Source organism: Electrophorus electricus, chromosome 5 (assembly GCF_041902795.1).
Source record: "Electrophorus electricus isolate QZ-2024a chromosome 5, ASM4190279v1, whole genome shotgun sequence".
NCBI lineage: Eukaryota > Metazoa > Chordata > Actinopteri > Gymnotiformes > Gymnotidae > Electrophorus > Electrophorus electricus.
This window is the reverse complement of record NC_137501.1, coordinates 7,379,196-7,451,284: the sequence shown is the minus strand read 5'-3', so window position 1 is coordinate 7,451,284 and position 72,089 is coordinate 7,379,196. Positions and strand designations below refer to the sequence as shown.

Genomic DNA, 72,089 nt, shown 5'->3' with positions numbered 1-72,089 from the left:
AATCTGACATAAATCAGTCTCCTTACACTCACACTCCACCACCTACACTTATAAGTCTAATAAAACAAAATAAATATAATATAAATAATCTGACAGAATTATATAAATGAAGTCTCCAGGGTTTGTATGGAAATCTGCATTAGAAGAGATTCGAACATGTGGATTACTTTAATGGTTCACTCCCTCTGCCAGTACCCTCTAGCATGCAGCCTCTAGCACGTGGCTCTTTGTTTATGCTCTGTTTCTGTATTTGGTGCGTGTTGTACTTATTGACCACACCCCCTGTATGTTAATATGTTCTTATGTTGTTGCCTATTTTAAGCCTGTTGTGTTAGTATGGTTCATCGGTCATGGATGTTGCCTTGACTTCTTTGGTTCTCGTCGACTTTTATGTACTCTTTTGTTTTCTTTCGTTTCATTAAACTCTTCAGTTGGAGACATATGTTTGCTTCCTCCTTTATTCTGCACGTTCTTCACCTCTGACAGTTACACATTTTCCTTGTTAAAAAGGCATTTTTGTATCTAAAACAGACTGATGTTCAGAAAATGTATAACTTTGTACATCAGAACTACTGAGAAGTAGTAGATTTTTATGGCAGCTGATTTTATTTATTCTATGACCATGAAAATAATTTTTGGTGGGGTGACTGAAATTATATTACAAGATTCTTCCATGCAAGAATATGGGAAAAATATTGTAGTATGTACAAGTACGAGTAAGAAAACTATATAAATGTTATGACTCCTCGACCCCACTTCTACAACTCTTCTTTTTACCTCTTTTGGGGGCTGTCCAAGCTATAATCAGGGGGGTCATACCCCCACAATACACCCCATATTTTAACCATGAGGCCACTGATAGAAAATGTAGTAGCTCAGATAAATTAAAGGTTTTTCCATGTTCAGAAAACATCAGCCCATATCTTTAGCCAAGTCTGTATAAACTAATTCAACTTGTAACTGTTACAATAGTAATTTCATTGTAAAATTATCCTATATCCCATATATTCTTTGCACTAAATACAGAGCACCAAATGCAGTAGATCTAAAGAAGTTGTTTAAAAGTTTACAAAGTTGGGTTTGTGGACTTTATACAACTTTCTATTTATCCTGAGTGGCTTGACATCTTCAGTAAGTTACCACTAATTACCTTGTTACCTAATGGCCATTTGACAAATGTTATTACATTTACTTCAAATTGCAAACACACACACACACACACACACACACACACACATATATATATCTCCATGTTTTGTTATTCTTCTGTAATCATGGTTCTCACAAAGCAGCCACAGGCTCGTGCATGCATTCCAACAGGCGGCCGATAGCTGAGATTGATAAGTGCTTCACTGTCTTGGATGCAATGCATGGTGATCTACAGCGCAGGGCCCCTTGGGATGATAACACAGTGGGTGGGTCAGCCTGCAGTAACTGAGAGGAGATGCATTTATATAGCGATGTGTTCAGCGGGCAGGCAGCAAGCTGCTGGGTGAGGGGGGAAGTGGTAACAGGGACAGGGCTCTGCAGAGGCTCTGCAGAGGTGCGGCCCAAAACACAGGCAGCAGGTAATAGGAGTGTCATCTCCCTTCCACAAGACGTCATGCCCTGGACGTAGCCTCTGCCCAGAGAATCCTGATCCAAAGGAACCTGGCTTTGTTTTTCTTTAAGCCTTCCTAGAAAGTGCGAGCACCTATGATCTCACCACCTTGTCAACATTTCACAAATACAGTATGTTCTTACACCATATATATTAGAGTGGTAAGGGACCAAGGTCAATACCTTTGCCTCATGTGTTTCAACATAATGATTATTTTCTCTTATAATGGAAGTGAATTGGCCTGATTTATAACCATCCATTGTGTTAACAGTGCAGTAATGTGCAGTATCAGATTCATGTACCAGATCCAAGTCTGAGTCTGTCCTTTAACATAACATTTCACTGGACCCTCAGATGACCTTATATGCGCTTATTATTAAATAGGAGTAGGCTATAATGAAGCCATCCATGTAATAGTTCAAATATTGGTTCATAAAACATTTTCCAGTGCTTTCCTTTAGTACTGAGCAACAAATCATAAGTGACATATTGACTGTGGCTTGTGAGAATATTGATATGAAATGCTGGAAGGTCTTATCCATGATGAGGCAGTTGGAAAGACGGCTCGATCAAGAGAGACTGGGGAAGGCAAAGGAGACTTTAATCCACCAATTTTCACTAGATATGTGCATTCTTGCAAGTCTCCCTCTAACAAGAGAAATTGACAACTATACTATATGACATGCCACTACTGTACATTTCGCTTCAACAGAACTATTATAGTGTATATATAGCTACTTTACAAAGCAAAGCTCTAGGCCAAAAAGTTATATGCACCTATATACGAACATATATATAAGCCTCAGGTCTGGTTCTTTCAGAGTTAAGCAGAGTTCAAACCTCACCTTGTGACAATAGCATTGACATGTAAATTTCCTATGATGCTTCAGCAGCATGTATACATTTCCAACAAAGCTTCAGTTCTTGTATGGTGCAAATATATCACACAGCTGTCGGACGTTTTTACTCCTTTCACTGCACAGTGCTGCTACACTCTTCAGTAAGGCATTTCAAGCACCAGCAGAAAGCTATAACATAATTTCAGTCAAAGGGTTAAGATTGATCCACATATCCAAGTTTCCAACCATTTAACGTAGTTCTCAAAACTTAGTGGGGTTCATTCTTTTTTGCCTCTGAAAAAAATTGTAAAAGGCCTCTACTGATTACAAAAGAAAAAGCCACCTTTTTTGTCACAACTCCACACACTGTATACATTGTGTGTTGCTGAAACCTCAACTGTATTTCTTTGAAGGCTGATGTCGAATGAAAGAGAAGTTGTCTCTGCCTCTGAAACTTGTTCACCTCTTTTCATCTGGGCCGTGCTAACAAAAGCTGCCTGTAGGGTCTAATTTGTTCTTTTAGCCTTGAATAAGCAGGCATCTTTATTTTCGGCTAACATAAAATTAATTAGCCAAGCAAAGCAGCGAATTTAACCCACCGGAAAGAAGGTTTCCTTGCTCTCAATTTACCAGGTTTTGTCATCCGTTACAGATTGATATTAAGTACTAAGACTTTCCTGGTCCTGAGGACAGGGTTTGGGCTGTTTTTCATTGCTGATATCCACAGGGAAAAGGCTAAGTCTTTGTTACCAATCTTATTCAGTTTCCAAAGGTGTAACAAATCACTTGTGGGTTTTGTGATCTCTCCAAGCACAGTGTGCTAGCAGAAATGCCCTAGCATATTTGAACTTGTTTAGGTAATGAATAGTCCTTAGCTTTGAAATTTTAGCCACAGAATGGAGCTTCAAACACTTTCAATGACCTGAAGATCTTTTTTATTCATATTTTGTAAAGGCCATAAAAGATAGATGTGAAAGAATAAGTAATAGAATTGGGCAAATCTGAAAGGGCTAGCTAAGCCAGTCAATGTGTTTGCCTCATGTACAGTACCTGAGCCTCAGGCAGCTGTCACAACCCAGTCACTCTTTGTATGACAATCTGAGATTCTTGTTGTTGTTTACCCACCAATTCAACCCCAGTGACAACTCCTCCTGCTCTTACCCATCACACACACACAAACACCCCTCTTCCCCTCACCCCCCCCCACACACACACTTTTCACATTTCACTACCCCAGAAGACATCATTACAGCTTCATGAAGTTGCATTGCATCATAATTATTGAATATGTATAATAGTGGAAAAGTCAATAACTGGAACTAAAAGAAGCTTTAAATATTTAAATGACACAAATACATGCAACTTAAGAAGGTATCTCATTTAGACCAGTAAACTTTGATTAGTCCTATAAAACCTTGATTTCACTGGACAAGTGCATCTGTTTAAGGTCACATATAACGAAAAACAAACAAACAAAAATCAGCTACACATTGTGAATGCTTTTGCACTCTTCTACTGTTGCACTCTTCTGACTGTTACTGTTCCAGTGTTCATCAGTGTGCATCAGACAAGCCTTAGTCACATTTAGCTTTAAAAAACATTACACTGGTTATGTCTGCTTTAGTCAAGAAAGAATAGGACCTCACAATTGCAAATTAGTCTACATATTAGAGGATGTAGCTCTAGGAGGTTGTAGGTTTTTTTTAATAACTTTGTTCAATAGAAACAATGGGCACTTACTCTTTGTAAATATCATAAACTCTGAGATCAATTTGTAAAGCACTATTGCATGATTCTGGGGCTTTTTTCTCTAGTAGCCAGCATACATGTCATTTCTAGACTCCCATAATTTTCGAGAGCTTCTCTTGAAAGACATAGAAACATTTGCCATTCTGAACTCCTAACACATAAAATGGAACTGAACTAAGGATTAGACTGTACTACAGAAGCTGGAACTATGATAAGCATTTGGGCAGATGTTTATATTTCCTAATGCTTGTCAGCAATTTCAGTAGCACTTTTAAGTTTGGTACTAAAATTGACATTTGATATTAAACTTCTACCTGTACTAAATAATGCATTAGCCTATATTTAGCTTCCAAATCAAATGCCCTTCTTTAGGACTGGTTAGAATCATACAAACCAACACATAACAATAGGAGGTTACATCAGTTCCCTGCAGCTTCTTTGGCACCATGTGGTAATAATCACCTTTGACCAGCTGCCATGATGGTCCGTAAGAGAACCTTTCAGAGAAATCTGAGCCAGCAGTGCCACGGTCAGTGAAAAGCACAACCCAGAAGAATGTGACCTCTAGTCCACCTGGAATATTATACACCTTGACAATAGCCCTTTAGTAGAAGGAAGCAAACAGCAGAAGGCAAGTTGATCTCTTCTCAAAACTATTCTGATTTACCCAGTTCAATACTTTTAGGCCATCTATCCCAGATTGCACAGAGACAAAAATGTAAAAGATACAAAATGGGCCTCTTTCTTTCTGTGTATATTTTGAAATCTGCAACACACACACACACATGCATGTACACAGGCTATTTGCAAACACACACACATGCACACACAAACACAAACACACCGTTGTCTTAAATTCCATGTTTTTATATTAAACATATGTTGGACGGACAGAAGATGTATCATTGTGGCTCTTAGCAGCTGAATTGCCCTAAATAGCTATAATTCAAAAATAGTTTGATATTGAGAAGCTCATCTCTGTTCCCTTTGCTCTTCAATCAGAACAACAGGTCTGCCATCTGCCACTGAAACTGAGTTAACTCTCTCACACACATCGACATACACCATTACTTGGCAACTATTGCATTTCATCCTACAAGTTCCATGGAATACTTACATCCTATTGCTAAATTGGTCCATTGGTGCAGCTGTTCACTTTACAATAACATGCTGGCTCATGGGAACATATTCAACTATGATTCATAAGAAAACACAGAAAAGTTTGGATAAAAGTTACTTTTATTTTTTAAAACTAGGTGTTAGAATTGGCAAAGATAGCTCTTTTTTTTACTCGAAGAAAGAAATTCTTGTGACTGCTATTGCATCCTTGAATTGGGTCTTTTCGCTGCTGTGTACACACCATACTTTGACTTATCGAATGTGAAAGCAGCATACTGTTATGCAATTGATTTGCAAGGAGGTGGCGCATAAATACAGATACGTCTTTGCCAGCTTTATCAGAAAAGTAAGCAGCATCTTCCTTGATGCATCCATCCATCCATCTATCCATCCATCCATCCATCCATCCATCAACCTTGAGGTATATCTGTCAAAGATAGTGTGAACAGGATCCAACCCTTGGGCCTGCAGTTGCTGAAGTTAAGTATTAGAGTCTTAAGCCAGTCTGAGATGTCACCAGACACTGAAAATCCTCCAAGTGTCTTTGGCCCTCCCCTTCCCCCTGGTCACGTAGAGCTGAGTGTGCTGGGGGTCTTGGCTCTGCTGCCTTTCTCTTTGCTTCTACCTGGCAGTGCATGATAAAGGGAAATTTATGTGTGCATGCATATATAGACAATGTATATGCTGCGTGTTTGTGTGTGTGTGTGTATGTGTATTTGTGTGCATGTACATTTGTGGGTGAGGGTGTGTATGGGCATGTGTGTGTGTGTGCGTGTCTGTGTGCATATGGGTGTGTGTGTGCCCGCATTCCTCCCATCCTCTCATTTTTAACCCATATATCCCTTACTCCATACCTGCAGTGTGTCTTTATTTACTGGAGCTACCCAGCACTGAGGGAGTGCAGGGCACCTCATCTATCCTAGCAGCCCACACGCCCTCCTCTGCTTAACTCACTGTCTGTCCTCCTGCCCTGACACATGTTGTATCGACTACTCTCCCTCATTCTGTATTGCGCTAGTATGTTCAATAGTGCGCTTCGGCACTCAGATATTGGCTTTGGTTGTGTGAAGGACATAGATGAAGGGCTGCTGAGCTGATTCATAATGAAAATGTGCATGAGCGTCTGTGGCTGTGTGTGGGGGTGTGTATGTGGCTGTTTGTAAGTGCAGGTGTGTGTGTATAAAGGACATAAAAAGAAAGTGCAAACCCAATGAATTCTTTCTGAGTTCACTGTCTATGGCGTCTGTCATAAATCAAGGACACACGCATACACACATTCACACATGCTCATGTGCACACAATTATTATGCATAGTTTCCTCAAAAATGCATGCAAAATTACATTTGTTTCTCTTTTTGACTGATTATCGTTTTAAGAGCCACATTCCCCATCATATCCCTAATAAATATAATAAGACAGCACTGTTAAGGAACCTCATCTTAAATGTTATGGTCGTGTACTTAGCCCTAACATGATGTGGCATGCGCTATAGCTATAAAATTATTTCTGTTCTTTCTAGACTTTCTATTTTTATCAGTTTGAAGTTACGGTTAGTCAAAATTATTCCTTTTGGGTGTTGTCTAGTCATTTTCATTGCCCATGCCATTACGGCAATTGTTAGTAAAAATAATGGCGGACATCTTGGAGTGTGAAAAATATGAATTTGAGCTGTGTAATAGCTGTTTTCAGATTGTGTCTGTGTTTCCTTTCAGGCGGCACCCTTTTCTGCTTTCGTTTTGACATGAAGCTCCTCTCTCTGCAGGCGTCTCTCAGCGAGCATTTGGAGCTTAAACAGTGCTGACAAGCAATAGTAAATGGTTTCATTTCGTCGCTGCCTTCATAAATATGAAAGGCTCGACTTTGTCTACAACTTCTGGAATCCCTGCTGCTTTCTTGGCTTCGAGGCTGTGCGTCTTGTTTGATTCGTCCTCTTCAGAGCACAAGAGACAATATTTCTGGGGTTGGTACTCATTTCTCCTTTGCCTATGGAGTTTCCAATCAATCACATCAAGCCACTTCCCTCCACTAAAGTGTTCAATAATTCATTCAAATTCTGGCTCCGGGCCACTACCGATGTCACAAAAAGAAATGCAATGGAGAGCAGGTAAAATGGCGCGGAAGGCTTTGCATTTGGTCATTTTACAGGCCACACAGAATAAACCAGGGCAAACTGAGACTCAGCAGCCTGTCTGGCTAAGAGATTGTTCTTCTATGGTCATGTCTCCTTGCCATTTCCTCTTTCTCCTGGCAGACACAGCTGGAGGAACATCTGGTATCTGACCAGCGAGGATATCATAGGTTTAAGACCATGGGCATTCAAAAGATACCATAAATAAACTAAATAGAGCAAAATGTAAAATGAGTAGGGTTCACTACAGACATACTTTTTGATTCTTGTTTGTGGACTTTAAAATAGATGTACACTGTACATCAGTTGAAATGCCACAGTAACTAAATACACTAGCAACCATTGCAGCATTTCATCAGATATCGATATAGATATGGATATAGATATAGATATATATATATAGATATAGATATAGATATAGTTATAGACAAGATAGTGTTGCTTTGACTAAGACAGTACTTTAAAAAATATGCATTTCTCGTATGTATTAATGAGTAAACAAGCTCACAAGAAGAGGATGTGATGATCCCAGATGCTGTTTAAACATTTCCATCCAGATTTGCGGTGACATTTGGGAGCAAAGCTTGCTTATAAGAATAGCCCTTCATGACTAATTAATAGGACTGAAGGACAGAGTTTGTGCGAGAGTCATGCACCAGTGCCTGGGCAACCTGAGATAATTTTCAGGACGATAGCAGGGTTTTTTTTTTTGGGGTGGTGAAATTTGGAACACAGCATGTTCATGATAGGAAAGACTCACATGAGCACACCTGGGTTAATAAGTTGTCATGGTTGCACAGCTGGCTTCTGAAGTTGTGCATGATTCATATTCAAGTTATTAATTTAGTGTTACTCTGTCAAGTTGAATTACTGTTAAAGAAGCCCCTGAATACATTCAGCAATACCATTTATGTTTATTTTAAAACAACACTATGCAATAAGCAAATATAATTCCTCTGAATTCATCTTGTGTTTGAACACTTGTTATTTGCATAGCAAATATTAGATCCAATATAAGTTCCATGCAACTTCACTATTTAAAGTCTTGAATTTTATGATTTTGTAGGTTCTACTGTACAGTGAGAGGAAAACAGTTAGATTAATTATAATTTAGTTCTAATTTAATGACATTCAATATAGTTTTGAATTGTATTACTGAATTTTTTTTCTACACTGATCTAGAGTTACAGCTGAAATCTCACTGGAACTAAAAAGCTGCAGAAAATCACTAACACAACAGCATGCTTTATTCACAGTAAATATTCTTTAATGAATTAATAAGCAATTTGTGTTGCCATGTGTGAAAAGGTCCCCTTTGGTTTAGGGCAAAACTTTAAAGAAGAGAACTTTAAAGAACCAGTTCACTTAGTTCACTTAGTTTAGTTCACTGTACAATCATTGTTTAGTGAGATTACCTGAGAAACTGAGGATACCACTAATAACAACTGGAAATGCCATGCCTTGCAGTTCATGCTCTACATGAAAGAAAGCCCCTGCTTTTGGGTTGAATCAAGCACAGAGGACCTAGATAGCTAGGATAGAATGTCAGAACTTGTGATATGGCAGGTGTAAAACACATGGCAACATGGCAAATCAGGATTCCTTCTACAGTTTTATAGAGCCAAATAATAATCTTAAATTCGACTCCAACCCTAGTTTTAATCCTGAACTTGTCCCTGACTCATGTTCTGCCCTATACTTTGTCAGACATTCTGGTTGTATCCACTAATATCCCTAAAACTGCAATTCACCTAATGTTTCTCCCCATTTAAATGGCTGACAAGAGGCGTGACAGAATGCCTCCCCCTCTGTGGCACTAGCCTACTCCGCTTCAGAGCCCCCCCATAGCATGGAGGCAAAACACTCCATACTTTTACCAAGACACCCTTCAGTCTATCAAAATAAATGTTCAAATTCGGCTCTCTGAGGGTGGGGTGCTCTTCTGTGGCCATTACCATAATCTGTGTGGAACATCAGGCCTGCAGCACACAGTCTTGACTGAAATTAGGTGCATTCATGAATTGTTCAGACAACCCGTGGTTCCCAGGAGGATAATCAGTTTAATACACCTGCTGAACTGATTATGTGGCGAATCTCAGAAATAGTGACCTTGGGCTCTGGGCCTTGCATATACTTTGAAGAAAGAAAGGATACAAAAAGAGAGAAATGAAGGGGAGACTCAGAGAAACATGGATTTTTTCTTTCTTATGTCTTAACCATAGTAGGGCAATGCTGGTATTGGTTCAATAATATCTCAGAGAACATGGAATTTATATTTAGATAAACATACTTGCTAGTGATTCATGAGCTATGGGAATGACTATTCTTTAAAAATTTCCCACAAGACAAATCTGTCTCTCCCCCACTACTATAAATATTATTCAAGCAGTCTAGGTGCATTTTTGTCTTTGACATTTCTTTTATGAAGTTCCATATTAAAGCCTACTACATTTTTAACAAACATCTTCATTAAAACACTAATATACAGTGTGTACAGACATCGAAGATGGTTATATTTTCTATTTCTATTATGAATATTTTCTATTCATAATGTAAAATTACACCACATTATAACTAGAGTGAATGATTTATGTTTAGTTCATGATTAGCTTATTTTTTTAATATGAACTATTCTGATTTCTGACGGCCTCACTTATTAAAAATGATGCATGCATTAGAGGGTAGACAGAATTTTGTAAATATTCAAGTAAGTCAGCCACTCCTCTGAAAGAATGGTGTAAATGTCTCACAAAATGTAAACCTCAGCCTTCTTTGTGATCTCCATGACCCCCCCCCCCCTGAAAAAAAAACAAAAAAAAACCAGCAGTTATTTATAGATTGCATTAGGTCTCTCAAATCAGTCATAGTCATTAATGCAAATGTAATAAATGTTGTTCTCCCATTATACCGGGCACATAGTTTCATGTGATTGATAGCAATTTAAATTTGCATTAATAGAGGCCTGCTGGACAGTTTAAGTGGGAGCTTCTTGTGACACCCAAAAATAAATAACAGCCTGTAACTGAACACTTCCTTACCCAAGGAAAGAACAGAGAGAAGAAGCAAATAGCACACTGACATGAAGAAGAGCGGATCATTGATCATGGCTCCCTGTGAAGGCGGAGCCTAATCCCTCACCTGAAATGGTCAATTATGGCGATGGATGAAGGCAAACAGATGGCCCTTGCTTCGGGTTTAAGAGACTCGAAGCTGTCGGAGTGAACTGGCTTTAGGGCAAAAACTGATTCCGCTGCTTTGACAGGCATGTTTCCAGTAATTCAGACTGATTAAGGTTTATGGTTTTTTATGTCCTTTTTTTCTCACTATTTTTAAATACTATTGTCCAGAGGTTTTTCCATATTTTTCCCAATATTTCCAAGTTTTTCCAATATTTTCCATAAAGCTTTTCCACTACTGCGGTTTACCAGTGTTAAAACATGCTAAGTGGATAAATAAATAAATACATTTAAAAATGCAATAATTTTTGCAGGCGGATTAGTTGATTAAAACACCCAGCATTACCTTTGTAGATCAAATTCAGTGGAATAATGCAATTTAGGTCCGTGCACAAGAAAAGTGGCAGTGTTTTCCCCTGTGCATCTTCATGTCCCCAGCCTCTCCTGTCATGATCTCTTGGAGAGAGTTCATGACTATGGTTTGAATTCGCGCCCCAGTAAGTAGCACTGATTGAGGTTATATGTTCAGGCCTACAGAGTATCCCTCATGGCCAACCCACTGGTGACTTGTGTGGTGCAGTGGTCAATAAAATGTTTTCATTTGTTTTCTATTAGATATGAGTTTGAAACAGAAGAAGCCTCAGGGTTTTAATGCCCTCCGTAGTAAGGTCAAAGCAGATATAAGAGGTTAATAATGATAAACTTGTAAGAAAAACATTTGGGCAGTTTATCAGCATTTCATTTCAATTACACAGACAAACTTTGTCCTCAAATTCAGTGGAACTGAACCAATTTGGAATTTAAAGCCAAAACATACATAGGTTGTTTAATTCCCATCTTTCTGTCTCAAAAATAAGTCTATTAATTTATGAAAATGTATGTTCACGCTGTATAGTCAAGAGGACCTAAATTCCAGCTTTCACAAATACATAGCTTAGCCCTGTTTGGTCATTGGTTGTTTGCAATTTTAGGTACTTCATCCCAATGCATATCCTTTGCATTTGTTTTAAAAGTACCTTTTTAATATGCCTGAATCATATTTTAGTGTAAAAAAATCTAAAGACACACTAAGGAATAGGTATTTATGGGACAGAATACCCAGAAGGCAATGTTGTGACAAAGACAGTTAATGAAGTCTGAACAGTGTGGTTTTGTCAAACCAATCTGTCTTCATAACATGTGAGCTCCTCTTGGCCTTGGTGTGGATACACAGATAGATGCCCAAAAAAGGCACCAAAGTTGTTTGTGAAAATATACAACTGTGCCACTGCTCTTTCTGGCCACAAATTTATCACAATGAGCACTGAGGAGCATCTATTATATAGCCAATTAGACAAGGCTATATAGAGTAAAGAGAGTGGGGGGACATATATTTAGTCAAGAAAGATGAATTTGGATACAGCCTTAAATTTAACTTGATGCCATAATGTCAAAAGGACGCAGCACATAGAGAAAACATTACAGTACCATAATTGGAAATTATGTTCCTGGGTAACAAATGCTAACATGTTTTTCAGTGCCCCAGAAGGGAATTAGATAAAAACATACCATAAGAAGCAAACAGGAAAAAAAGAAAAGAATAAAATTTCCACCCACATATTGTCCTCTTCAGAGGATTTCTAGATGTTTCATATATTTAACCTTATGAAATAGACACTCTTAACTGCATACAGTATAATTTGATACAAACTTTAGATACTTGCAGTACATTACAGAGAATTAGGAGTGGGCGGTGATGTTTTTAAATAAGATAGAGCAGTGTGAAGGCCTATGTTAATTATACATGTTGAAAGTACATTTCAATTCTCACAACAGAAGCTCACAAGAGAATTGGAAAAGATGAGAAAAAGAGGCTATGAAAAATGTCTTTGCTGTTTATTAGCTAAAATAACAGACAAACAACATTTTAGTGAGATAAAATTAGTAATTAATATAAACAATGATTTGGCACTCATACATGTAGTACTGTTTATACACTCTTTTTGCAAAGATAACAGGCTTTTCTTAATGCTGGAGGAGATATCTGTTTAAAGAAACATGGTAGAACTCCATATATAATCTTGCCAGGTCCACCGGAGTCCTACAGCTCACCCTGAGGTTTTCAATGTCTGGAATGGCAAAGAACCTGTGAGATAGAAACTGTGATCTGAGGACCACTGTGTAGACTTGGTCATTGTCCTGCTAGAAATGAAATCTAACACAGTCCAGACTAAGCTTCTTGGCAGAGGCAGCCAGATTTTTATCTTAATTCATCAGGTATTTGATTAAGTCTGTGATGTCATGTATCCCAAGATTCCCATGGCCTTTGAGGAAAAACAGCTCACAACCTTACAGATCCATTGCCATAGTTGAGTAGGGATTCTGTTCTTCTCTGCCATGACCTTCAAGTTTTCAAACTCAGATGATATTTGTTGACAGAAAACTCTATTTTGGCTCATCTAACCACAGGACCCAATTTAAATAAAAGTTCCATGCATGTTTAGCAAAGTCAGCTTCAGCAATTCTGCAATTGCACAACAGGGAAGGATTCTTGGAGAAGGCACTGTCTCTTTAATCATCCTCCATGCTATGTGTGTAGTTGTGTCTGTGTGTAGTTGTGTGTGTGTGTGTGTGTGTGTGTGTGTGTGTGTTCCATCTTTACAGATCTACATCTCTGTTTTATTTGCATGTCACTGAGGAGATGATGCCAACACTGGACTAGGCCTGCATCAGTGACAAAGCATCCAAGATGATGCCAGAGAATGTCCCGGTGCCGCCAGTAGATGTACTAATGCTGACATATCCATCCAGTCACTCCATCTACTCCAGTGGAAGCAGAAACAACTCACATACCCTAGACCCACTGAGTAGCTGAGACTCCTCACCTATACTGGCTGAACTGGCTGCTTGGACTAAACATAATGTAATAATGCATGGACTGTTTATTAGCTGGGCCACTCAAGGATGATCAGCTTGAGTCTTGGTTTTCCCAAGGTTTCTTCCTTAAATCCATCAAGGGAGTTTTTCCTTGCCACGGGATTGGTCATTAGGGAAGCTGTGTGTGTGTGTGTGTGTGTGTGTGTGTGTGTGTGTGTGTGTGTGTGTGTGTGTGTGTGTGTGTGTGTGTGTGTGTGTGTGTGTGTGTGTGTGTGTGTGGAGACAGACTATACTCCCACTTTCTTATGTTCTCTTCCAAGCAGTTTTATTACAAGTCCAATCATTTTAAATGTCTTGCTAATTGACCTAATGGCAAAGATGCATATTTTTAGGTAGTAAAATTTTTTTTTCATCTAATTTATGAGGGTCATCACCCTTTTGTCTCGTTTAATTTGTGTTTTCTCTGATCTTTATAATGATGATGGATGGCATGTGTTTGACCAGTGTGTCACCATATTTATTACACCCCTTTGAAATAGAAACAACCTATGGATGTCCACTTAAGAGTTACACATGGCCATTAAAAGGTAGAATGATATTCTAGGTGTGCCAACAACTGTGATGTGTTTTGAGAGAAAAAAAACAACAACTTTTTTTTGAATGATGACACCTTAATGAATGGTTAGATTTCTTTTGTATTTTCACTGAACAATCCACAATTCTTCTAGCTAAAGTAAGAGAGGAGAGTACCAATGTGATTGGTGCTCTATACCAAGCTTTTGACGAAGGTCTCGAGGTTAGCAAAATGTCATCTCTACCCCACAGGGTGGCACAGAGGGAAGTGTGGAGACCATTAATTCTCCTCGTGTATATGACAGTGACAAAATACCCACCGGCCCACCTAATAACTCCATCCCCATTAGACCTGGAAATAAGCTCTGTCCTCAGATGCAACAAGAAAAATGTCAGTTGTGTCTTCTTCCTACGCAGCTTCTGCCTTTCCCATGTGTGACTTGAATTAAAAGGTAAATGGGTTATGTAATGAATTGTTAAGGTTCACACGTACCCTTTTCTTCACAAGGCATGTACAAAGGGTCCCAACCACAGGGAAAGGAAATCACTTCTGGTATAAATGTTGGGGATATTACGCAGTTTGTTGTTTAATACTAACAGAATTCTATTAGGGAGCGTATTGAAGTTATAGCCCTAAAACTGCTGTTCTGTGAATTTGTTCAATGGAGGAATGGGGGTTTAGAAGTGCAGAGCGAGTTTTGCATGTGTCAGATAAATCAGCTTAGTGGCAAACAAAACACATTTCAGTATTCAGCCTACACAGTGTAATTGACTGCTGCATTCTAAATCCATCTGTATCAAAAGATAGGTGGCATGCTAGCTGTCACAGCCAATCAGCTTCCTTCCATCAGGAAATGTCAAAAATGAATGTGGACTGAATCGGAAAACCAGCGCACAGGCCAAATCACGCACATGGCTTTCACTGCTTATGGAAAGCCTTCAGAAAATCATGCAAGAGAAGTCAGCTTTAAACCTGATGATCTGTGCGTAAGGCCTCATATGGCTCATATGGCATCTGGTGCATTGTATAATAATAATAATAATAATAATAAGGGGGAAAAAAACAATTTCCTGTGATAATGTTTATTGCCAGCATAACTGGCATACATGTTATTTTTAATATTTGTCACAATCAAGGCTCTTACTGTGCCTTTAAAACGTTATGCTTATTGTGTCAGGGTTGTGAGTTTTGAATTGATTTCATACTCTTGTTAATATTTTATTTCTTGTAGAGTTGTTTTGTGTGTGCATAACCTAGTTGGGCTGTCTACTGATGTTGTCAAGTTATCATTTGTTTGCTTCACAGTTTTTTCTTATATGTATCTCTGTGGAGTGCACAAACAAGATACTGATTGTACAATGTATTAGTTAACATTGCAAATGCCGGTGATTACTTAATTTGATTATGACATCTGAATTGCTGTATGTTGAACTGACTTTTAATTTGCTGCTTATTTCTTCTCAAGGAGACATAACACCAGCATGATTTAATAAAAGCTATGCGGTTTATATTATATTGTGAAAAAGCATATCCAACAGTTATTGCATTAGAGATAAAAATAGTAATTTGTCTCTTGACCAGTTACAATTATAGCTTTCTGCAAATGCATTTTCCACCTCATAGAAGGTAGCATGTAATTTCTTTGCTTCCCTCATTGGTAGCCATTTTTAATAATGGAGCCTGCATAGTTAATTAAGCCAGTTACATTTCACAAAACACAGGTGTTCTTTTCCAAATCTGGCTTTGAGTGGCTGGTGTAATTATGCATTCAGTTGTGAATGCTTTCCTGCTTGTGCTTGGGTTTACAAAGGATGTGCATATTAATCCGGTTTCATCCCAGTTTTCATCTTTTCATCTCTTACTCTGCTCTGCTCTGCTTCTGGTAGGTCAGACAAAGTCTTGGCCTCAATTCTGATTCTTTTTTTCTCGTTCACTTCTCCTAACCCTTCCGAACTTTGAATGCATGTTATGCATATGTAACACGAGTGGCTACTTGCTAAAGGAATTGTGAGAACAGGGATTGTTTAAAATAATGGAACACAGAATCCCACTGGCAAACAAGGAGGTGGTTCAGCTTGTTGCCATAGCTATACTGAATGTTAGCTGACTAGCATACTGTTCTGCTGTCTACCGAGCTATAACCAGCAAGGAAAAACAATGTAAAAATGAGGTTAAGTTATAGAAGTGATTAACTGAAGCCTTCAGCAGATTAGTTTTGTTAGTCAGCCTTTAGTTTTAAATCACTGCAGTTAAATTCAACCATTAAAAAATGACATCCATATCCAATGATATGATCAGACACGGCTATTTAAATTTAAATGGAAGTATATATTTTGACTTTTATTAACAATTCCATGGGCTGTATTTAATTTAATGGGTTTTTATTTAATTCCATGTGTTCAGTTTGTGTGGTTATGATGAAACTTCAAAATGCATTTCAGGATATGATACTGTCCGTGGTCTACTGCTCAGTAAATGTCTTCCCTCCTGTGAAACTGAGGGTTTGAAGGGCAGAGTAGCAACTTGCCCCTCCCCTTCAGAGAATTGGATTGCCCTTCAAAATGACACCAGGGATTTCCCCAAGGCCAAGTGGGGAGGGGAAGTGTAGGAGTGGCTTTCTTATCCAAAATTGGAACTGGGGGCAGTTCTCATATAGCTCAGCCTTTAGCCCTGAAGGCCTTAACTTTGTGCATTACTCGCCACTGCCACTGTTTCCCATGGTTGTAAGGACAGTCCCCACTCCTACTTAGCCTGAGGAAAAAATGGCTTGTCTGCTTCAGGAAGACAGGCTGGATGCATACCCCCCCCCCACCCCCCCACACACACACACACACCTCCCCAAGTTTGTCTCATTCTGTCTATCTGTCTCCCCTTATCTCTCTCTCTCTCTCTCTCTCTCTCTCTCTCTCTCTCCATTGCTCTGCTGTCCTCAGCTTTTCTTTATTCACATTTTTCCCAAGAGGCCATGATAACAGATTGCCAATAAGCTGGGTGTCATGTGATAGCAACACACATCCCCCAACTGGAGTAATGCGTCATCCCCAGAGAGCAGGGACTGCTACTTACCATGTGCATGGCTCACTGTCCACCCCTTGCAATCAGAAATAAGAGGTCACAGGTTAAATAGGGACCTGTCTTGGGAACCAGAAGCCCATAACAACGTACACCGGATTGTCTACAATCTGATGAGCCATGGTATTCCATGGTTAGGAACAGCTAACTGTTAACTTTAGAGGTCAATAGCATTTCATGGATGCTCAGACTATTGTTCTGACTGAGGGTTGCTCCTTTCTATCTGAACACAAAATGCACAGTTTTGTTGCCCTCAGTGCTGTATCCAAATGCATAAGGTACCTGTACAGCTCCAAAGTCTGCTTAGTAGCTTGTCTAGTCAGTACCTAAGGGAATTTATTATTCACTGGGCTCCCTATGTGCTGTAAGTGACAGCATAATGTTTATTACTGTGTCGTTGTCATCCCCTCCACCCCTGCGCTCCAGGCCACTGCGGCCGCCAGTGTCTTCCCCTCAGCTCCAGACCACCACTGCGTGGGGAAGAATCGATTTCTTCCAGGACAAACTCATAAACCTCAGCTTCATCTGATTCAAGGACATTTAAGAGGCGCAGTTTCTCCACTGCAGTCCTGGGGCTAGAGGGTCTAGTGAAATGAAACATGCTCTTTTTTTTTGCTTGTCTGCTTTTTTTTGGGGGGGGGGATTGTTGCTTTTTTTTCACAAAAATGAACAATAACTATTAATGGAAACTGGGGAAAATTAAACCCTTTTTCTCAGCAGAGTAAATTGAGTCACTCTATATAAAATTTAATTGAAATCAGAGTTTTGTGACATGGTGTTGCAACACTGTTTCCACATTTGCTTACAAGCACAAGTCCACTGTGGTGAGACTGGACCACAAACCAAATGTGAGTCAAAGATGCTAAGCCTGAGTGGGTCATGTTAGAAATAAGAGTGAAAAAAGAATCCCATAGTGCACCACCTTCAAAAATAAAATGTGACCTTTCTCAAAAGAAGAGTACAATTCACAGCCTGGTGGAGACATAATAGCCACAGTATATGATTGGGGGATTGGTAAACTACACCCAAAAATAAACCAAGGAATCTTGGTTTCCAAAGTATTCATCTTGTTCTTTATGTCTCGTGGTGTTTTATTACCCCATCCCCCACTGCTCACTCTTAGCTCACTGTAATTAAGTGAGAGTGAGGCTGAGCCAGCTGTTACTTCCTCCAAGTTAGAGGTGGTGCTTGCTCCCTGTAGGTGTGCCAGAAATCTTTGCCAAAACATTGCACGGTCATATCCTTACAGGGTGTTCCAAAAGGCGAAATGTGATCTGTCCCACTTTTAGAAGTACAGTAATTCTACAACACCTTCTCCGTTGCAGTGCAGTGACTAACTCTTTGTACAGACTGTCAGTGCAGTCATTTTGCTCAGTGTTAATTGCGGTGCCTGCACCTGGTTGAGCACTCAGATGTGACTTTTGCACTGCGGTTAAAGAGTGTGCAAATGTCACGCTGTTGTGATGCTGCTCAGGCATGCAGAATCCCACAGCAGTCTCAGGTGTGTCAGAGCCTCAAATAACGATGAGCGCTCACCTTTGCGGTCGTACCACACACCCAGCCCACTTTAGGCAACGGGGAGAGGTTACGGCAGATTTTTTGCTCAGTGGCTTGCGCCTGACCCACCTGAGTGACACAGTCTACGTTCTTTCCTGAGCTGGAATTCCTCACATGAATGCAGGGTAAGCCCCAAGGCCCCAACTTAGTTACCCATTCGCTTTGCTGGCAGTTTCTCGCGCGCATGAGAAATCTCCCTGCTCTCCAGCATGGGTCGTTTCAAGGTGAGGCCACCAGCGTTGGGGAGGTAAGGTGCCAAGCAAAGGGCTTTTTTTCAGGTGCTCCCCAAGCCCTGGTTTGGTACTGTGAGGGCATGGTCAGTGGCACTGCGAAGCCCGCACCTCTACTTTATACCACTGGCTTCATTCACAGCTTGGAGCAGACCACAGCCGCTGTTGCCTCGGGGCAGTGCTTTGATAATCGTTACACAGGCAACTGCCAGCACAGCCTCTGTGAGCTCATGCATCTCAAACGAAACAGTGGGGAAAACAGGTCTGTAAGGCCCGTTTGCTGCTCTGGTCAGTGCGTATTGGACGCTTCGTGGGTTGCTGTGAAGTAAGTTGCTGTGATGTTTCAATCATTTGAAAACAGAAAAGCTCAGGAGGTTTCAGGAGGTCTGGTGCCACAGACATGGCTGTGTGTGCCTTGATCAAATTCAGTGATGTCCCAAATTAATTGAAAATCAACACTGTTTTTGTTGTTTTTGTTTTGTTGTTTTTTTTATATAGTCCAGTACATTGGATTGGAAATGTGCAGAATTGTTAATCATCTATATTGAACCATATAAGAATTAAATACCTTTTTATACAGGGACCCTGTATTTCAAATGACAAGAACTAATTAACAAATAACAAATTAACATAAACTTTAATAAAAGTCTCATCTTTAAGACCTGGTTGCAAATCACTGGCAATTGAAGATTACCTGAATTTTATGACTCACGGGCAGCACCAGAGGCTGGCTGTTTCCTCCGGAGACACTCTTCCAAGCCTGTAACACTTCCATTTTCAGTTCATACTAGTTTCTTGGGGACTTTTTTGCCTGCAGGAAGTGTAACAAATTCAGATCGGGTGAGGGACTTGATCAGCGAAGGGTGATTATCCTGAAGCCTGAGGAAACACCAGCCACTGAGTTTTAAAACATTTGGTCGGATCTGAGTGGTAAAAATAAATCTTGAACACTTCAGAATTCATCCTACTGTTGCCGTTGGCAGTAGCATCAGTAAAAACAAGTGAGCCAGTTCCGCTGGCATCCATACATGCCAATATCGCTGTTTTGTGAACAATGTGGCATTTCCTTTTTTCTCCCCACTTTCTTCATTCCTTCACTCCAGCAGAGGTAAATTGAGACTTTGTTGCAGAATCCCAGACTTTTCATGTCAGTTTGTACAAGTCACTTGGCAATTAGATTTGTGAGGGAAACCAGCTTGTAGCAAATCCTGTGAGGTTATTAAGGTGTAATATCCCTGTTAAGACCAATGTGTACCTCACTCCTGCACACACACAGTGTGCTTGATTTTTCCACACTAAGTTTCTCCCTCATTCATGCACTGCTGTGGTTTTCTGGTGTCTGCCAAATGTTTTATTGTTGCTAAGCTTGCTAGTTCATGCTTACTTCCTAACCAAGTAATAAGTTGATTTTGATGCATATTAATTGCTTTTCCTATGTCTTTAGATGATATGATTTGAGCTTCCCAGTGATCTGCTTCACTGGCAATGACACTTGCTTAGTCCTTATGATGAGTGACAACAGCAAGGGAACACAGATGCAAGTGAATCACGTGGAATGTACTCTAAACCTTCTCTTAGCACTTTTGTGCATGAATTAATGAAGCGGGAACACACAGCTGGCAAGTATCAAGTGAGCATCTATTCAGTCAAGTCCTTATAGTCTCCTGAAATAGGGAAACTCTGTATTAAATGGGCATAGTAGTACATACTGCACTTTAACCTCATAGTCAGTGTTTTAATTTCAAGCCCCAGTGTGCTGGTATACAGAGCCCAGATGTCCATGTCCAAGTGCTTATGAACTATGAACTGCACTCCTGAGGTGCATGCACTCTACAAAAATGTTTACACAGCACTGCACATGTATAGCAACATGTAAAGATAAACCTAATGCATGAAATGTTTTATGATAAACATGAGATGTCATTGCGTATTAGGTAAACAGATTGCAGTCCTGTTTGGAAACGTGCCTTTGAAAGATAAGAGACAGAAGCTTAACACTACACACACCTATAGACAGTACATTTGTCACTTTCAATGGTTATGCAAATGCATATCTCTAAACTTTTCCCTTCACATTCAGCTTTGTTGAAATGTAAATGCACAGCAGCGGAAGGTCCCAAGCTCCCAACTGCTTACAGAAGTAATCTTCTGACTGGAGAAACTTTGGCATTCTCTGTTAAAAGAAGCGATAGTGGGGGGGTTTCAGAGACATTGGTGAAAATTGCTTTTGCAGTCATTTTACTGTTATTTCAGAGAAATGGATGAGGGAATAAAGTAGTTGCAATTCACATTATAGAGGCCTGACAGGTCCACTGGTCTCTTAAAAAGTTGCACTCTCCAGATCATACTTTACAAATAATAGCTGAAACGTCGTTGCAGATCGGTGCTGATTATATTTGCTGTCCTCCCAGAGGACATTTGTAGTTTCCCTACAGGCCTTTTTTCTGTATCGCTTCTAAATAAATGCTTTCTTGCAGCTCAACACTGTGTGCATGCCTCTTCTTCACTTTCAGAATCTTTTCTTTGCTGCCTCATCTTGTGGGCAGCTTTTCCCACAGGTCTTCTTCGCTAGCTGACCTCCAGCACCGCTCGGCTGTGTTCGACAGCGAGAGCATGACGGACGCAGGAGCCGGCGCCTGCCAGTTGGAGGCGGCGTGTATCAACCTGGCCCACAGCCGAGGCTTGAAGGCAAGGCGTTCCGGATCAAAGACACCTACCCTGACACCTACAGCCAGTCTGATTGCTAATACTGAGCCAAATAACCCCAGATTGTGGTGCATCGTGGTGCTGGTATAAATACTGGGCATTATATTAAGTACCTTTTCAAGGACACGCATAAGATAAGAGCTGATGCCTTCTTGGCTAATTTCCTGCCCTGGACATAGTAAAGCATACAGTATATCTCTTTATAAAGGGTTCTGTGCTACAGGGATGTTATAGATCTGTCTGTTGACCTCCCTGCTAATGATAACCAGCTTATTATGGTGGACCCTGCCCTACCACACTGTGCATAAATGCCCAATCGACTATTTCTTAATGATTACAAATTATCCCACTGGAGGCAATTACATGGCGTGGAATAAATACGAGGCCTCTCTCAAAAAGAGTGGCCGCAATTATTGTACTTAATGTATTCACCAATATCAGATGAAACACTCGAGTTCAGTGGATGTGTGAGTGCTGGTCAGGAGGGCGCAGTTATATTAGAGGTATTTACAACACGCTGAACCTTCGTTTTATAGCCAAAATAGAGAAAAACTGTGTGCCATTTTTTTCCCCATAATAGGACTGCACATTATTAGGCCTGTAATGGCTGAAAGCAATTTATAGATGGGCTGGTGCAAATATGATAGAAGTACATTTGGTGACCAATCTACTGACTACTGCACATTTCCATCATGTAGCAACACACAATATGTCTGAAACTTTTAGAGCTCTGTCTGTAGATAGCTAGCTAGCTAGATAGATAGATAGAATGTTCGATTCACTAATTGTGCTTTGCCTTACCAAAATAACACAAAAATGTGGTACCATCATATAGTGGTGCACAGGCTAGGCCCATGGAAGGACCTGCTTCTGTATCATAGAGACTAAAAGAGATCTGAGGGACACATAAAAGTTACACCTCAGTCTGCCGGCCTTCAAAATAAGTGTGGCAGACTTCCAGAGCCAGTAAAAAGAGCCCTGCATGAAGCAATCGGCCATCACAAAGTGCGGAGTCCAGATGCACTGAAAAACCCCATGAAGGACCAGTGGGTCCCCTTTCATCAATGTGCACAAGGCTGAGGGGGCTGATGGCCTGAAGTGATGGCAGCAGAAAGAAGTGAATCATCAGATGAATCAAGTGTATCATGAGGGTGAAATACTGTAGCAGGCACCTCTGTCTTAATGGCAAAAATAACTGCTTCTCAACATGTCACACACACAACAAACAGACATTTACAAATACACTAACAAATAAATGCACGTGCATGTCTATGTGTTCATCTGTTGGCTTGCTTCTGATTAATAGCACTTTAGTGCTCTATTCTCCCACACTGTAGAAGATCAAACTATTTCACTGTTATTGGTCAAGTGTATCCTGCTGCACCAGGTGTGCACTCAGAGTTGTGAGTGTGTAGTAAGAGTTGGGTTCTTGAAACACAATACATACTTAGTTTTGTTTGAATAAACTGAAGTTTTGTTTGAATAAATGTCACATGTTTCTTCTTAGATTGTCCAATCATTTAGTTACTGATCGTTACATTTTAGTGAAAAGTGTGCCAGACAGTAATGGACTTTTAAGCAAATAACTGAAAATGAACAATGAGAAAACACCAATGTTCATTTCTAAAAGTTAAATAAAATATTTTAATAACATTAATTAAAGATGGTAAAACTGTATGTTGTGGAAATAAAACATAACTTCCAAAATAAATTAAAATTAATTAGTTACATGTTAAATTAATTAGTTAATTATTAATTAATAATCAAATACATGTAAAATGATTTTTTTTTGTAATTGTTATAATTAACCTTTTTGAAAAGTTCTTATTTTAAGTCACTTGAAGTCAAAAAAGAAATGCAATGTTTTTCAATACTTGTAGAAACTTTGCTTGTCAAAGAATAAACTGTCATACCTGTTATGATCATTATTTACTGAATTTACATTCAGTAAATAGACGATCATTAATAAAGATAAAGAATAAGAAAAAGGCATTCTTATTCATGAAAATACAATAAATGAATGAAGTAATGAGGTCAAAAAGAGATAGAATAAATAAATTTAGGAACCTTCTGATTGCTTCCTAAATCCCCTGTGATTTTACCTGAAAGCGGAAAGGCCTACTGACTAAGGAACATACAGGGGAGTTGAGAACATTCAGAGAATACTCGGTCCAAGTTCAGCCTCAAACATAGGTCAGTGTTTACTACCAAGTTCAGATGTCTAGGAAAGGTGGGTTGAATCAGGGCCATGAATTCCTTATTGATTCCCTGTTCTCCGTTTCGGTGCTTTCAAGCGCAGAAAATAGACTCTGCCTGGATTGCATTCATGGTTATGAGACCTGACAAGATCACATCAAGATGAAGAAGGTCAGTTATAATGGATTCATTTTTTGGCAAACACAGTGGATGGGATGTCAGATCTGTCTGTGCCATTATTTACCTTTTCATTGTTTTGTTTATTTATTTTATTTATTGGGGTTTTTTTTTGTTTTGTTTTTGTTTTTTTTCATTTTTCATGTTTGTTTGACAAACCCTGCTGGCCGGATGGCTAGAACGAGGGTGCCCTACATATGGCTCAGGGACCCAATACGGCCTTCCAGTCAGCTGTATCCGGTCGAACTGGACAAATACAAATTCATCTCTGAAAAGCTTGTTTAAAATAGCCCTGATTCAGAGCGCAGGGGATGGCTATGGGTGGCTCTAGGTGGGATAACTTACGAACTGAGCCTGTCTATTTTGTGAAGGAGCTTCTGGCATGCCATAAAATGTAATATCACTTTGTATACTGTACATTTAATACTTTGCTATATGTAGTGCCCTGAATTTCCAATCACGCAATGTTGCAGGTATCACGATTAGTCCCTCCCAGCTTTCGTGTTCCATGTTTTTCCTGTCTTGTGTAACTCCATTCCGTAGTTTCGTTTTCTCTGCCCCTCGTTTTGATTTTCCACACGTCTCTCGTTTCTAGTCTTGTTAAGTCCATGTATCTAAAACTTGTTGCGTGCCCTGTGTCCTGGCTGTTCATTGTCTACGTTTGTATGGAATATATTGAATGCTTGATTCTAGCTGTTTTGTTTTTTCCTTACCTCCGTATGTTGAACTCTCCGTATATGAACCTGAGCTACCCTAACGACTATGATTCTGGATTTGCCCTAAATAAATCTCGCTCTTCTCCGCACATGCGTCCGCCTCCTTACCGCTCTCAGTTACAGCAGGCAATGTAACCAATTGATTTATATATATATATATATATATATATATATATATATATATATATATATATATATATATATATATATATATATATAAAGTTACTCGCAACTTTCATGCCATTCCTTGTTTCTGTAAACAATTCATGAAACCAGGTTTCACAAACTACATAAAGTAATAATGAATCGATACTAGGCCAGCCCTCACAGCGGTCACACGCATATGCAAATGAGCACGATGAGAACAATAAGTCAGAGTCGCAGCTGTATTCGCTACGTGAAAATATTCCCATGCAAACACACAACGATAAGATAATTCCAGTGATCCTCCCGTCTGCCCCACTCACCTCCAATCTTCCTACATCTCTGGCCTCTCCAGGACCCGGGGCTGAAATCCATTTACTTTGCCGCATGTCTCCTCAGTTGCATTTATTTAGCTGGACACTCGTCTGTGAAATCCATGGTTTTATGTGCTTGTACTCCACAGGAAACGCACAAGAGACCAGCCTTAGAAGCAGTCCTATTACACCGCATGAGAGGAGTGTCAAATTGCCATAAGCCTGAGAGTTTTGGCCCTTATTCCAGGAGTCGCGATTTGAGTGAGACTGTGGCTTGTGTCACACCTTGTTACCCAGAAAATGACATCGTAACTGCTATACCTAATAAACATCAAAGTAATGTTCTTTCTTCCAAAGACCATCTCAAGACATAAAATACTTGCCAAAAGAACTAAAGCAGTTAAGTATATTTTTGAATCTCCAGTAAAAAGGTGAGGCTTTGAGTTAATCATTTATCTCTGGTTATTTATATGTTTCCTTCCTTTAGTAATAATTAATAGCATATTTGTGATCCATGCACCCTCATCTTAGTCAAAATGATTCCACAATTTCCATTGTTACTTATTGGTTAGCAGCTCTGACTGTAAACTCAGCTTGTGGTATTCTCTTTGAAGTCTGCCTTTGGACTCAGCAGGTCTAAACTGGTCATTCGTTGGTCTCCTAAAACATTTTACCTACATAATAACAAGTTTTTTTGTTGTTGTTTGTGTAAAAGCCAGACTGGTTGATATGGTGTCCAGTATTAGTATGCCTGGTAAAGATAAGCAAAGCCGACAAAGCTATAAAAAGGCTATAAGATTGTCTTTGTTGTTTACCAACTTGAAGTTGTATTGAAAATAGCTGAGAAAACACTTTTTTTTGTCAAAAACATGTCACAATTATTACCACACCTGAAGCTCCTTCCCCTTCATATATCTTTTTAAGCAAACCTTATCTATCCAGATCTCATAGTCCTTGCTTGGAGAACTCTAAAGTGGTCAGCCATGACTTCTTGCTTCAGTGTGGTATAAATATGAGGTGACAGGCAAGCCAAACATGATCCATCAACATAGGCAAGGTCAGAGATCCCACAAATAAAATGGGACAAAAGTGTTTGACCTTCATAAATCATGCAAAGGCTATAACAAAATACGTACCCATCTGAAAATACCCATTCCTAATCTTATGGAAATCATTTTCATGCTAGTTTTCCATACCCAGATTAAGCCTGACCCTAAAAAAACTAAAGAAAGAAAGAATATCCAATGATGATTTATCATTGGCAATACAATTTAGTTTCAGGCTTAATCCATGCCTAGGAAACCAGCCCAAGGAGTTTCAAACAGATGGAGCTGCAATGAACCTGTCTGGAAATGATCCCAGTGTAACTTTCCCTAGAATATAACAAGGGGGATGATTTTAGAGACAAAATGTTCTCCAGGAATAACAATTGGACAATTTCAACATAGACTCCTATATTACAATTAGGTGCTACCTCTACGCCAGCAAACAACTTGGAAAGCTTCCCAGAAAAAATTATCTGATAGCATCAAACCACAAATGTACGTGCCTAGAGTTTGCTAAACATCACTGAAACACTGACGTGGTTAGATCTGAAAAACAGAGGTTTTGGCAAGAAACATCAAATGTGATTAGTGTAAAAAAATCAAGGCAAGTTCATACAGAAAAGAACGTAATCCCAATCTGTCAGGTGCAATGGTTGGGCAGTGATAGTATGTTGCTTTTGAGCTGTTGGAAATCTTGTTAGGATACCTGACGTCATGGACCCCATCAAATCCTAAATGAATGTCATTCATAATCTGGCTGTGTCTGCCTTGAGTCTAAGATGGGGTCATGGTTCAATCTTCCAGTAAGACAATAATCTAAAGCATCCCTCTAAGTCCATCAAAATGACCACAGAATAAACCTTTGCAGTCTCTGTCTCTTGACCTACAAGAAACTCATGTGAGGTAAGAAAAAAAATGAGTCTATGAATGAGGCCCAAAGACTCAAAGACTGAATGATCTCAAATCTCTATGTGTTTTCAGATAATCAAGCAGTATAAGAAAATATTCATTGCTGCAATTCTGGCAGATAGAATGTGCAAATATTAGAGTGCCAATGACATACTTGACATGACAAAATAAATTCTTATGCTTTTTAAAAAAATAATTTTATTTCACTCTAAGGGTAGGTTGTTCATGCTTTCTTTTCTTTTTTATGTTCATTTTCATCAAGGCTACCAATAGTTCTGAAGGACATTTTAAGTTATTCAGGAGAAGAGGGAGCTTGAGGCTTTACTTTCAACATCCAGTAGTTACAGAATTCCTGCCAATGTCAAAAAAGTGATAATTAATGTGATATCACTGTGATCAATATAATACTGTGAAAAACCATATCCTGTGAAGAAATGCTGATGGTGTGAAAAAAAATCATGCAAGACTGTTTTTAACACGACAGTAACCGTGCACAACAGTAGTCGTGCACACCGGTGTTCTTAGCCAGTAAAAGGACTCAATCAAACCCTTTTCACATCAGTTCTATGAGGTTAATATGTCACCTCCTAACTTCATTAGCAAGAGCATCTTGATAAAAAGAGTCCCCATGTTCATAAGCCCAGCAGGAAGTCTGACAGGGCCACTAAAAAACATGCTTTGTTAAGCGAGAAAACCACGGAAGGATATTAGCCCTAGCTTTAACCTCAGAAGGTGTAACTAATACAGTCTCCCACAAAGACACACTGGACCCTGTAATGCTGGCAACCGACCTCACTGTGGATTTTTAATTCTGCTCAAGATGGCAAGTTATTCACTAATGGATTTTTCATTGTTTTCAGAGCGGAGATAGAGCAGCAGGATCAGTTCAAATTACCTCAGTTCAAGATTAATACGCTTCTCATCTAATCCATTCTGACACATAGGAAATGAAACCACAGTGTAGCGCTTATTAAAAATGAGCTAATACTTTGCTAATTTTGCCTCAAAATGGCTCGCTTGTTTGGCTTTTGATAATGAGATAGGGAAAGGGAAATATAAAAGGGCAAGATGTTTTTTACATTTCTATCCATCTCTCATTCCTTAGCTTTTTAGTCTCTCACTTCATTTACACTCTGCATTTTTCATCCGGGCAAATGTGGTGTGATGCAGTTTACATTTACTTGGAGAAGCAGGTATAAATAGCATAAGTTTGGAGGGAGCTTTCACTGAAAAGCTAAGTGCTTTCCCTGTCCAAGCTGCAGCAGGCATCAGTATGCACAATATTGAGTTGCCCTATTGACTTCATGGCTATAGTTTATTAGCAATTTTCTAATATTACTTTGAAATAATATCTTGCCAAGTGCTTTGTTGATCGCCTGAGGTGGCATGACAGTCAGCTCTGAGAACTTGGCCAATCGATCAGTTTAAAGATTGCAGAACATTGTGCGATGACAGACAGCACACCTAACTGAATATGTTTTTCATATTCTTAAAGGCATGGTTACATTTGTTTTTAAGATAAACATAAACAGTAACAGTTGATATAACTATTTATTTGGAATTAATATATAGACTAAAATAAACAATAATTTAATAAAATTTAAAAGAATTAAATTAACTTTCGATGCCACATCTGCCAAAACCTTAGCCCCTTAACCTACAAGTGTTCAGCACATGGGAGAACTTCTTCAAGACCAATGGAAAAGTGTCATAGGTGGCTGCTATGACTGCTATAGGGAATGCTGAGAATGTGCAGAGCTGCCATGGAAGTAAAGGGTGGCGACATAAATGGCAGTATATTTTGAGCACAGCATAGTTACATACATGCTATTTCACTGTTTTGATATACAAGGAGCTGTGATTCAGATCATACATTTATACGGCAATAGTGTTATTTGTCCAGTAGGTGGTGCTGAGGTAAGAACTACTAATGAGCAATCAGACGGTTGCTGGTTCAGTTGCTGATAGGTAACCATAGGAAAGGAAGGATGGCAAGTCCAAGCTGCTTTGCACTGCAACTGAGAAATCCCTCCTCTGAGTTGTTCCTTCCCTCCAGACCTGCTTGAAAAGGAGAATATTTTCTCACCTTCCACGGAATCAAGAAAAAAGGGTTTATAAAAGCAGAATGTAAGGAAATAAAGAACATAAAGAATGTATTGTAGCTTTAAGTCATCTGACACCATCCTATAATCTGATGTTATTTATATTTCTGTGTAATGTGTTCTTACACAATCTCAGCATCTGGATCTTTTGGGGAAAGACACAGATACAGTACTCATGCTTGAAGGCCTGGTCCATAAAGCAAGGTAAACACTCAATAACCAATGTTGCTGGGTCACATCAAAAGGTGCTTTAAGACACTGGCAAGCAATTACCACTCCTGCTCTAGTAACCTTTCTGCAGGCCCAAGCACTCTAGTGTGTGTTACTTCTTTGTCTTAAAGGTCAGCATACAGCATGGCCCACTAGGTGAGAATTACCACAAACATATCAAAATATACCAACCTCCAGCAAGCACTATGGTGCTTTTTCGGGGTATTTGGGGTTTTATTTTTGCTTTTGCATCTATTTTGTTCTCTTGTTAAGTTTTGGGTGAGTGAAAAATAAGTGCAAAATTGAAGGGAAGCTTGGATCCCTGTGTTCATGCTGGAAAAATTAGCAAAGAATGCAAAAATATTGTATAAATTATTCAGTTTGTCCATGGGTTTCTGAATGGATCAGTAGTCATTCATTGTTCAAGGCTATTTGAGTAATCAAAGTTCTAAATATTCCAAGAGCACATGGTGTACATGGTGCTTTACATGGTCATTTCATAAGCTCCTTTGTATCATGTTATCAGACAATACTTGATTTCATCTAATCAAGCATCCTTAATCACAAGAAGCTGAGCTATCTTAAGCATACAATTGCTTATAATTGGGAAAATGAAGGGTGAGTCTTGATTAAGGAGAGGAAGAGGTTATGTGTTTCTGGTAAGGTCTGATTCTGGTTAGGAATATAGGTGTTTTGATTGCAAAGGGAAATGGCACACCAGCTGTGTGGTGGGTGTCAGAAGAAGTTGACCCCCTCACAGATGTTTCTTTCAAAGTTTTGAGTCACCATTAAGTTTCTGAAAAACAATATGCTGAGAAACATTGCTAATCAATTCATCTTTATGTTTATTTTCAATTCTCATTTTCATTTTCATTTTATTTTTAGTCTATAGTTATGTTGCTCCATTACAACCTTTCCTTTAAGCTTATATATCTGCTATGTGTGCTACATTATATCCTGAAAAGTATGGTCTTGAATTGTCATCGTGTGCTGAGCACCCAACCTGAGGCACTCGCCCCCCCCCCCCACACACACACACACACATTGCACCTGTCCTGCTCCTAATCACCTGATTACTAATCACGTGCACCTATGCCATTTTTTTAATCTCCCTTATTTAAAGCCTTCATTCCTCCAGCATTGTGCATTATTCACCAATACAGTGCCATAGATGTGCTGAAGCTAAGACTGTTTATCTGTGTCACTGATGAGCAGCGACTTGTTACTGCCAGCGTATTTGTTTTGCCTACTCTTTCCTGTTTGCTTACAGCCAGCTTGCTGTTGTGGTTTTTAGTTCTTTACTTGCTCGATGGAGAATAAACACACTCCTTACTCGCACTCATGTCGTGTTCCCGCCCTGCCACCATCGCAATTAGGTTGATAGCTGCAAGGCTTTAAAACTTAAGTGTCAAATGTCTTATTTTTCAATAAGCAGAAGATTTGTTATCTATGGCACAGTAAACACTCACTGGCATTGTATCTTAATTCAGACCGAGGTATGATCAGTTCATTTCAGCAAATGAACAAATATTAATGTGGTATGACAGCAAATGAACCACTCTGCTATTTCCTGTCATTTATTCACTCATCCAAAGAGGACAAAAGACACTAAGGTGAATAGTAAGAGGTAGCAACACAAGGCTTGGCTTGCAATTTTAGGCTCTGCTAAAACACAATACCATGTGATGTGTGATTGGTGTTTTTAATCCCTTTGTTTTTTGTAATGCTTTTGGATAAACACATATCTTCTGTGTTCTTGTGGACCAAAAAGTGGAGAACTCACCCACCTGATGGAGCATTAAGATATAATCATTTAGGACTTGATTTAATTATCTGGTTTTGTCAAGCATTCCTTGGATGCTTGCTGCATGTGAAATGCCTAGGACTGGCTGGGTTGGGTGAGTTTTAGGTTCTTTTGTTTCCATTGAGAAATGAAGGTAGACCATTAAAATGCTAATGTGGGTCGCTCTTCGTAATTAAACCAAGCTAATAAAAGTACACTTTAATTGTTAAAGGCAAAATGTAGTTGAGCCTAGACAATTAACTGTGAATGACATTCACGTCTTGCTGGAAGTTTAGAAGTTACCCATTCTTTGGTATCAGCACCTTGCAAATCTGGAAAGCTCTCAGGGTCTTGTCAGCCTTAATGAAACTAATGGTAAGAACAGACAGAGAAACTGAGAAAAACTTTTTTAAAAATGTGGCTTGTTACTCCTGAATTTACTCTTTGTTTTAACCATTAATATGAACATGTGCAAAAGTGATATTAGTGTTATAAAAGAGATCTACAGATGAAGAACTCTATAAGAGTTTCGGCGCATTCTACTGTTCAGTCATGGAATGGAGATTTCAAACATGACATTGTTTGCTTGCCAAATAAACAGTACACATACAGGCCCAGTCTAATTCTCACAAAGGGGATATCAGTCAGAGATACGAAGGCTCAGTAGGTTTTTCACCTTGAGTTGTCAAGCTGGCACCTGACCCCAGCTCGTTAATAATGCCAGCTTATATGCGGTTTGTGCGAGGCAATCACAAGTGAGAGCGTGATCGCAGACTGAGCTGGCAGCCTCCACGGCTCCCAAGGCTGAGTCATCAGCTCACATTTTGCCTCTTCTTCTGAATTTTTTTCGCATCGATCGGCACATGACTTTGTGCTAAAGCCAAAACATGTAACGGTAAGTGAGCTACAGCCAGTGCCGAGAGACATGTGGTGCAATGCTATGAAGCTCCAACCTGAAACAGATGATTTTGCTATAGTATTTCGACAATTCCTTTGTCTCAAAGGAACACATGCACGTGGTCATCTCGGGCAGGCAATAGGAATTATTTATTTCTGATCCATCCTCCTTCCTCTGGATAAAAATCAATGGAGAAGATCGATAATCCCTCTGCCTGCTACACGCAGACCTTGTGGTTTGCCGACTTTCTCTAATCTAACCAGCTAGCAACAAGCTGAGCACTTTAACAAAGCCCAATGTCTGTCTGACTGAACAATTCTAATGGTGTTTATGGAAAATGTAGATTAGGGAGAATGAGAGAGTGAGAAAGTGTGAGGGGGGGAGGACATGCCTATCTTATTTACAATCAGGGCTTTAGAGGAAGGGATAGATTATTCAGAAGCTGGGAGTGAAATATGTGTTAACATATTTTGAATGATTGGATTACAAAATGCACAATTATAAAGCACCCACTAAATCTTATTGTCTTATCCTGCAATTAAAGTTTTCTGTAAGGGTTTTGCACATGTATATATTTATAGTACATGTAAAGTAAATTAAATTGCATCTTAAATGTTATTGTATGTAATTTCTGTGATAAATTAAGAACATTTTGAAGGTAGAGGTAGGTGGTAGGCCATATTTTTCAGCTTTTGATTAAAAATTTAATAAATGTCAGCACAGTCTGATTTGATAATGAAATACTGCCTTCCCAGAGTACATGCTGTGAGTTCTGAGTCCTGGCAAAATGCTGACAGCACCATTCTTATAAGCAACCCTTTTTTTATGCATCAAGGAGTCACAGTGGGATATCGGCAAAATTCTCAGGATTGCAGTGCCTATAGATCTTGTTTCTTCTCCATTTTCTACCTCTTTCTTTATTAATAAAGACAGAATCCCTTGGTCAGTGTAAATGTTTAACATACACACATTATCATGAGTTTCTTTGAAAATTCTAAAAAAAAAATATTACAGTTTCATTTTGAGGTGCTCTTCATGTAGCATAAGATGCATAACCTTTTTTTGTTGTAACACTTGCTATATTAATGAACATCTTACAAATTCTTAAAAATTAGACTTGTGAAAAAATCATCTTATATTTATTAAAGTAGAGGTATGTTACCTTGAAGCAACATTGTGCAACAAAGGAATAACATTTTAAAACTATTAAATATATTTTGCAATAACATTCACATAGTACAAAACCTAAATATTTGAACACAGAAAACAGTATTATCCTTATTCTGAAAATCAGAAACATTTTCTGATCAGGTCATAAAACACATAAAGAGCCATTACTGCTTCATGATGTGGTCTTACTTAAATTCACATTGTAAAACCTCACTGTGTATGAAAATCCATAAAGCAGTTTTATTCAGCTGTGAAACACAAAAATACTCCACACTTGGTGCACTGAACATTAATGATGCCCTCACATCCCGGGAATGTGCATCTGCCTGTTTTTACAGTAGACATGCCAGAGGTCTGTGGTATCCAGTTGGACAGAATCAGTTGGCATGGGTGCAATCTGACCTTTTTTAGGTTTCTCTTCAATGCCGGCCTTGACACTCAGTGAATGCCTTCCCCTCTTGCTGCAAACCTTTTGTTGTTTGCAGAGACAGTTCACCACCTCAGGTGTGAATTCCAGTAAGATTAGTTAGTTGCTCCTTCTTCAAGAGGCCACAGCAAGTGCACTCTCTTCTGTAGAGCAAGCATGCTTCCAATGTTGTGACATCCATCATCTGAAGGACAGGCAGTGGTACCACTTCTTGGACCTTATTTTCGTGTGGTAATGCTCAGTGAGAGAGTCAAGGAGGTCTACTCTACCCATGCTTTTGTTTGCATTCAGATATAACATTGGGACGTTTAAATCGAACTATTTCTTTGTGCTTCTCGTCACATCTTTGGACCATAGAGGTTGGAAGGGCTGCTGCATATATATTCAACAACATAACGCCTCGATTGTCATAATACTTCACTGCTCCCAGCTAGACATCATCATGTTTAGCTTCCCTCTTCCCTTCTCTCTGCTTTTCTCTGACATCCATAAAGGTGCATCCTGCCAACCGGTTTGGTCGTACTGTTCCAGTGCTGTGGATTTTCATTTTCTCAAGATGGACTTGCAGGTCAGCACTGCAGAACCAGTTATCACAGAACATTTTAAAGGACTGGTTCCATAGAATAAAGGACTGTATTGCCACTGCCACTGGCACCGATGTCTACAGCCCTACAGCTGGAGAGGTGGAACCTGTGTATATGCTGAGATTTTTTGTGTGTGTAATGGTAAGGGGAAATGGTCTGTTACCCTGAAGTAACACCATGCAACAGAAGGAAAGTGAAGAAAGTCATACATTTTCAGGAGCATATTTCTACTTTTTTACTAATCACATGCACATGTTTTGAGAAAAACAAATCCACAGTGGGAAAAAGGGAACATATTTCTTATATAGATGGGTATGAAGCTGTCTCAGTATTAAACATTAGTCAAATTAGTGTACTTTTAAATAACAGAAAAGATACTTGACACTGCTAGCCTCGTTTCCATGCATGTGTGTCAATCTCTCATGTGTCTGCCTCCCTCTGTGTAGGAGCGAGAAGAGAGATAAAAAACAGATATTTAGAAATGTATTTTGAATGACTGGATTACAAGATGCACCAATGTAGGGCCCACTGAATCTTCTAAAATATACATACAAGTGTTTTATGGCCCTGGCACACCATGAAACACTGCTGTCCTTGTGACAGCCAAATGACAGTGAGGAGATCATCTCTGGCTCCAAGAAGTGCTAAATCAAATACACAAACTCAAGAGTGCATATTGAGCCAAGGAGTTGAGACAAGGAAAGTCTTCTTTGTAGTAAAAAGTATATGTCATCCTCTAAGGCACTTCAGCATGTCTTGGCCCCTTATATTTTAACCACAAGCAGTCAATTTGAATGTTATGCTGCAAAAGCTATTGACTTCTTTTGATTTTGACAGCTGTAATGAATACATTAAATCAAGATAGCTAAGTCAATTTTTTATCTGAACAGAAACAAGTTCTACAGATGAGAGCAACTCATCTGGGTACTTTTCCTTTGCATAATGCCCCACCCCTTTCTGGGTGGAAACAGCCCCTTTGATTTTACTGATAATACAAGTACTGATGGTAAATACAAAATACAAATTACCAATTTAATAGACTAAATTAACAACACCATGCTGGCTTTTACATCATGTAGAAAGAAATTAAGGCACTACGGGTCGATCCAGTCTGCCTCCATCAAACTGGACAACGCCCCCGTTCAATGGCCAGAGGTGTCATTTACTGACATATACCATATATATATATATGGTGATCCAATAACATAGTTTATATGTAGTTATATGTAGTTATAAACTATGGTCAGATCCCACAGTTCATCCTTTTTATCATCCTCTCTGCGGATGACCTGAAGCCCCAGATCTCTCATTTTACTGTCCCTTTTTATTGCAGTAATGAAAATCATAAATGTGTTTTTAAAATTGCTTTATTATTGAACGTACATATACACACACTACTCGGCATTTGTTTAGGCACGGTGCTACACGTTTTATCAATTTACCATGTTTTTTTCAGCCAGAAGGAGTTTACATTAAACAAAAAAAATATTTAAGCAGCCATAACATAAATAAAACAGTTCTGTCCTGGTGACATCAAGTGACAGTCAGTTTTCTGGGACCAAGAAGTGATTAATGAAATAGTCAAGTATCAAATTGTATACACAGTAAATGTGGAAGTTCCTTAAGACATGCCTAATTGTCAAGTTTGTTTGTTTTTTTCCAGGTGAATTTTCTCATTGTGATCCTTTTCTCTAGGAGAGTTTTATAAACAAGGCTTATTACTAAAACTGAAAAATAGAGCAAAGGATGATATTTGCTTGCTTTAAATAAATTATGCAATTAGTTCAGTTTTGAAAGAGAGATGTTGCAATACCATAGACAACCCATTTTCCATCTAAAGTCCAAAGTTTAACATTATCCCTGCCATGAAGGCAGAATAGAGAAATGTATCTTGCTGCAGCACTTGTTCTCATGATGCAGGGAATGAGAAACACTATTGGCATGGTTTTTGACTTTTTTTCTGTTTTTTTCTCAAGTCTTCTGGGAACATAGCAAGACCTGTCAGGGTGAGTTGATCCCACATCTGTGAACCAAGGAGGATACAATGAACCGTAAAACTTGCCCTGAAATAAACGCTCTGGCTATGAACATCTGTTGCCATTGCTTTCATGATGTTGTCCTTCATAACACACGTCCAAAAGGGGATACATGGAGGAGATATCCATGTGCATTGATGCTCAAGACCACCTCAGGATCACCTACAAGGCTTTTTAGACGTGATTACAAGACTTGGAGGATGTGCAGATGATAAAACAGATAAAGTTCTCCATAAGCATCAAACCTTTGTGATCAGTTTATCAGTGAGAGTGTCATGATAAAAGCGATTATAATCTCTCAATGATCTTTGTGCCAAAATGCAGTGATACATTTGGTTTTGTGGCAGAAAAGGACATACAGGATAAGTAATCCATATAGAAGTATAATAAGTGCTTTAATTAGTATACAGGTCATAAATAATAAATCAAGGAGTGTTTACATTGACCTGTCACCGTTGGTGACATTGTTACTTGACCTCATTTAGAGAGTTCAGTTTGTCAGTTGCCATCTGAATCATTCCCTGGCATAAATGTTCACTCAGACTTTCTTGGCATGCAGTGACTCATCTTTTGACAGCTCCTCAATATAACAAGATACTTTTGTATTTACAGATTTCAAATTCTCACTTTTTTTATAGATTGTTTTGTGTCACAAGAAGCAACGTCACAATGTCAGATAAGAAAACCCTGGTACACTTTCCACAGATGCACGCATACATACAAGCAAACATACCCCATGCCTCTAAACCAATATGGTTCTTTTTTTGGTGTAGCAGTTGTTGAGATGTGTAAGACTGCACACACTATGTGGCAAACCCTGCCGCTCCCACACACACACACACACACACACACACACACACACACACACACACACACACACACATTTTCAGAACGGGAGCTCATAGTGCCTCAGTAGCAGTCTAATCCCCATGAGATAAGCCATGCCACCACTGTGAAGAAAAGTGTGGATGCTTGCCAGGATCAAATCAGCCATCTAACAGTCTCCTTGGAAAAGGACCACCTTCAAGGCAGCTTTGTGGTAGCGCCTACCATCCACCCACAGAAATGAGCTTTGCATATGTCACTCATTAAATAATGTCACCCAATAACAATCCTCCACTCAGCCTTGCTTTACTGTAAGTGGCCTTCAGAAGTAAAACTATAGCCCTGGGAAATCTCATGCAAACAGATATCTTAAAAGGTTAATCCAGCACTAAAGGCCCATTACATCAAGTGAATGGTTTGAAAGGTTAATAAGAAATGCGTAATAATGGTGTTATGTGTTAGTTACAAGTTATTTGAAGACTCTGGTGCTTTATTGCTTTATAAACCTGCTTCTAGTTACACCAAGCCAAGTGCTTCAAGCAAGACCAAACCATAGATCTAATGGTTCAGTGTGCCATACATGTTTGTGGCCATCATCAACTTTTAAAATTTCTTCCCATTTCACAAGTCCATGAGGCTAGTTTTTGAGGGTTTTACTGGCTTTGGTCAGCATTAGGAAGAATGACAGGAAATTATGTTTACTGAGAGCCACTGGACCCATTGCTGCAGTAGGGTGTAAGAGCTAAAAAAAAAAAAAAGGTATTTTCACATGTGATGGTGCTCATGATACTTCAAATTATGAGTTAACAGTGGTCTACAATGTAAAACTGGGGACAAAATGGCAGAAAATACAAAATTCTCGCATCTTACTGGAAAGACTTGTAAATTGTCACTAAAGGGTAAGTTGAAGAGAGAATTTCTGAAAAAAAAAGAATAAAGCAAAAAAGAAAGTAAAGCAAATGGAAAAAGTCCATTAACTTACTACCTCTTGTCCCATCTTGCTATGTTTAAGCTGTCCTCAAATACAGAATTATGGCCCTTTGAGGCAAAACTAAATCTGGAATGAGTACGGTAAACATATCTCTCCATGTCTGTTTATTAAGGTTCTCCTAGCAACGTACACTTTTATACAAATTTGCACATCAAACAGATATTTAATGGAACATAGAAGCTTCTTGGGAGCCCTTGAAGGAGTCTGCCACAGTAGAAAGGAATAAGCAAAATAGCAAAACCACTCAAATGGTTTAGCCTTATGGGTTATGAACATTGAGCTTATTCAATCTCTAGATGACTTCTATAATTATTTTTAGCCTGCTGACCAAGAGAGAGTGGCGCATCTATTTTAATATATTTAATTTTTTTTTTGGATATTCGGTGTAATGGTTCTGGACCAGTGAGATGTTCTTGCTGGGACCATACACATGAAAAGAAAAGAAAAGGAAAGAAACTGTTGTGGACTACACTAAACAGTTTCTACAGTCTCAGCACAATTCACTGTAAATGTAAATGACGTATTTGCTGTAGCTGATTGGTTGTATTACCTCTTCCTTGTTGTGCCATGTTTGCTCTTGACATTACATTAGAGCCTTGCCTCCATTCAAGCCCTATAAAGATAAGTGCAGTGAAGGCAGAGGTCACATGCAGCGTTGAACTCAGGCCTTCCAGACAAGGAATATGTGCACTGACCATTAAACCAAAGAAGCAAATGTGACAAAGAGTGTCACCTCATGAAGGAGAGAGTACTATGATGGAGAGGGTAGTGTGATGAAGGGAATGGTGTTGATGGAGACGGTAGTGTGATGGAGAGGGTAATGTGATGGAGAGGACGGTGTGATGGAGAATGTAGTGTGATGGAGAATGTAGTTTGATGGAGAGGGTAGTGTGATGGAGCACATAGTGTGATGGAGAGGGTAATGTGATGGAGGGAATGGTGTTGATGGAGAAGATAGTGTGATGGAGAATGTAATGTGATGAAGAATATAGTGTGATGGAGAGTGTGGTGTGATGGAGAGGGTAGTGTGATTGAGAATGTAGTGCCATCTGTCTTTGCTTTAAAATGCAGTTTATGCATCTAACTCATAAAACTCCTACAAAACCAATAAACATTGTGAGCAATATGAATTATGAATTACTATTATATAATTACAAATTACCAGTTTGAAAAAAAGTCAATATACATCTATATTGGACTACTTGCTCAAATTCTTTGCAATGAGGAATTGCATTTCTAATTATGTAATATGCATGAAATCCCCCTTAATAAATGAAAACACATAAACTGGTAATATGCTATAGTTTAGCATAGCTACTATAGGTCATGTGCTCCAGTAAACTTCGAGGGAATTATTTTCTTCATCCTTAGAGCTCCTCAACATTATACCTTTAGTAAAACTTCACCTTTATGATCCCTAATGGATTCTAAATTAATAAAACCTTAAAATAAGCTCTTTGTATGATTGCAAAAACTTCCACTTTATAGAGAATCATCACATCTGTTCATATCCATCCTTTACTAATGCATAAATCAAATTTTCCCTCTTCTGCTGTACCATTTGGCACCAGATCCAATGTTTATAGGATCCCTTATGAGTTCTTAAAACTTGCTGAGGTAATTCAATGGCCTTTAGTTAGTAAGTTCATCTATAATATGATTACATCGAAAATTTAACTCTGTCCCTACAATGCATCCATGAAAATTTTAAAGCAGGCGAATCTCTAGGCTAACAGTTATGAATAGAGCACTCTCGTCTTCATTAGGAATGCATTGCAATGCTAGAAGAGCCCATTAGTAGACCTGTACAGGTCGGTATCAAAGTCATGTGTAATGGCCTGTTAGATCAAGCTTGTAATGCTAAAAAGAACAGAAAATAAAAAATGGTTATCCCACAATCTGTGAGTATATGCCTGTGGGTGTGGATGTGTGTGTGTTTCTGTGTGTGTGTGTGTGTGTGTGTGTGTGTGTGTGTGTGTGTGTGTGTGTGTGTGTGTGTGTCTGTGTCTGTGTCTGTGTCTGTGTGTGCATGCATAAATGATGATGTAAAAACACAAATCTTGAAACTTGAAATTTTCTGAATAAAAGTATTACTAAAATTATGCCCACTCAAGTCACACTCCATTAGGTTAATACAACTGTGTTCATTTTAGAAAATGATCATTTTGTTTGTTCAGGTAAATTCAGCCATTTAACCAAGTTACCCAGCCTGCTCAAGAATTTGTTAACTTGAGCTAATAATATCTTACATGTGAGAGTATATATTTCAGGGCATATTTTAAAGCAGGTTAAGGCAAACCTATTTGATGCTTTCTATGTGAACTGACAGCAGCGACCCTACTTTTTATAAAATCAGTGTGAATTTCACACCTAAGAGAGTTTACAATTGTCTCTGGGATGTGGCAGATATCTGTTTCTGTGGAGAACAGAAGTCTGTGATCATCACATTCCTCATGTGTGATCCTTTAGCAGCTGTACACACACCGGCGGTTGTAAGTGTTTTGTTGCAAACGGGTCCTAACCTGTGAAAAGCAGTGCAACGCTGTGAGGAACAGGGCTCACCTGTGGGTCACATCTCTGACATGGCTTTAGCTCTTTTCAGTTTCTTTTCTTTTCAGTTCTTACATGGTTAGTTCAGTTACATGTTGGTGACAATGTCCCCATTTCGGAGTTCAGAGCAGACAAAAAAAAGCAGAAAAGGTGATTTGCTGAATATTATTTTTTATTGGGGAGAAAAGAATGGACTCTCTATGTGAGATTCAATGTCTGGGACCTTACAGAGTGGGGGGTCACTAGAATATGAAATATCCATCGCAATGACTCTGAACGCTGTGGTACTGTCCGTGGTGCTGTTTGTGACAGGTACTGAACAGACAGCTCCAACATCTTTCATTCCCGGCATGTAGTCTCATCTCCATGAACTTCATTCGTGTGTCATGTGTGTAAGGTGTCATGCAGGCCATACCAGAATGTCAGTCCCCAGAGAGTCAAAACTTAACTCTCTTCAGCACAAGAGATGGATTTCTCCATAAAGGGGTAAATGAAGCCAGAATTTCAGTGGCTGAAATAGCTCTAACAGAGCTTGATGAATGACAGTTGAATGCTCACTATCTAATTGACTAAAACCTCAAAGGCAAGTGCCATCCAGAAAGCATTTACTGCATCTTCTCTTACAGCCTGACACCCTCACATGGTCCTCGCTGACCCAGGCACACAGTTACGGTAGGTTTCTCTGCATCTCTGGCTGCTGCACATGGTTTGAATGGTTGTGCCTGAAATTGTCTGCCTCGCTCGTCTGTCTGTCTTGGTCGCTTATTGACTTCCTCTCTCATTTATCGACTCTTCAGAGCATAGCGAAGCGTAAGGACCGGCGCAATTACTGTACGAGGATGCCGAGCTGATGCTCCTCATCAGTCCGCCTCACGCCGTCAGAAAGCGCTGCTGATTAACAGGTGAAGGGAACAGAGACATATAAAGCCTCAATGATGAGCTCCAAAAGCTCGACTGTCAGAGGATGTCTCGAAAGTAATTTCGATCTTGTTTACAATAATTGCCCAACTCTCAAAGGCATTTAGAAGTTAGAGTTGTCAGAAGTGAAGGCGTGCAGACATGTCGTCATCGTCGACGGCCACTTAACTCCAGTTTGCCTTGCTGTTTTGTGTGCCATGGTGCTCACTGCAAATTCTTCACATTAGTCGTTTATCCTGCTTCTTGTTTCAACTCAGATATGTACAAATTCCTTTTATCTGTGACTGAAAGATTTTGTGAATTTGTGAAAAGAATGAGATATTTTCAGAAATAATAGCAGAGCCATACCTGCTACAAAATACAAACGCAAAGTCATTAGCTTTCTTGTCTAAACTTACATTTTATGGAATTTGGCAGACACTTTTAGACAAAGCAACTTACAATTATGACTGAGTACAACTTGAGTGTTAAGGGCCTTGCCCAGGGGGGCAACAGGTGCACTTGGGCTTGAAACAGCAACCTTATGATTACTAGTCAAGTACCTTAACCACTGAGCTACCACTGCCCACAAACTTAACTGACAGATTACCATAATTTATGGTATACAAAATAATTTATTTATGTACTATAAATGACGTATTAAACCTCTCTCACAATGGACAATAATATTCTCATAATTTCAAGAAATCAAATTGAATTGTTATGAGGCTCCTTTAGAGAGGAACTTACACTTTAAGTTACATACATGTTAATAATACTTGCTATAAAAAACTCAAATGCTTTGACCAAATGAGGGACCAAACAAGATACAAGTAGAGAGGGTGAAAGACAATATGCAACAGGCAGAGGGAATCAGGAAGTGAAATGGACTTTACATGGGGGCTGGGCTAGGGTGATAAAAGCAAAGAGCACATGGAAAACAAAATAGAGGAAAAATCGAGGTAGGGAGTGGAGTGGTTTTAAATTAGAGCCTTATATTAATACTGCAGTTATAGCTTAATCCCATTGTCTTTGAAAATATGTTATATCACAGAGGTGTTTATACATATGCTTGGCCCAATGTTGGATATATTCATATAGTCACAAATGTAAAGGCAACCTTTACTCATATATCTCATCATCTAACTTGGCCATTCTAATGACTAATGAACAACTGACTGTTGTTCTGTGCATGAACCGTTTCCCGTTATCAGGTCCTCAAGTCTGATCATGGAAGCCTCTCACCTACCCTGCTGAACCTCTGAAATTAAGCATATGTCTTATTTATTAAAACATAGATTAACTGGCCAGATGCTAAATGCTGTGACATAAGTCCACGTCTGTGTTTAGTATCTTACCTCTGCTCCTGGGCATCTGTCAATTGTGGATTGTTCAAGGAGCTTAAAAAGTTCACTTCTAAAAATAAAGAAACTTAAGAAACCCTCTAAAATGAAAGAAGAATAAACCCTCTACATTCTCCAAGGTCTATCAGTGATGAACTACATAAACTCCACCAAAAAGTATCTATGCCTATATATCTATATGTCTGGCAGGCCATAGAAAGGAAGCACCGTATGGAAACTAACATGCTTACCTCAAACATGTTTTACATTAGCCAGTCTCAGTTGAAGTCATGATCTTTATATTAATGAATATTTCCATTGTTCATGGATTGTCAAATGAGTGCCTGTCAACTGTGATCATCCGTCTGGTGGTGTAGATTCTAGATTAACCCCATATACCATAGTTTGGCCTTCACAGGGTTGAATGCAGCCTGCATCCTACCAACTTAGGGACTTTTATCTGAGAAGATCTACATGCATATTTCCTTGTAAATCAGTATGATTTTGCTTCTGGACATTCTGAGAATAATTTCCTTATGTGATTAACAATGAAGGCATATGCTCATCAGTCATCGTTCTTCTTATTTCTTTGGCTGTGTGGCATGGGTTGTGTGTGCTTGACCTATAATCATCATCGGACCATCAAAATCCTGAGCACGGAAGAGTTCTGTGGCAAAACAGGTTGGGTTTCCCGCTTCAGTGACTTTCGTAATACTGACTATCCTTAGAGTCTGCCATTGCCTTCAGTTTTCCAGGTCTGGGCATTGCTCATATATTTCTTGTAATCTTTTGCCATAGACACTGATACCTTTTGCAGTGCTGCTACCCGATCGATCACATTGCTCAGTAATTTCCCCATTTCGGTGTGTTAATTTACTCAGTGTGCACCTTGTGCAAGAGAAGCTTGTGCCTGGGTCAGTTCCTTTTTGCTTTTTCTGCTTTTACCTCTTCCTGGAGAGAAGAAATATCCTTCCTGCTGTAGGCATTCTGTTCTGGCTTTGTGTCTTTCATCAGTGTCTCTATAATGTTCCGGTTTGGGTTTTCAGTGTTATAAGACATGTGGCCTCACATGTTCCATTTACCATTTTGTATTTGTTTCCCACTGGTGTCTGACATTTTATGGAGCTTTTAGAATATGTATTGGGGTCCTTAGTATGTTTTTGTTGTATGAATCATGTCAGGAGAGTGCTGTTTTAGGCAGTCCAAAGACCAACTAAATGGTTTTGGTTGGTTACATATAGATAAATTATTTATGATTTAGTGGAGATCCCTCTTCCACTATGAAAGAAGTTCACACATTTCTACTAATTTTAAAGCATAATGATTTTAAATAAATAAAAGTATATTAGCTAAACTAACTATCTACTTATCTCAATATGTCTGGAAATGTATTTGTTCTACAAATCAATTTATTTGATTTTCACTTTTCTCTCCTCAGATTTGGTTCCATTCAGAAGTCTTCCATCAAATCTCCTCAAACTAAGTAAAGCCAGAGGTTAACTGTCATCACCACATATTGCAGATAAAACACTGGTTCATTGTTACCCTAACCTTAACATAACATTACCTACATATATTGTTTATTGGTAACCCTGGGTTGGTGTGATGACTTGAAAGTATGCCTTACAGAGATATACAGGAAAAAGGTAGGCATAACTGGGTTGGCACCTCAAGAGCGCCGTCATCTTATGGGCAAGGCCCCCACATCTTTTGCAGTGTCACAAATGGCTGCAGGAGGCAGGATCTCCAGCTAGTCCCATCACTGGGGTTTGGAGAGTTCATTTAATGTTATTGAATATCAATATACTTGAGTAGTTATCGCATGAAACAAGTGCATGCAAATAGAAATTGGAAGAGATGAAAGGAGATTATTCAAAGCTGCCCCCATTCAAACCAGCACATCACAGTTCAGAAATCCCACGCTAACAGCATCCCTTCCCAGACACCTGGCACCCCACTATATGCACTGTGTCAGAGGCAGGGTGGACATCTTAAAGGTCCAACATGCACTCCAGTAATCTGTCCCTGCTTTCACCATAATAATAAACGCTCCCTGCTAATTTGTAATATGTTAATGTATCCTTCTTAATCAACAGTGCCAGACATTTTTTATAACAAACAAATGCAAATTGAATTTCACTTAACAGCTTTCTGGCACAGGGTTGAACTGACTGTTTGGGGTTTTTTTTGTTTGTTTGTTTGTTTGTTTTCTGATAAAGGGCCTTTTCTTCTGCCTTTTCCATTAATTTCCCATGCCATTCAATTAAAAAAAAAAAACAGCAGAATTTTCACAGAACTTGAAACTCTTTTGAAGGATCATTTCATTTCAGCAGTAAGAGAGTGCACTACTGTACACTCTTATAATTAATACAGGCATTAAATGTAATTACAATTTGCAAATGTAATTTTAGCTGCTCAGTCCACTGGACAACAGAGGGCAAAAAAGAAAGTAACCTAATCAATATAACATTAACAAAATAAAAGACCAAGACAGCACAACTACATGATTACACAATCAGCCAACATAAATGAAGATGAAACCATCAGAATACAATAAAATGAATTGTGAAGTTAAAAAATTAGAAGGTAGAGTTAAGCAGTGGGGTGCAGTCTGGCCCTTCTAACTCTTCAGAGGAAAGGTAACAAAAAAGTAGATGGAAAATGATAAATATAAACATGTTTCATAAATAAAGTCAAATAAAAAGTAAAATAAAAACATCAACCCTTTCATATAAGCAACTGTACATATTCTTGGTTACTATAAGATGCTTTTCTGTTTGAGAATGGTACTAATCAAAACTGGTCATTAGTATGGCTACAGTGACTAGCAAAATGACAGGAAATCTGTCCAGTGAAATTTACTGAAATTAAATGGAAACTAAAAGTGAGACAGAAATTGTGGCACAGCTACTTGAAAAGCCTTTTTCAAGGCTACCCTTCAATGTCTCAAAATAATTCAAAAAGGGAACTCACTCCATCTATAGATATTATTCAGAAAGCAAAAATGTATGTAGCTCGGAAATTTTTGTGAGACAAAGAGATAAACTGCTTGGCTAATAGCTATCCTGCAGCCACTTTTGTTTTGTCATTAAATTGTCAAATACTCCTAAGCTGTATTTTGGAACCCAAGCAATAATTTAAAGTCCCATGTAATTTGGATGAAAGGGGTTACCCGCTTTATGCACTGAACACCACTGCAGTTAAAGAATAGTAAAAATGTTCAGTATATATCAAGGCCTTAAATGTCATATATCATGTCTTAGACAGAAAAACCGAGAAACCATGCCCAGAGTGTGTCCACACATCAGAAATTGAGAGGCCCAGCTGAGGCATCAGTCCTGCCTGCTTCTATTCTGGAGCTCAAAAGATGGAAAGTTGATGACAAATGTGTACAGGATTTCAGTGAAATACACGCTGGAGGTCTGGAAAGATTGCGTAACACCTCAAAACAGAGGGGACTGAATGAGATATATAGGGGATCAGTCTTAGCCTGAGGTTTGATATTCAGATCAGAGGTTGACTGTGCTGGAACTGTGGGTGAATGTTCAACTAACAAGTCCAAAGATAGATCATACTCACTCGAATTCATGCTGTTCCACAATGCTGCAAATCCATCAGTCATCCTGAGGGAACTAAGAGGTTCCTGGTGATTTACACTAGAGAGCTGTAGCTCTGGGTGAATTCCTGCACACATAAATTGCAGAACTGCAGTCCTGTTGGGGAAAGGCTATTTAATGCCCAGGCACAACAGAACAAAACTGTTGATTTAATTCAAAAAGAAGCACAAATTATTAGGTGTATGTAACCTAATGTCAGAAGAGGCAACTGAATCATTACATTTGTTGTCAACACCCAGCATAAATCAGGTTTCATGAGCTACTGTGAAGATAGAGAATCATAGCCTTTTGTTTACACCAAATATACTGATCAAAAGCAGAAGTAATATTTTATTTTCTTTCTATCACAGGGCTGCAAAGGACATATTTGCTCTAAATAGGGGAATCATTTTTCCATTCAGAATCACTCAAAGCAGCAAGGCACTGATGTAGTGTTATGATTTGATTTGAAGCCTAAGAGATGGCTCTTCCAATGTCCTCGGTGTTCTTCTAATGTCTTTCTGTACCAGGTACCTTTGTCAAAATCACATATAGTGGGCCATTCAACAATTCCATTTAATAAAATAAACAGTGGAAACTACAGAGAGCTGAATCAAACATTAACTGGCTGAATGAAGCATCACTGGAGCAGCAGACTAGCATTTGTAAAATGTGATGCCTTCGCCAGCATTTTGCAATTAGCCCAAATGGTTCCTTAATGGATAGAACATTTTAATTTTTTAATCACTTCTGAAGATCAATGAATACTCCCAAAGTGTTCAAAGACACGTTAATTGCCCTTGTGTGTAACACTGCTTTGTTGGAGGAATTCCTTCTGCATCAACAGCACTATTAAAATATCAGTGAGGGGAGTTTCCTTGCTCAACTCTTCTGAACATATCAAGCAGTGGTCTCACTTTAGGCATTTGAGGTTTTCTGTGCTTGAGTGCTATGATTGTTTTTTTTCCTACCAGCTCCTGAAACCACATTGTCCTGGTTAGGGCAATGTAAACAGTGAAGACGAGCAGAGTGAGCATTAACAAATGCCACAGTGACCTCTGGATAGGTACTAAGTGGATTTTCTGTCATCATAGGCAGTAAGTGGTCTTTGCAAATCCTGGCAGCAGCATTTGTAGTCAGTTACATAACAGAACGGATTTCTTTGGGAGTGTGTGGCTGACATTAGAGAGGTGATGGAAAATTGGAGCCATGGACGAGTGTCTTTTACAGTCACCTTACAAGAGCTGGGGTAGAAAGCACTCCTGAGTTTATCTTTCTGCCTGTTTTAAACTTCCATGACATAAAAAAAGATGAAATTTCCACCTCTTCAAAATGTCTCGTGCTCACTCCAGTTGGTTTTCAGTGACCAAATCAGACATCCTAGATGATCCTAGCATCAGAGAGCCTAGCCTTTTTTATGTAATGAAAGACAAGTAATTAACAAACCCTACTAATCAGTTTCTCAGTGATTTTCCATACGCTTTTGAGGCTGATTTCTCAGTTTGACCATGCTTCTCTTCGACAGGTGAGAAAGAAAATGCATTGGCATAAATAGGTCTATAATTGGACCATAACTCAATGCTTCAAGATAGTAAAAATGTTCAAATGCAGCACCACTCCCAAATAAGAAAGAAAAATCCACTAACACTGCAACAAGTGTCATTATCCATTATCCAGATCATAGTGCTTAGTGGTGTGCATTTAATTCCATCTTATTGTCTTACATGGAACTTTCTTTTTTCCATTTTACCAACGATTAATACCATTTTTGGACAAAGTAGGGTTTGATTCATTCAGTATGACATCACTTGCTTCTACTTCTTTTTGAAAGCAAAGCCAGTCAGAATTTAAATGGGCAGCAGGTAAAAAGAAAGGACAAGTATTTCAAGTACTATGCCTGAATACTCTTTCAAAGATGATGTTACATTCTGAATTATCATAAAATGACTAATTTCATATAAGTACATTTAGAATGATTATTTACTCCACTTTGCCCCCCTTCCCTCAAAAAAGTGTCTCATGTCAGGAATGTTTTTATATTTCTAATAAGGTCATATTAGATTTTGCCACACACAGTGTCAAAACATTGATGCAAAATGCTCTTTAGAACATTTAAAACAATTTAAATGTCCATCTAATTAAATCAGTTTTAGGAGTTTTAGTTGTTTTACATTGAAAATGTTTATATAGTTGTTGTCATTGTATTTAGTGGAGATGTCAAGGTTTCCATCCCTTTTTTTGTTTTGTTTTCTTTTTCTTTTGTTTTCTTTTTGTCTTCACGCCCTTCGTTGGTTTCACCTGTGTCTCTTTCTCCTATCTACTAGTGTATTTATACCGGTTTTCCCTTTTGTCCTGTTTTCCGTCGCTACCCAAACAGATGTTGATGGTGACACAGATTAACATTTAGCATGACTCTTCAGGTTCAGAATTACTACTTCAGACAAAAATGTATGTCTTTTTGTATGTGCGATGGTGGTGGCACCTCTCTACTTCTGAACTCTATTGTAGTCATTTCACTTTCCCCTAAGCAGGTCTGTGAGGGGTCTAATCGTAGTGCTGAAGGATTTGATAAACCTCCTGTAGAAGTTTGCAAATCCAAGAACCGCTGCAGTTCCCAGCATGTCATAGGTGGTGACAGGCTGGAAGAAACCTCAATCTTGCAGGGTTGCATGCATACACTGCCTTCACGAATAGTGTACCCAAGAAAGCTTACCTCTCTGCAGTAGAATTCACATTTCTCCAATTTGCAATAGAGGTGATTACTAGAAGGTAATAGAAGGGTATGGAGAACCATATGTACATCACGCACATGTTGGTCAAATGAGGAGGAGTAGCTCAGGATGCCGTCTATATAAGCAACGATAGAACTATCCAGAAATTCCCTCATTAATATACGCTTGGAATATAGAGGGGGCCGTAAACCATACAGAAGAACCAAGTACTCATAGTGTACCGAGGACGTGCTAAAGGCTGTTTTCCATTCGTCGCCCTCTCTAATCTGTATGAGGTTGTAAACACCGCGTAGGTCTAGCTTCATAAAATGCCGGGCTCCCCTCAGCTGCTCAAACACAGCTGAAACCAGGGGGAGATGATAGGGATATTTCACTAACAGTTTGTTCAACCCCCGGTAATCCACACATGGCCTCAGACCCCCATCCTTCCTCTTAAAGAAGAACATGTTGGCTGAGGCAGGAGAAGTGGAGGGATGAATCTAACCTTGCACCAATGCCTCCTTGATGTACTGCTCCATTGTTTGGTCTTCCTCCTGGGAGAGAGGATAGATCCTGCACCGAGGAGGAACAGCCCCTTCCCTCAGAGCAATGGTACAGTCCCATTGTCGATGGGGAGGGAGCTGTGTGGGACTGAATACCTCTGCCAGGTCTAGGTATTCCCTGGGTACAGAGAAGTCCTTGTTGGCATCAGAACTCTCTATAGACGTAGACTGGAGAGGCACAGCCTGATTGAGGAAGCATTGCCCCTCGCAGGAGGGCACCCACTCAAGGATATGGTTCTCAGTCCATGACTGGTGAGGGTTGTGTAAACGTAACCAAAGGAGACCTAATGTGAGAGAGTGAGAGAAAGAAGAAAGTAAATAAAAGGGCATGTGCTCCACCCCAGTGGAAGTGGCGATGTCACTCCTGCAAGAGTCAGTCATACGTTATAGCCAGATAAACCACCTCTTTTAGCATTGCCGCCTCATGTTTGCAGGCTAATTCAGCCTGTAATTCTCCCCGCAAACCTCAGAGCAATGTGTCTATTAGAGCCGGTTCATTCCAGCGGGTTCCTACTGCCAGCATTCGGAACTCCATGGCATAATCCGCTGCAGACTGGAGACCCTGCCTTAGACGCAGCAGAGTTTGTCCGCATATCCTTCCCAGGATGAGTTGGTCACGAGCTTTCCCCTTGAGTCGTGAGATCACAAAGCATACCTTTGCTTGGTCAGGTAGAAGGGGCTGGTAGCCAAAGAACAGTCCACAATGCACTATGAGCCCTTCAGGTTCTTCACCGTATACCTCAGGGGTGGCAATCTGGGACAGGAGATGTAGAAGGCAGAGCCGCCCGGCACTTGGGACTTGCAGATAGATTCCTCACACATGTCCCTGCACCATGTCCCTGCACCATGGAGCGGCTCTCCCCTAGTTCCTGCCTCTGCTGTTTAAGTACTGTCATCTGAACAGCGAGCAGGTATGTCCAGTCAGGGCTGCTCGCTTCGCTCCACATTGGCTACACATTCTCTGACGGTGGCAGCAAAGAGGGAGAGAGAGGTGAGGTTGAAATAAAGTTCTCCTTATTACCCATTCAAAAAAGCTGAAAATCAGCCACAAAAGAAAAACAATCGTTAGGCTTAAATCAGCGTAGAGCTCAGGCAAAGCGCGTAGCTCCAAAGTCAGCCAATGTGCAGCACTGAATTCAGGGGCCTGCGGGCGTAACTAGTGAAAAGAGGAAAATAAGGAACAGGTGATTCAGGTTAACACATGAGTGATTGGGAGCAGGGCAGGTGTGTGGTGCGGTTCTGAGCAGGAGTGGGCGTGTCCCTCCTGTTGGATGACCGGCCTACCATGACAGTATGTCTGTTTTTATTACATAACAGGCATAACAAGCATGTCTGGGGTTTTTTTATTATATAACAAAAACTGATGCTTAAGGCTCACACTAATTAAACAGAACTAATGAAATGTAACGATTCCACTCGGAACAAGCGAGAGGCAAAATACAGGTGCAGGAGGCAGTTTATTAACAGAGGAAAAAAATCACTGAGGGCAAAATAAACTAAACAAACAGAAAAGCAACGGCAAACGAACGAGCATAATAGACATGACAGATACACAACAGAACAAACGTAACTTACCAAAATAACCAACAAAGTAGAAGACAAAATACAAGGCTTAAATAATTAAGTCAATCAGATACAGAACAGACTCAGGTGAACATGGGAACAGGGAAAACCAAAACACTGACTGGAATGAAGGAACAGACGAGGGGTTGCGAAAACTAAACTAAGGAGCGGAACCAGGAAGTGCAGGAAAACGGACGACAGGGAAACCATGACAACAGAGACGCCAGGAAGTCAGCCACTCCTGAGAGAACCCCCCCCCCCCACACACACACACACACACTAACGCACGCAACACGGAACACTGAAACAGACAGAACAGGAAGCAGACGGGGAAACACCTGGACTGAAGAAAGAAGGGACAGGCCCAGGGGCAGGACTACAGACAGGCTTAGCGGCAGGACTAAGGGCATACACAGGATCCAATGCTAAGCGCGGGATGGGTACAGGAGTCTGGGCGGAGTGAGAGACAGAAGAAGGAAGGGGAAAAACAGGCGGATTAGTAACACAGCTGGAACAGGAGGAGGGTGTAGAGTCAGGAGAGGAGAGGAGAGGAGAGGAGAGGGGACAAGCACATATTAATGAAGGGTATGGTTCAAAAGTAGCTTGGAATGAAGTTCAGGCAGTCTGTATGACAAATGATTCTGATCAGGGAATTAGCCTGTCACTGCATCCAAGAACCTCTGGGCCTTGTGTGTGTGTGTGTGTGTGTGTGTGTGTGTGTGTGTGTGTGTGTGTGTGTGTGTGTGTGTGTGTGTGTGTGTGTGTGTGTGTGTGTGTGTGGCTGGCTGGCTGTTTTGTGTTTTCTCCCTGACTTTGCACTAAATCCCCCTTGAGATATCAACAGGAAATTGCTTTTCTGCTCTGAAGCCACTTAGCTGCATTAGAAGGTGTAATGGACTTTGCCAGGGAGAAGGTGGCAGTGCCCTTATTGACTGCACCTACTGGCTGTAGCTGAAACCAATTGGCATACTGAATAATTCATGGCTCCATTACAATCATTGTCCTAATTATAATAACATTTTGACTGGAAATTGCTGCAGAGTAGCGGGAAAACTTTTCCTGCTCTGTATCATTAGCAGGATGCTAATGTGGATAGATGATTCAATAGGAGGAATATAGACTTGTGTTAAACCAGCAGTGGTGGTCCTGCCTATACATCATAGTGGCAAATAATAATCTCCCCATCTCCGACATAATTAAAAAAACGCAGCGACAGCTTAATCGTGCGGCTCTGCACGGCTGGTCCGGCGCTTGGTCGGCCCCACCTTCTCTGGGCTCCTGTGGTTCCCTCAGCCCAGAGATCAGCAAGCATGAAATATGCATTGGGACCGCAGCCCTCTCAAGTGTAGAGCCGGTGATAAGGCCTGTGGCAACATCTGGCTGGGCTGTAGTGTCCTGAAGCAGCGAGAAACCTGTGCCATGCATACTCTCTAACTGCTTGTTATGAATCCAGTGGCCAGGTCCATTAAAACCTTGATCACAGGTTAAAACATTAACCTGTGTAATTGCTGGGATCTGAACAAATGGTGGTGCTTGGGCAATATTACAACCGGGACAGGCTAATATTTAGTGCTGATCTGACCTCACCTCTGTCTCCGTCTCCTCTCAGGATGCAATTTTTACTTGAACTGAATACTTCAGTGGAACAGGGTTCAAGGTGTTATTCAAGACCCAGAGATGAAAAATAGCACCCATGGTCATCTTCCGGTTTCACAAGACAGTAAAATACTTTTGAGCTCAGTTAATATGAGTAATTCAGAGCTTGATTTGTGCACATGGGTGTAGGCTGGGCCTTTTTGAAGGAGCTATACTTTTCCCTGATTCAACCACAGGAACAAGGTTAGATTTGTCATAAATTTCTATGATATTGCACTCATAATGCTGCTCAAGACAGGCAATACATTTATACATTTATATAAGGCTTTGGTTTTTAAAACTACAGTTAGAATAATTGAAAATGAAGTTCATGTTAATAGACAGCAATTAAAATAACACTATTATCATGCTATTGTATTATTAATTGATTGCTAGAACCACTGCTTAACAATTTAGAAATATTTAATACTATCTTAAGTATTGTTTTTTAATGTACTCTTATTGAGAAGTGTTACGAAAACTACTGCACACTTTTTTCTACCTATTGGTTTTGCTCCCTGACTACTAAATAGGTTTTCATAACAACAATAATCACTGTATTACAAAGTCATGTAATCACTAGCCATAAATCAGGGATAAACAGTGTATGCAGTCTTCTTTTACTCTGTTTAACAGCAGAATTTCATAGCATGGGAACTAGTCCAGCTCTCATTAAAAACTGCTGTAAAATTGTAGAGAAGATAGACTACCAATTATCCTTCTGATGAAACTCTGATCTGGCTACGGGGGCTTTCTCTCACCCCCAGGGCACGGACAGGAACCAGGATCCCTCTGATGCCATGATGCTGTGCAACAAAGCCATAAACTGCCTAGCTGATAGCTTATCATGCAGCCTGATTTTCTGACTTTCCCCTCTAAACCCACAGATTTGAATGCAGGAATATTTTACCAGCCTGGTTATACTTCAAGGAACTGTGGACCATAAATTCAAACTTAAAATGTTACCAGGACAACCAATGTTTCTCATCCCATTCACTAATCACAACTGTGTTGATTGTGACTGAAGTTGCATCATATGGCAGGTAATAAACCATGCCAGAGTTGTCATCAAAAGCAAGGACAGGATGCTTGGCCACTGATACCCAAAAGTCCCACTTCTGAATGGCCTACCCCAAAAGGCCTAGGACTCTCTAACCAAGCCAACTCCACAAATCCAATCCCATGGATCAAGGAGCTTTGTCATCTCATTGTTATCATCCTACATCATTCGTGTTGCGGCACACAAGCAATGCGATGGAAAATGAACACTCTCTCTGTGCCAGCCAGATGGTTTGATGGAAAACAGACACTCTCCTTCAGTGCTCCCAGACAGCTTCACATGGTCAAGCCCAACAAGTCATAAGGACAAGCATTTCCCCTTTTACACTACTAGTTGTTATCAATAATAACACTACTGTTCATATATCAAAATTAGATGAACAAATCTACAATGCAGCCTCCTCAGTCCAATAACTAGTTCTCCCTCTGGCTGTTCCACACGTTTCTCCTTCTCTTGTACGTTTTCCTGTTATACTTTTAGTCATGCTCTCTCTCATCACAAATCTCATTTGGTTAGTAGGTTTCTGTTGATGGCAATTGTTATGGTTTTCTAATTCGACGGACTGGTTGATCATTCTCACGGGTTACTTAAACAGCTTTTCTTTTCTTTCATTCTTTTCTTTCTTTTTTTTTTAGATTCCTACTTTGGCCCACCACAAATCTAGTTTATGTTAATTTGTTAGGTTATTTTGTTTGCTACATTTATTATACTATTGTTCTTTTAGAGGACTAAGTACCACTGATTATTAGTAGAATCAATTATTTTTATGCATGTTCTCCTCACGAGTGATATTCTAATTTTTGATAGACGAGAATCACGTTATTGACGTCGCAAATTTCATGAGTTCAGATTGAATTAATAATCGTTAATAAATTGCTTTAAATTAGTTAATTCTCTCTGTTAATCAGGGTGGTGTCCCAATTAATCTGATCAAATCTGATTTAGTAACAGGACTCCTGACCGTTCCATGTTGACAAACAGTAGAGCCAGAGTATGATAATTGTAATTGTGTGTGTGTGTGTGTGTGTGTGTGTGTGTGTGTGTGTGTGTATATATATATATATATATATATATATATATATATATATATATATATATATATATATATATATATATATATAATTTATTAAGTATATATATATATATATATATATATATATATATATATGTGTGTGTGTGTGTGTGTGTGTTTACTGTAATAAGGTAAAGGGAGTTTGGGTCCAAAGAGTATACCTGCCTGTTTTATTCAGCGGTTGTAAGGGGGGGCGAGTAAAAAGAGTCATGCACAGAATTGAGCGGATTTGTAGTCTTTGCTTTACATTATCGGATCAGGTAATTTCCCAAGTAGAAAGGGGGAGGGCAAAATCTTGATTAATGGCGTTATGTGTTCGGATATGTGTATATTTATTTTAATAAGGAAATTTTGGATAATGGGAAAATGTTTTAAATGATACCCTTTATTCTGAACAATAGGGGAGAAATTTTATGAATTTAATCATTTAAGTACTTGGAATGGTCCAGTCCAAGGGGCGAATAGAATATATAAGGAGCGGTGTTGGGAGGTACCAGGGAGAGATATGCATTGATAGAATGCCATAACTGGAATGCATGTTAAGTACATTTATTTGGTTTTCAATTTTTTTGACTAAATTAATTTTTTTTCTTTGGTAGTTTTTAATTTATTTTTGTCTGCTTATGGCATCATGCCCCTGTCACTGGACTTTGGGGAAAATAAATCCCTGTTATTTGCATAACTACCTCTTGAATTGCATTCTATTTATCTCCCCCCACTATCCTGTTACACTGCTATAAAATGAACACCTTGTATTTTGCACACACAATACACTATATATGCCTGATCAATTATACCTTCAATCCATGCACGAGTTACAGAATTCTACTCAATGGTCATAACTGTTTAATACATTGTATAAACACTGAACCTACATGAGCAACAAGCATGGCTTCCACCTTCCATAGCAGGTCTACAGATTATGTTATTTATAGTGCCTGATGGGAAGACAAGGCCAGCCACAATCCTAAGGATAGGGCAGATGCAGCAAATTGCGGTATAGCCTGTGTCCAGCAGGTGCAGCATTCTTTGAATAAATTTGGACTACCATAGGATTTCTGGAGGAGAAGTTCATCTACCCTTTCTGTTATGGCAATTTGATGAAAGACTCAATCACATAGTTCAGAAAGTTGGTGAGACATAAGCACTACTCATAAAAAGCAATTATTACATTCATCTTTCCATTCAAATTGAACTCCTACCCCTAAGGGATTTTTGAAATGCAAGATGTTTTATAGATGGGTAAAGGGGGAAAAATGTAAGTGCAATAAACAATAATGAAAACCTAGGCTCATTGCCTACAAGAGGCTGACTGTTCAATTTTTAGATGGAGGAAGAGTAGCAATCTGCAATTCATTTATTTTAACATCTCAAATCTTACTTTTTTGATTGACACTCTTTAAAGTGTGAATATAAAAGCATACAACCTTTGAATTAAAGATTGGTAAACCTTATTTAAATATTTTTTTTTAATACTTAAATTGTACCAGTGTACAATTTATAGATATTTAATATGGAGAATATTAAGAGAGAAACCTTCTTTGAGGCAAAGACAATTCACTGGCCTGTGTAACTGGTTTATATTCCATTAAACTATACTGGATTTAATATTGATAAAATGACAAAGTAGCCCGTTTTCTTGGAAATCAATCTCCAGCCTTCATTCCATGTCTTTGAGCCATCTCCCATTGTGCAGGACTTCAAAAGCAAGGAGATATGAGATGCATCCTTTAACTTCTTTCTTTTTAATCATTTAATCTTTCTTTTCTCCTTGCCTTGCGTCTTTTCCCCTCCCATTTGACCATATGGACTAATGGTCCATTATGCTCATTTCTACCCTGGTCAAGATATTTATAACAAACCAACAGAACAGAGTCCAGTCTTCTGAGAGAAAAAGACTTTCCAAAGGAGCAGATGACTGAATCAGGGTCAGATGTCTATCTGCCTGCTCATGCCGGTGTGTATGAGTTTGGGCTTTACAGTCACAAGAGTTCAAATGCTCAATAATACAATGTCCATGATCAAGTAGTCTGCAGAAATAACATGTAAGTTCAATTAAAATGCCTATTGTTTCAAGTTTCTGTTACAGCAACCTGATGAGTTGATGTTAGTACACCATCTTAAATGTTTTGCTATAATGAAAAATAATTTGTGTGTGTGGGGGGGGGGTGGATGCGTTCTATGTACTTTGTGGGTGTACATAAGCATAAACTGAGGACTTGTACATTTAGCTTTTATTACACATATTTTAAACTATTATGTACTGTATAACAATATTGTATTGTAGTAACAGCTGAGTTATATGGCTATTTTATATATATATATATATATATATATATATATATATATATATATATATATATATATATATATATATATATATATATATATATATATATATATATATATATGGTTCATGCCTTGCTCCACTTGTGTAGATCCATGTAAAGCATATCTGAGGAATTCTCTAGTTTAAATCTTATCATTATGAATGGCTTTCTATCCAAGTTAACAAGCTTGCAATGTGTGGATCACACAAACAACTGTCTAAGCATGGTTTATTTTCCTGCCTCTGTGGGGGAAAGTAGTTGATGGTGCAGTCTTATATCCACACGGTGAAACATAGAGGGGCTGGGGGGGGTAGAGAAAGAGGGAGGGAGAGAGCACTGAAAATTGTTCCACTTATTTGGCCTATTTGCAGCGCACTTCAAATGACAGAACTTTTCGAAAACAAAGGGTATTTAAAAAAATAATACCTGCAATCTGAAAGTTCTCTCACCATGGCCAAGTGAAGAAACTTTGAGCTGTCACTGTTTAGATTAATAAAGAATGAAGTTCTTTAACGCTTTGCTTGAGTGACTTCCTAAACGCTGTCCTGTAATAGAGTGGAAAACAGAATACAAATCATCTCTAGACTAATAAACAGTTGTGTTTTCTCTCCTTGGATGTGAGGCATGTGAAACACTAAGACAGGAGCAGAGGTTTTTGAGGAAATACAGCAGCCACATTCATTGTGCCAGAGAAAGGTGCCAAATTGCCGTGATCGTGATGTCCATTTCTGCAGTGCTGCTAGATATCTCACGGTTGCATTAACTTGGTGCCAAAACCTGATTCATTCCCCAACAGCTTGTTCAAAACCTAACACAATGCATCTTTTCCATGGTTTGCTGAGCTAAGAGAATTCATTTTAAGGGTAGCCATTATGTGCCTGGACTCAGAATAAACCCTTATTTGCCAGCAAATGGGCAACTTCATCACCAAAAAGAGTCCACTATGAACACACTCAAGCTGCCACTCCAGGAAGAACAGATCAAGGACATTGCTGGTCCACCTCTTTAATTCAAGGCACTTCATCATTCCTGAATTTGCGAAAGGGCACTCCAAATGAGCACTGCGTGTGTGTGTGTGTGTGTGTGTGTGTGTGTGTGTATGTGTGTGTGTGTGTGTGTGTGTGTGTGTGTGTGTGTGTGTGTGTGTGTGTGGGTGGGGGTGTGTATGCTTGGTTTGTTCTACAATTGCATGAGCAATGAGTTCAAACAAAAAAGCACAGCAGGACTTTTTTCTCCAACAAGGTACATTCTGCATAACGAATTTGTAATTTATTAAGTATACAGCATCTATTACTTTAGCACCTCATCCTCTTTGTAGCACATAATACATCATTAACCATATTATATATGGGACTGTATATTAAAAGCAGAAACATTGCCTCCTTGGGCTATTCAGAAACATCAGTCCTTGCCTTATTTATTCAACGAAAGAGTTTATAGAAGCAGCTAAGGTACACCAATCCTACCTAAAATTACTACCAAGAGCTTGTAACAAACATAAGTGACATTTGACCAGTTTTACAGCATGGCACAGATAAATTTCAGCCATACATTGTCCTGTGTCCCATACTGTATATGGACCCTCTGGGTCCAAGCTCTCAACTGCACCTCAGTATTACTACTGACAGCTACTTAAAACTATTATTAAAATGAATAAAACTAATATAACTACTCAACAATAAAAGGATATAACATTGTTGGGTTTTTTTTGTAAGTAGATATGTCTCAGGTTCTTGTTCTAACATCACTCGCTGAAAAAATGTCATCGGTTGTCACTGATATCAATTAACATTTTCATGAATAATCAATATGCATGTGAACTATTCCCTTTAGGAAGATCAGAACAGGTGCATGTGATTTAAAATGAATGATTTATTTTTGTTGTTGTTGAAACATTTAAAAATAAAGATATTCAAGCATGGCAGGATATCCTCAAATGAAGAATGATAGCATTGCAGAGTAAAAAAGCTATTTTAATTTGAAATGTGGTAGGCTGAGGGTAAAAAAAAAAGTACAGATTCTAATAAAGTACAAACAGTTGGAAAAAGGTAAGCTAGCATATTACATGTGGTACTGCTGATATAACAACATGCACAAACCCACATAATGTTGATGAGACTTCAGTGTGTAAGTGAGCAGTACAGTGCTGAAGGAAAATTAGCTACATTTATTGCACAGTGCTGAAGGAAAATTAGCTACATTTATTGCAAACTCTTTCAAAGATGTCAATTCAGCATGAAGCAGTCAACTTTGCCTCATTCTGTAATCCGTCATTCTTGCCTCATTCATTCCCTCTATCCAAGTCTCTCTCTCTCTAGGGCGGCTCCTTGCCCCAGACTCCCTACCTAATCCCTTCCTGCTTTATTGGGATGCTTTCAGACCTGGACCAATACAAAAACTAAGGGATCTGGGCCTATGATTGGTCTCTGTACAAAAGCATACTGGTATGATGGTGCCAGTTATGTTTCTCGAGGTGGCTAATGTGAATGACTGATTTACATGTGTAAGACAATAGTAGTCTGTAGCAGGCCAGGTGAAGTGCTCCTACTGCTGGGTAAGTGGTCAGATCTAAGTGTGTTATGTGTCAGTTTAGGCCTTTTATAAATCACACACGACACAGGCAGACAGAGGAATCCTAGGAGCCTCCATAGTTATAAAGTGAGAGCAGGCTAACAAGAAAAGAACCAAAAAACACAAGAATACCAAGAATTGGTGAATCAGGAAATGAGCTGAGAACACAGGCAAGAATTGTTAACACAACACAGACAAGATTTCACAAGGTACCCAGGGAATAAATGGAGTATATCCATAATATTACAAGAAAATAAACATATTGTTGACATGCTGGTGGATCAGTTTGATCAGTACTGATTATTCTTACCAAATGAACCAAATTCCCATGTCCACATTATTCTTTTTACCAGCTATAAATTATATAATTCTGTAACATTTCCATAGAAACCCATTTTTACCAATAGATAAACCTTGGTGTAGTTGTAGTATCACTCATACTCTACACTCTGTAAGTTTTAGCTAAACCCTAATATGTTAATTACAGCTCCATTTGGCTCAAACTCTTTTTTAACTCTGATCTCCGAGGGGGCCTACTTTAACCCTAAAGCTTGTAAGATAGCTGAACCCATTGCGAACACCATAAATGAATATAGAACAGCTTGTACACTCATATACTTTCTATGCAGCAATGTTGGTGCGGGGAGAAATGACACTGGTCCCCTCGGTGCCCCAGGCATGAAGCTTGCAGAAGGAAAACTTCCATTCTATTCTCTTTTATTAGGTACCATATTGCATACTATATCATTATAATTCTATTCGTGCAGCGATGGATTTTCAGAGCCCATAACTGCAGCCAAGCAGTGGGTTGTAATTGCACAAAAGATAAGATGACTTTTTGAAGTACTAGCTGAGGCTGTACTCAAAGATGTTTCTATACATTTGCTGGTAATAATAGCATATGATTTTGCCAGGAAAGTAAAGGATCTTAGGCCAAGGTATTATAGAAGGTAATACATTTGTGGTGTTAGAGAGTCAACACACTTCACTGAGGGATGCTAGCATGGCAGAAAGGAATCTCTCAGTGATAACGCATGACCTACATCAAGCATGGGTCTTGAACATGCACGCTCTCTGTTTGCGGTCAGTATGTATATAGTAAGTGATCTGTCAAAGAGCATATACTGGCACAGATTTAAATGCCCGTCATGGCTCTCATGGACATGAAACCGTTCGGTTTACGCTTACTGTTTTCACAGCCGAGTAAAGGTCACCACTAATGTGCCTGTCGTCTGTACTGCATAAGGAATGCTTTCATAGTGTTCATCTTGGCAGAATGTCTAAAAAGCCACAAATGCAACCTATCTGAAATACACTAAACTGGAACTTTTCCTGGTAGTCGTGTTCCTTTACCTTTACCAGCAATGTGTTCCAAGACAATTTTTAGGGACTTTAATATCTATACTGCAGTATTGTAATAACCCAATAATAAAACTATTTTTAATAAAACACCTACAGAGCATAGCTGTCAGGGTGCACGGGGCACCCCAGAGGAGGCCCACGCCCACACACACGCACACGCACACACACGCACACACAGCACACCTGCCATGGTCCCAATCACCTACTTATTAGTCATTACACACACCTGTTCCTTGTTTGCCCTCTTTTGTTCTCTACACTATTTAAGCCCACAGGTCCCTGCCATCAGTGCTGTTCACTGCCAAGCGCTCTATGCCTGGAGCTTTCACCTGTACCTGTTGTTAAAGCAGCTTCACTTCTGCATTTTCACCACTTGGAGTGTTTACTGATGCTTTGTCTATTTGCTTTTGTTTTGAGCATGCTTGAGCCAAGTAGTAATGGAGAATAAAGACCCAACTTTCACTTGTTTCTCGTTCCATCCTTGCTGCCAATGTCACAATAGTATATATTTTGAATTATTATATTTTTTGCATTTATTTTGTTTTTATTCATCCAGCTAAGCCTGATGAAATCCAAGATTTCTCTTTAATTTAAGCCCTACACTTATAAATTTTACTTTGCTTCAAGCACTGGCACTTTAACTATTGCATGTTTCCTCAAATTGCACAGTTATATATTGTAATTATATCCTATGGTTATAATTAAAGTGTTTCTAGAGGTCCTATCCACCCACTTGGCAGGTAAACTTATCGCTATGCTACTGAGATTGACTTCTGGTCACCGCACTGCATCATTGATGTGTTGCTATTGTGGGGTCTCATTAAATATTCCAGACCACAGTAGTTGGGTGATGCCGCATGCATTGTCAGCTGCAGACACGTGTTAGAGCACCCACGTTCTCTAACAGAGGAGGAAGAGGAGGAGGAGGAAGGTGCTCACCCAGAGCGACAGCGCTGGCAGCCACACTGGAGGGATGCATCCAAAGGTCATCCTTTTGCCTGGGGTGTCTCTCCAGCAGACAAAACTGGAGCCCCGTCACACTGTATGCCCAGACACCCTAAGGAGTGCAGCGGATGAAGCAGCGGATGAAGCAGTGTCAACAGCGAGGAATGATGTGCCAGTATTTCCCTTGCGGGAAGTGTATTTCAGAAGTCCTAAGTGTGCCGAGGGCATCCACAGGCCTAGAACACTGTCATATATTGAAGTTTTTAAACAAAGGAGTAAAAAAAAATATATTTATTTTTTTGCATCTCAAATTTCTATCTTGGATCAAAGAATATGAGTCAAATTATAGCCCTGGTTATTCACTCAAATAAAAAGGAAAGAACTATTAAAATCTTTTGAAAAAGATTGCTAGACTCTGGCTGTTTGTGGATGTTTCAGTTTACCAAAACTGTTGTTTTTGTGTTATGTGCTAAAATTGTAATATTCCCTATAATATTCAGGTTTGAACAACCCATGTGCACACTACAAATATACTTTTTAGAATTAATTATAGTTATTGGCTTTAGTATTTGGTGTCAGTAGCATATGAAATATTAAGACCCTAACATATGTGGCTGCATGGGGAATTTTATTAACCTTGATTTACACCAGCCTGGTGCAGCAGGGGCTTAAAGTTGCTCTCATGCATACTAATCCTGGATCGGCCTTAGTCAACTACATCTCACCTTCGATTTGTTTGGCCTGCGCCCCAAATTCTACTTAGACAAATGTATGCGACCAGCAGGAGTGTCTTTGGTTGCGGTAAACCCCTCTACATTCTGACGTATGCCAAGGGTTCTTGTAGGTGTGCTAAAGTTCTGATAATATCATCTGCAAAGTCACAAGGAACTTGGAGTGTGTGCATTTGTATATGTGTGCGTATGCATGTGAGGGTGTGTGTAACCCATTTTCCCCTTTGAGCCTAGAAAAAAAGTAGTGCGTCTGCAGAACAGCACAGCCCCAAGACCATGGGCAAATCTAATCTGAGCCCCAAGTGGTCCACAAGGAGAGGCAGTAGATTGGTCCAGGCTGAGAAACACTTAGTCTGGAGACAGAACGACCCCCGACAGTGCAAAGGACATTATTTTAGCTCCAAAAAGCCTCTACTCTTATTCCATTTCCTTATAATAGGTACAAGCTGGTTGTAACTTTACTTCTGTCCAGTGGCATACAAGTAAGTCCGTTCTTACACACAACTTCATTGGCTCTATTCTGTAAGCCAGTTGTTCTCAAACCAGGTCCTGTGAGACCCGTGGACAGCTCATTTTTGACATTCTGCCCCTTAAGACCCCTGAGTCAGCTCATCACTGTCTTTATAATCACCTCCTGGGTACCAGCAGGTGTGTCAGAGCAGGAATAAAAATGTGTGTGGCATCCCCAAGTCCTGGGAGAACAGCATCACACCACAGCATGGGTATCATGACATTATCTCTCACTGTCCCTAATAAACTTGATTTTTGTTTTGCACAACAGACTGAGGGAAGCATTGGAAGATGTGAATAGCCAGTGTTTAGACCACTTGGATAGTGAGTGGGGAATTTATATTTTATTTATATATATATAAAATTCCCCACTCGCCCTCCTCCATACAGTCTCTTTTTCCTACAAGATTGGGTCCTATACCAGAGACCTGGGAGCTTCAGGGTAGAATCTTAGCTGTTCCCAGGACTACACTCTTCTGAACGGAGATCTCAGATGTTGTACCTGAGCTTCTGCTGGTGCCACTATACATATATGAATGTATGTGTATCTGTAGACACACCAGCAGAAACCCTGGTGTTTATATATATATATATATATATATATATATATATATATATATATATATATATATATATATATATATATATATATATATTTATATATATATATATATATATATATATATATTCCTGTCAGCCAATAGGGTGACACCACTGTTCACTGGATTAATATAATTTTCTGCAATCGCCCTCACCAGCACTGTGTGCTGAGTAGGCTGCAGTTCATCTCTGTGAACTGATTGCTTATTGTTCTTGTGTTGGTCCTCTTTCCCTCTTTCTTTTTTGTTCTCTTCTTTTCCATAGCGGGCTCAGTGCCATTTGTCTAGCTTGGCTCCTGGACCTTTTGCCATCCCCTCAGCATGCAGGGGGCTCGTATGGTATGCTGAACCAATGTTACTGCTTCCTTCTGTCGGGCACTTTTGCACATTCACTCACCACTGTTAACTGAAGAGGTTTTAAGAAAAATAAACATTTTCAGCCAATTAAATAATTGTGATATAATTATAGGACATACGATGATTTACATTGCAGGATGGATGTTATCAAATGTAAACAAAGCTTTGATGTGATGTTGAACTCAATAGATTGTAAATGGAAATAGTAATGAAATGATGGGACAGAATTTGATGTTATGTCTGAACTGTCTGAATCTTAAAAAAAACCTTTTATATTTCATCACATACAGTAGTCATTTTTTATAGCAAAAAATCATTATTATATGCTATGTGCATATGCTGTGATCATTCACAAGCTTGAGATATCACATCAAACGCCTTCTGCCTTCACATGATGAATATAGTTTTTTTTTTCCTTCAAATTATGGTTTCTGTCATAGCAGGCTTTACTCAAGTGACATATCAGAATACACCACCAAAACAACCTTTTAAACACAGGTCTGTCTATCATTTTCAACTTTGTTGCCTCCAAAATCAATCAAGACATTTAATTGAATTTGGCCTAATTAATCTCATATAATCATTTGCATCTTCAACTGGAATCATAACCAGCAGGAGAGCAATTCAAATTATCTGTGTTTTGAGAAACCCTATTGGCTGAGAAGATCAACTGTGCCACTCACATAAATTTCCTCAATGGCTCATATTTAATTACTGATGTCAGATGTCAGGCCTGACTCACTTGATGCCTCATAAACACTGAAGGGCAAGCTGCCTCTCATCCAGGTCTAACGGACGTTATCCTCTTGTAACTATCTCCTTTGCCACTTTTGTGAAGAACAGTGAAAATCTGTAAGCAGACAAAAAAGGGTAAATGAAGTAAATTTACAACTGCCACTCCTCATTGCTTTGGCATGCTTGTCAGAAACCATAGCATGATTTCTGCGTCGAAGTGTCAAAACATGGCAGCTGTGGAGGGCGGGTGGAGATAAGCTCGATGATTTTTGTGGTTTGCAGGACGTGATTATGGTGACTTGCTTGCCTACCTAGACCAAGCAGGGACTGAGCAATGCTGCTCCCTGCAGGACAAAAGGTCAAAAACAAGCGTCTTGTGAAGATGATTTAGGACTGAGCAATGCAGACTGGGCAACACACTTCCAAAAGTGGTGGGACAAAATTAATGTTATTGAAATCTGGTATCAGTGGCAGTAGTTTGAAACGGTTAGGTTATTTAGACATATATAAGAGTAAATTTTGGTGATTGGACAAAATGTTATGGTTCCTTCAACTTCAAAACATGCATGATATTTCTCCTTCTCTGATTGACAAAAACATTTTCATTAACTATAGAAGTTTTTAACTAAAACTTGCTAACTATAATGCTATACTTAACTGTAGCTATTTTTAACAATACTTACTTACTTATATTTGCTATATGTGTCCTAAACATAGGCCTAACTTACAGACCTTGAAATATTCAGTCACAACCGGTACTTTATGTGTTACAATAGACATTCTGTGACAAAGGCTACACACAAGCTCAATCAGCATCTTTTTTCTATGTAAAATGTATGCTGTCCTTATTCGTGCTAAAAATAAAAAATAACTCAATAAACGTCAGCCTTTACTGGTGCCAAACCGGCTAACAAAGTATCTCTCCACATCTTCAGGGGAGGTTTATTGTATCATTCATCATTTCCTTCTGTGAATGACAAAATAACATCATTGTGTATAGTAGTTTTTCTTGCTGAAAAACAGCCATAAGCCTAAAATGAATGCTCATTTTAATCTGCAGTGGAGGCCAGCTACAAATTTAGAAACAAATTATCATGAGAGCAAGGAGGCAAAAGAGGGCCAAGATTTTAATGATGGGTGTCTGTGGATTCATGGCAGCTACTTCTCCAGAGAGGAATATCTGGATGCAAAATCGGAGCCAAGAGTGATGGGTTTTTTCCTCCCTGGCAGCGTGAAATTATTAAGAATGTTGAGCTGGACTGATGCAAAAATTGCATGAATTCCAATCTGGCTGTTGAGACTTGAGGTTACGTTTAGATTACCAACCTGAAGTGACTCCAATCCAGTTTTTTTGCCTTAATGTGACACAAATCTGATCTTCTAAAATCAAGTTCGAGACACTTTCATATGTGGTCCTAGATTGGATTCGTATCCAATTCATGGCCAAGCAACTCGAATGCAAATGGTCAGTTCGGAATTTGTGTGGCTATTTACCCATATGCATGTGTTGTCATCATGAACACAACAATAGAGGATAGCCTATTGGCCTCTATCGTATTTGCCTACCTTGACAGTTCACATTCATAATTGCAGTTGACCTGTATCTGTCTGTAATGTGAATGCATCTGTCTTCTGAAATGACAAATATATTTGTGAGATGAGTCACATTATGATAAAAAAAAACATGATTTTCAGTCACTTCATCTCGGTAATGTGAACATTTCCTTTAATTTTGATTGTTTGCATGACTGTGCCCCATGGTGAATTGTTATTTTGCATGGCAATGTAGGAGCATGATCTGTTCAGAATAATATTGAATATAGATCACATTAAAAAGACATTTTGAACACACTAAAAATTGAGCTTCTTTTACCTGTTATATGAACATAGTCAAAATCATATCCTAAATCAGAACTGAACTGTTTTTTTTGCTATTTACAGTGTCACACAGATAATACATTTGGGACACTTTTATCTGCTGTGTGATGAACATATATTTACGTCAATCTAATTTGACATTCATCATACCTTTGCACTCAAAGGAAGGAAAGATGCTATTCCCTTCTATTTTCAATGCAAGTTCTTAAGCGAATAGTCCCATGTGCAAATTTTTTTTCCTCAATTGTAATTGATTTCTTCTAAATTGGAAAACTTCACAAGCACACATTTAGGGATAATTGCTTTTCATAATGAATTCTAGTAAAGAGATTATGAAACTACATTTAAAGATCAAGTAATAAACCTGCAGGCATGCTGCAATGAGCCTATGTGATAAACCATTGGATGCAGACTGAATTAATGAATGAAAAAGATCTCAATCTCCATGATGATGTATTAGTAGCATTATCAAGTGAAAGTCTTGTTCCAGCTAAATGTTCAGCCACTGGAAGACACATACAACCAGCCATTCTGTTCACACGCTGCCATGGTCCAAACATTCCTCTCCCTTACGTACAGCAGTCTGAACAGACAGGCCCTGTCAACAGCATAATCAACAGCTTCTGTGACAACCATTAGCCTGTATTCCCACAAAACCTCATCTTCACTTCAGTTTTATACATCCACTGCAAATTATATTAACAATGCACATGTGGAAGCCCAAGATGTCCAAACAATCCCAGGTCAATCTGATCCCTCTACATCTGATTTAGTTACTCTGTCCCAGAAGTGCAAGTCTTACTTTGAAGTACGTAGTTATTACGTTGTGTTATTACATTGTTAATACAATGTGTTATTACAGTGTAATTACATTGGGTTATTACTTTCTTATTATATTGTTATTACATTGTTAGGACAATATATTATTACACTATGTTACAAAATTGTTATTAAAATGTATTATTGCAATATGTTATTACATTCTTTTATTACGGTGTGTTATTGCAATGTGTAATTACATAATTAACACAATGTATGATTACAGTGTAATTACACCATGTTATTACATTGTGTTAATACAATGTGTTATTACATAGTAGCTTATGATATTGTGTTATTACCTATAAGCTTGCAAAAACTTGTGTTATCTTTTGAGCAGTTAACAGTGCCCCTATAAACAGACTACAGTGAGTGCCCCTTTTAGAAGACTAAAAATCCCGTCAGAATCCTGTGATGTCAGGTGCTGTTCAACCACATTCTTTAGCGCAGAAGAACTCTCTACTCTCCACATGTCAGCAGATACTTTGATTGTTCGGTTGAGACATATACATTTACAGAATGCTTTTTGGGAATGGGGGGTTGACAAGGAATGGAATTCAGGCCTAGGTGTGTTTTGTTGCTGCTTACATTGTCTCATACTTTAGCACAATGAGAACTTGTGTATCTGCCTTCTCCTTCTGAGCTTCAGGCACGTTTCTGTCCTGCCCTCTTTTAGGGGTTCGTGTCAGGTAAGCATGGGGCACACTATCAGTTACTCTATTTGTAAATAATCAAAGTGTCCAACAAACAAAGTGGCATGTTTTATTCTAGCATTCTGTGTCATATAGCCTAATCAGATAGTTGCAAAGATGCCATAGAATATGTAGCCCTCCAGTCACATTCATCATTCCATGAGTCCTAGAGTGCGTAGTAGAAATACATCAGTATATTATGACTGATGGATGGACGGATGATGGATGATGGATAATGAATGAACTGACTGATAATGACAGCAGTGACAAGGTCATACACTCAGTCAATGTCTCTACCTCTAAATTCCATATTCCCTTACATAATCTATTACATCATCTTATAAACAGAAATCAGCTATCATATGCCAAAAGTATAAAGACAGAGAGGAGATATTTGCATTATACATCAGATTTCCTTGCTGGATTTCTGTGGAAATATCTGAAGTGTATGTAAACTATGGCAATACGTTCATCTGGTGCTATAAATGCCCGTCATTTGTACTTTGATGTATGGTGTGTGTTTGGATGTGTCGTGAAGCTGTGTGCAGACTCCTAAATCTGTACTCGCAGGCCTTGAGCTGGAAGTGAAGCCCGATCCTGGCTATTTCATCACTCCTCCCTAACCTTGGGAGACAGCAGATAAAGCCATTCCTCTCCAAGCCGGGGGGGGGGTGGGGGGGAACTGATGAAGTGCTTGAGCTTCAACCCATAGAAGATCATGCTAAACCCTCCTCAGTCACACACACTCTTCTCATCATGAACTGGGAAGTTTAGGTGGCCCCTAACTGATGCTAGACACATAAGAAGCGCTTTTCAATGCTTATTAATCTCCATTAGTATAAACTTACATCTTGTGTAAAGTTGTTGCCTGTGTATTAAGAGAAAGCTATTGCACACCTTGACAGATGCTAGGGTAATGGCACTGCAGTGATTTACAGCTGTTGAAGTTAATTGTAGGCTCTCTCTCTCTCCCTCTCTCGCTCTCTCTCTCTCTTTATATATATATATATACAGAGACTGAAATAAATAACATTACCATAAAAAAGCTTTTCTGCCTGTGACGGAGCAATGTGTTCAGGCCTTCCAGATGGTTTGTCCATGTACGATGACAGGTTATGGCACTACTTGAGGAAGCAGGGCCTGAGTGGTTCATTTCCCTAATCAGCTGACGAATGACAGCGCAGGCAGGTGGCGGCTGGCCAGGTCACGACCCCTCGGGGTGACGGATGCGGAGGTGGTGAAGAGGGTAAGCAGCTTGTGCAGATACCTGTCAAGCCCATTACACACGCTCCCCGAAACACCTGCAGACAGTGTCCTGTGCTGAGGTACACGCAGCTGTCCATTTGTCCTTTTTGATAGGATTTCATACATCTGCTGTCAAGAAGGTGAAGAATGAGGCAGTTTTAAAGAAACAGCAGATGGGACTTTATGATATACTGTACACTGACCACCCATTTTAAGTGCTTTATTACAAATATCTTATAGGTACATTTTATTGGTGCACAACTACAGATTGTGGCCTATTTGTTGCCAGTCACAACAAATGTACCATCCACTACATGGATCATCCTTGGTCAGTTTCTTACCACAAGATCACTGCTGACTGCTAGTGGTTGAGTGGTGAACACAGACAAGGTAAGGGCTGTTGCACTGAGATGAATTGTATCAGACACAGCAGTGTTTCTGTGTTTTTAGTTTCAGTATCAGTCCTGGATTGAGAACAGTCTACCACCAAACATATTTAGCCAACAGCCATCCCATTGTCAGATACCTATGAGTTGGATGACTAACACAATCTGTACACAGCAACACATAGATGACAGTCTCTACAGTAACTGTACTTCTAGTTGCTATTTGGTGTTTCTAATCAAGTAGTTTTAATAAACTTTATTGCAATTGTATAGTCCGGTCTGATAAATTCATATATTGTGGTTATAATCTCAGCCTTTGCACCAGTTTCTGAAGGAAAATGCACTTTAATTTACTCTTGGAACGTTCTTTTATCAAGTTCTGAGAAACTTGGCCTACAGATAATGTTTAGAGTGGATCAGTCAGCTGAGTACATGTGCATCAAACTGAGTGAGAAACTCTTTTACATCTGTGAAATCTGTGATAACTCTCCAGTCTAATTGGGGGATTCGGGAAGCTGCACAACGTGACATAAAAGGAATGAAGCATCAATTTTTAATCCTCTTTTCCATCTTAGTGCAAAAAATATATTGAACAAGAGCTGAATATAGCTTGAGTTCCCATTTCATTTTAGGGCCTATTATAATAAATTCTTCATGTCTTGCCTAAAATTGCAAGAAAATTGAACAATGGGGAAGGCTAGCATTTTATCATATCAAGAGCATGTTGTTGGACTTGCATTTTTATGTGTAACCTGGGTTGTCGGCTTTCTTGAAAAAAAATCAGCGAAGATTTTTTGCCTCTTTTAACAATTTAAATAGTTATCTCTGTCTCTGTTAAAATGACAGATAAACGTGCGTGGTTTGCATACTATCTGACTTGCACTCCACTATTTGTTGGAGGGTATGGCATTTCTTAAACTGCTCCCATTTGTTACCTAAAGATAAATTAAATATTCCTCATCTCAAGTCTTTAAAGCGCTCCATTCAATAATTCCTCCATTATTAATGATTCTGTAAATGTGACTCAGGACTCTCTCTTCATATAAGTGGAGGGAATCCAGTGTGTGAGGTGCTACAGTAAATAGCCTATGCTCCACAGTTTTATTGGACATTCAGTACAAAAGTTCTTATAAAGTCCACTTTTATCTAGTTCATTATTAAAGGAACTATATATGAGAATATTTCCTTGTTTGAATTTCAGATGTAAGGGTTTTTTGCCTTGCAGACTGATGATTACTTGGAAGTGAGTTTATCTAGAGTTACAGTAACACACCTGAATAGCATGAGGGAAATGTGATGTGCCTCCATTCATATAATAGCTTTCAAAAAAAAATAATTTATAAAACTGGGGCCTAGTGTGTGTGTCCTTCTCAGTTTTATCACTGTAGTATTCAGTGATCAGCCAGACAGAGCGAGGCACTTTCACAACTGCAGAACTGTGCACTGTCTGTGCATGTAAACTACTGATTTTAATGTCAAAACTGGGAGCAGTGTTAATGACCAATTTTGCACCACTTAAAGCTGTGGATTGCAAATTGTGAATTTGATGATGTAATCATGTTTTACTGTTACACAAAAATGTCTCATTTCCAATTTTGATTTATTTTGTAAAACTGTAGTCTGACTTTCCCATGTATATCCCCTGTATATATTGGCAGGTCATAACTTAGAGGGATACAAAATCAGTTATAAGCACATTCATTATTTGAGATTTTAAGGCAAACATGTCTATGCTTTTCTGACATAGGTTTTCTCATATATTAGTATAATTTGAATTGTGCGGTTACTGCAAAACAAAATGAAAC

General features: G+C 39.1%; 1 long non-coding RNA gene across 1 annotated transcript; it reads right to left on the bottom strand.

The window, feature by feature from the left end:
* Nucleotides 1-12,483: 12,483 nt before the first annotated feature.
* On the bottom strand, nt 12,484-25,443 carry LOC113572956 (uncharacterized). Its single transcript, XR_003410169.3, has 3 exons — nt 25,163-25,443; nt 19,595-19,711; nt 12,484-12,719 (listed from the first exon to the last, which is right to left on the bottom strand). It is a non-coding gene; the product is annotated as an uncharacterized LOC113572956 (long non-coding RNA).
* Nucleotides 25,444-72,089: the final 46,646 nt, after the last annotated feature.